This window comes from Dermacentor andersoni, chromosome 2 (genome assembly GCF_023375885.2).
Source record: "Dermacentor andersoni chromosome 2, qqDerAnde1_hic_scaffold, whole genome shotgun sequence".
Lineage (NCBI taxonomy): Eukaryota > Metazoa > Arthropoda > Arachnida > Ixodida > Ixodidae > Dermacentor > Dermacentor andersoni.
In genome coordinates this window covers 200,974,862-201,046,950 of record NC_092815.1, presented here as the reverse complement: position 1 = coordinate 201,046,950, position 72,089 = coordinate 200,974,862, and the positions used below count along the sequence as shown (strand labels likewise).

The following is a 72,089-nucleotide window of genomic DNA, read 5'->3' as shown; positions in this document are numbered from 1 at the left end:
CGGTTGCCGCCGTCTCCTTACGTTCGGTCGGACTGCTTTCACTCGCATCCGCACTACGTGTATCCCCCTTTGCTCTCATGGGTGTGAACTTCGGCCTCTCAAACTTGGAGCCAAATTCACCCTTTTGACCGTCCTTAGCTCCGCGAGCCCGACGCGTCACAAACTCCTCGGCTAACTCAGCGGCTCTAGCCACCGTACTAACGTCTGGCCTATCCAAGACCCAGTACCGCACGTTCTCAGGTAACCGACTATAAAACTGTTCTAGCCCGAAACACTGCAGAACTTTCTCGTGGTCACCAAACGCTTTCTCTTCTTTGAGCCACTCCTGCATGTTTGACATAAGCCTGTACGCAAACTCTGTATATGACTCACTTTTGCCTTTCTCATTTTCCCGAAACTTCCGACGGAACACCTCCGCTGACAGCCGGTACTTTTTTAGCAGACTCGATTTCACTTTGTCGAAATCCTCTGCCTCCTCTCTCTCCAAGCGAGCGACTACGTCGGCCGCCTCGCCGGGTAGCAAAGTGAGCAAGCGCTGTGGCCACGTTTCCCGAGAGAACCCCTGCTTCTCGCACGTTCGCTCAAAGTTAACCAGGAACAAACCAATGTCCTCTCCAAGCTTAAACGGCCGCATCAGGTCAGTCATTTTGAACAATACTCGTTCTCCTGCACCGTGTGCCTGACTTCCATTACGAGCGCGTTCCATCTCTAACTCGAGACGCTTCATTTCCAAAGCGTGTTGACGGTCGCGCTCTTCTTTTTCTTTCTCTTTTTGTTCTTTAAGTTCGCGCTCATCTTTCTCTTTCTGTTCTTTACGTTCGCGCTCATCTTTCTCTTTCTGTTCTTTAAGTTCGCGCTCCTGTTTCTCTTTTTGCTCCTCCCTCTCCTCAATGGTCTCAAGGCATTCCGACAGCTCGTCATCCTCAGCTTCTAACTCAAGAATAGCCCTTAGCAGTTCTGGTTTTCTGAGTTTGTCTGAGACATCCAGACCCAACTCTCTCGCAAGCTCTAGCAATTTCGGTTTGCGCAACGACTTCAAATCCATGGCTGCTCTGAATGCTGCTTTCTCTACTGCCTACTATTGTCTTGCCGCAAACTAACCCGGTAGCAACGACAACCACAATTACCAGCTCTGTTTCTAACACTAACAAAAGCCTGGCAAAACTCAGAAGAAGAAAGTCCCGCACTCACCAAACCTCGCAGCCAAGAATTCAGCGCAGTCGTTCCGCTGCAGGCAACCAGTCGTCACACAGGGCTCGTTGCACTGCTCCCGGATGGTCGTTGTGCTGCTCAGCATACAGTCAACCGCATCTCTTCGCTGCTGGCCTCCGTTGTCGCGATCTCACCGCTGGCAACCAGATGTAGTAATCGCACCGCTGGCACGAGTTGTTGGGGTCTCGGTGCTGACGCCCGTTATTGCCAATGGGTCGCAAGCCCCAAGGGTAGCGTTGGCCTGGCGGCCTGGGGCACTGGAAGCATCCGAAGGTCCCGGCAAAGCAAGAGAAGACTGGTAACAGAACAACTTGTTTATTCTAACATAGCAAAAGAGCGGCCGGTCAGGTCGACCGAAGTGGAGAGACGGGAGAGCACGTAACTCAACAGTACAAATCGGAGCCTCTCTCCTGGCGTCCGGGGGCAGCTGCTCTTATACTCTCGGCGTCGCGGTCCAAAAGGGAAGGTCACGGGATGAAGGTCACGGGACGGCGGAGCATGAGCCCACGACGGCGCGCACGGTCGAGCCGAGAGACCTGCTGAACCGAGTGCAGTGACGCATCGCCAACCCGCCCACACGACGGCGCGAACGGTTGAGCCGAGAGACCTCCAGGCTCCTCATTCGGGGAACTCCGCTCCCCGGCTGCCGCGCTTTGACAAGCGGGGGCACACACACACACACGCACACACGAAGACACGTGGCACTGAAACACGCCTGGACACGCATGGCGGGTAGGCGTTTCGGCGGCGTTGAACGGGCCAAAATGTCCGCCGCTTTGAACAAAGCCCCGGCGTCCGTTGCATCCGCGCCGGCATTACCGCGCGTTGTAGGCGAAACGTAACACCAGGCATATATTGAAAAGAAAGGCACTATTCCGTTAAAGAATTCTGTGGGCGTGTCAGTTGAAAATTTCATTAGGCTTCTGAAGTTTTATCTTAGTTCTACACTAGTTCAGTTTGATGACAGGGTTTATGTTCAGAAGAAGGGCATCTGTATAGGGTCCTGTGTCGCCCCTATCTTAAGCCATATTTTTCTTTCGGCCGTTGATAGCGTTTTGGACAGCATGCTTGACAAACAGCAGGTTTTGAAAGTATTTAGATATGTAGATGATTTCCTAATTTTCTTAAACAGGCAGGATCCATCAGACCACCAAGAATCTATCAAAGAGGTGCTAGAGGTTTTTATAAAATATAGTCATGGTTTAGAATATACCTTTAAACTACAAAAGAACAATAAGTTACAGTTTTTAGACCTCGAGCTCAGCCGGGGAACAGAGGTGAACTGGAAGTACCACCCCCGAGCGCAAAACGAGCTCTTGTCTTATGACTCAGCCCACTCTAAGATCGTAAAAAGAGCGATAGCCAGAGGGGCATTGGAATCGGCTGCCAGGAAATCATGTAATCATGATATACGAAGCAGCTTCCAACTGCAGATTGAAAGGCTAAAGGAGGCGGGGTTCCCACAGACAGTTCTAAGTTCTGTAGTAGAGTGCCTGCTCCAGAAGATAAAAGGTAATGCAAGAAAAAACACGCAAGAACAAACCAGGAGATTAAGACCCGTAGTCGTACCGTAGTCACCGCGCAGCTCACCTGAAAAAAGTCGCGAGCAAATTCAGCCCCGGGTCTTTTCTCAGCCCCTTCAAAACTTGCTACATTGTGCGCCCGCGTTAACAACCAAAAAACAGAACGCGCGACCTGCGGAACCCAGCATACCGATCCACATGTCAGTTGCAAGGAAGAGGTAGCTTATAAAATTCCGCTCTCATGCAAAAAAGGTTTACATTGGACACTCGGGGCGGTGTTTAAATGAAACGCTAAAAGAACACGAACGCTCACAGGAAAAAGGAACTGGTTCCAATATGGCCATCTGTTGCAAAGAGTGCGGGTGCAAGCTTCGCCTAAAGGATACCATTGTTCTGGACAGAAGTCAAGACAGCGTTGCCCGTGAGCTGTAGGGAGCCTTCCAACTTGGAGAAAGGATGGCGGCCGGTACCTATGTCACGTTTGACTTAATTTAACTTTATTGCCTTACAGGCCCCCAGAATTGGGGTATCCCATAAAGTGAGGGTAACAAATATATATAATATTGAATACACAAGGAAAAGAGGTTTATGTACGCGTTTCCTCGCTCTTAAATATGCTAGTTATGCAATTAAAAATTGTGGATGGGTAGGTGATTGCGGCCATGTCGTCTGGAAGGTCGTTCCAGGCCGATGCTGACCGTGGAATGACGAGGCCAAAGTGGCAGTGTGCCCGCGTGGCCAGGTGACTTGAAGGGAATAACCAATGCGGAGTGAAATGCGTGCTGGTTAGCGTTAGTGCCTTAAAGGCCCCCAGGATTGGGGTATAACATAAGGTGTGGGTAATAAATATAAAACATAATACATAGACAAGGAAAAGACTTTTAATTACGCATTTGCTCGCTCTTAAATCTGCCAGTTATACAAATAAAAATTGTGAATGGGTAGGCGATTGCGGCTATGTCGTGTGGAAGGTCGTTCCAGGCCGATGCTGACGGCGGAATAATGAGGCCAAAGTGCTAGTGTGGCCGCGTGGCCAGGTGTCTTGAAGGGGATGAACAATGCGGAGTGAAATGCGTGCTGGTTGACGTTATTGCCTTAAAGGGTCCCAGGATTGGGGTATCACATAAGGTGTGGGTAATAAATATAAAGCTCAACACATCGACAAGGAAAATACGTTGAATTACGTGTTTGCTCGCTCTTAAATATGCTAGTTATACAGTTAAAAATTGCGGACTGGAAGGTGATTGCGGCGACGTCGTGTGCAAAGTAGTTCCAGGCTGATGCTGACCGTGGAATTATGCGGCCAAAATGCTAGCGTGCCCGCGTGGCCAAGTGACTTGAAGGGGATGATCAATGCGGAGTGAAATGTGTGCCGGTAACTCAGGTACGGTTGATGATGAAGTGAGCTGCAAAAAAAACAAACTTATGGAACATGTAAATTCTAGCGATGCGGCACCAGCAAGCCGGGGTGGTTAAGATACTGGCGTAAAATGAATAACATGAATGAATTAATAAATATTGTGGCACGATTTTGCATTGATTCTAGGCAATTTGTTAGATATTTTGGTTAGGGCTCCAGATGGCAAAGGCATATTCTAGCCTAGAGCACAGTGACTTGTAGGCAACGAATTTTATGTTTGGCGGCGCGTGACGCAGACTGCGTTTTAAGAATCCAAGACTTCTGTTAGCAGACGATATGACTTTAGTGACGTGTGTTCCAGGTTAGCTCATTAGACAACGTTAAGCCATGGTGTGCAAATTACCTTTATACCAATCCACAAAAAGGGAGGTTGTAAAGGAATGAAAAAATTATAGGCCCATTAGCTTACTCCCAGTATTATACAAAATATTTACCAAAATAACCTTCAATAGGATAAGGGCAACACTGGACTTTAGTCAACCAAGCGAACAGGCTGGTTCAGGAAGGGATAATCTACAATGAATCCCATTCATGTCGTTAATCAGGTTGTCGAGAAATCTGCAGAGTACAATAAGCCTCTCTATATCGCTTTGATAGATTACGAAAAGGCATTTTATTCAGCAGAGATACCAGCAGTCGTACAGGCATTCCGTAATCAAGCAGTACAGAACGCTTGCGAAAATGCCTTACAAAATATCTACAGAGGTTCTACAGCTACCTTAATTCTACACAAGAAAAGCAGGAAGGTACCTATAAAGAAAGAGGTCGGACAGGGAGGCACAATCTCTCCCATGCTATTCACTGCGTGCTTGGAAGAAGTATTCAAGCTATTAAACAGGGAAGGCTTAGGAGTAAGGATCGACGACGAATATATCCGCAACCTTTGGATTGCCGATGACATTTTTATATTCAGCAACAATGCAGACGAGTTACAAAAATGATTGAGGACCTTAACAGAGACAGTGTAAGAGCGGGGTTGAAGATTATTATGCAGAATACAAAGACAATGTTGAATAGCCAGGCAAGGGAACAAGAGTTGATGATCGCCAGTCAGCCTCTAGAGACTGTGAAGGCGTACGTTTACCTGTACCTGGGTCAATTGATCACAGGGAACCCTGATCATGAGAAGGAAGTTCATGCAAGAATAAAAATGGGTTGGATCGCATACGGCAGACATTGGCAGCTCCTTACTGGAAGCTTACCGTTATCATTGGAAAGGAAGGTGTACAATCAGTGCATTTTACCAGTGCTGACATATGGGGCAGAGACTTGGAGACTGACAAAGAAGCTTGAAAACTAGGACCGAGCAAGGAGTGATGAAACGAAGATTGCTAGGCATAACGTTAAGAGAGAGGGAGAGAGCGGTCTGGATCAGAGAGCAAACGGGCATAGACGATATTCTAACTGACATCAAGAGAAAAAAATGGAGCTGGACCGGTCATGTAATGCGCCGGTTAGATAACTAACCGGCGCATAAGACTATTAGGGTTACAGAATGGGTACCACGAGAAAGAAAACGCGTCGAGGATGGCAGAGAACTAGGTGGAGCGATGAAATTAGGAAATTCGGGGGCGCTAGTTGGAATTGATTGGCGCAGGACAGGGGTAATTGGAGATCGCAGGGAGAGGCCGTCGTCCTGCAGTGGACATAAAACAGGATGATGATGATGATGATGTTGATGATGATGATGATGATAATGATGATGATGATAATGATGATGATGCTGACGACGTAGAAGTATTTATGAGACTGTTAATTATATCGTTACGTGTGAGATTGTATTAATGAATAGGAGAGGATTACCTTTGCGGTCAAATGAGACGACTTTTCATTTATCGGGGTTTAGTTCCGTGAGTCGTTGCTTACACTAGTTAGGGACGAAATTTAAGTCACATTGGTAAGCTAGCCGATCAGAAAGGATATTAACAGTGCAATAGTTAACAGAGTCATCGGCAGAGATACACACGTTACAGGAGACATAAGTTGATACGTCATCAATCTATAATGAAAATAGGAGGGAACCGAGGACTAACCCTTGCGTGACGCTTGATGTTACTGGAAGAGAACTAGAGATTTGATTATTAACGTGAATAAATTGGGTGCGGTTAGCTAGAAATTCCTTTACTACTGTAATATCTTAGGATGTAATTACGTTCAACAAAGAAAACTTGATTATGTCAGTTTGAAGGTGAGAATCATGGTTCACAAGCAAGTATAGACGACAATGGCTAATCGTGTTTCACAGGATAGATTCTTAGGGACGATGGGGGCGAAATGCGAAAACACCCGTGTACTTAGATTTAGGAGCACGTTAAAGATCCCCAGGTGGTCGAAATTTCCGGAGTCCTCCACTACGATGTGCCTCATAATCAGACAGTGGCTTTGGCACGTAAAACCCTATAATTTATTTTAATTTAGATTCCAAGAGAAACCGTGTTGAGAACGATGAAAGAAAATTATGGAGTCAAGAAAATGAATTGTGTGAGAATAGACGGCATGTTCCATGATTTTGCATGGTGCACTTGTTAGAGAGATAGGGGGGTAATTAAGTGGTGACACTTTGCTACAGAATTTCAAGAATGGAACGACATTCCCCACCTTCCGATCGCTGGATATACTACCTGCAGAAAGTGATTGTGTTAACAGTTTGATGGTGATTTCTTTAGTATATGCAGAAGATGGCGTCTTAATATTTATCGTGATAGGTGCTGCGTGCGCAAAAAATGGGGTTGACGGCATAACCAATCTCAATTGGCCAGTTGGAACAAATGGCATATCAGTTTCAGTCGTCAAGACGAATGAGAAGGCGGTGTGAAATATCTTTGCACATTCAACTTCGCTCGCTTCCTCGCCAAGTATGTTTGTAAGTGCGATGTTCGGCGCCCGACAATGCCTTAGAACTTGCGAGAAATTTCTCGGGTTACTGGTTAGGATCTTCGGTCGCACAGTGTGAAAAAATACGCATTTGGCATTACAAATGGACTGTAAGTACGTTGACTCGGCCTCGTAGTATTTGTCCCATGCGCTCGGGTTTCGTTTTACTGCATGGAGAAGTCGTTTCTTTTTTTTTCTCTAGTGTATTCAAGGACTTGGAAAACCATGGTTTGTTATCACAGGCACAACATATAATGGTGGCAATTAATTGGGTTCTTAGTTCCCTAATTAGGGGTTTGAAAGTGTTCTCATCTGTGCACTTGGGACAAACGAACGACAACACAGCAGTGCAAACAATAGGGCATTTATTGCACCTTTCATAGATCAATGCCTGCCAGCCGAGTTGCTATCCACAAAACATGCCGATGGGCACGCGACAAATCTAGGAAGTCCGACTCACCGCGACCGGATAACGAGCGAATATGTTCGCCCCATGCTGGATCCAAACGCCTGCTCGTTCGCGCGTACGGTCAAGCGAACGGTGGCGCGTTCGAACGAGCCTTTGCGAAACGGTTTCGCAGAAGCATGGATCGACGCGCTCGCGGAATGTCCGCGCAGCTTGCCGATCCCGAACCAAAGAGGAAGAGCCGTCTGCTTTCCGCACCCAAGTAACCCCGCCGTTAGGAAGAATTAGCAGCGCAACACTCGCGCCATCTCTCGTACTGCGCTTCAACCACACCGACTGCCACTGGCATCAAGCCACGCGGCGAAGCAGGATTACAGGAGACGAGAACTATGCGGGAAAACAACATATCAGGGGACGCGTGAGGGTCGCGCATTCCCATAAAAGTCAGCCAGTTATCCTAAATTCGTCGGTCGTGGAAACCTCTTTCGAAGTTTGGGAGAAAGGTCAACAATTGGTTATCAATTTCACTGTAATTGCCTTTTTGTTAAGGCCAATGGTTTTAACGATCGTTTGCCGCGATTCCGGGATGAAGGTGAAAATAGCATGTAGAATTTCGCGGTCGCTAATTTCGCTTGAGATACGTAAGGGTTGATAAACTTTCTGGGATATTAGTCAGTATGAGGCCCAGGATGTTTGGCGATTCACGTATGACGCGTGTGGGTTCTGCTTTAACTGGGTGAGATTGCAATTTAGTCAAACGTCAACGAAGTTGGTTATTTCTGTGCTGACTGTTGGTGTTTGGTTCTGCCAGTCAATAAACTGAAAATTCGCCAAAAAGAAGTATGTGTGCCTTGGAATGTGTAGCATTGAGCGGATGTAGGCTATCACTTAGGTTACAAGAAAGACTTCGACTGCTTTGGAGGGGAGGGGAGGTCTGTCGAAAGGAGCCCTATTGCCTAATGACGAGTTCCTAAGTTTTCTCGTACACAGACGCTCCGTGCAGTTCCGAGACCACGAGCAGGCTTTCCGGCGGCGGTGCTAGACAGCCGCCGAGTGTTCTTAAGAAAGCGCGACAGGGGAGCCCCGTTACAGTGCACGCCTCATACATAACTCGTTTCGACTGTGCCAATACGCTGTGTCGACATATTGACTCAATGCTAAATGCATTACCGTCGAGAGTCATCCTAAGATTGCTTCTGCCAATTCTGTTTCCCTGTCATATCCTACTTTTCTGTACACGTACCAATTAGCACCCCAAACGGCCGCGGCACGCAGCCAGCGCATTTCCAATGGAGCGAGCGGATTTTTCGCGAACAAATAAAGCTGCAGGTCGATTATCGATAAAGGCAGGTGACAGACATGTTGAAGAAGACAATCCGCACGGGACAATTTCAGTGATCACGCTGCAGAAAGCTAGAATTTCTTTCCCGGAGCGGTTAAAGATTGAGCCATGGAAGCCTATGCAAACGACAAAAATGTTTACTCAGCTTTTGAGACAAATACGGTAGCTGTGATAAAAATACTGCTGCTATGGTATAAGCTTCTACAGCGTGTGTGTGTAGTCCCAAGACTCAGCCTTCGATTGACGCCCATTTCGACTGCCTACACATGGCGTAACAATGTTCCCAAAATCTATTTTTGAAACCCAGTTGTGCAAGTTCACGCTCCATCCATAAAAACCCTAGCGTATCACTGCGGGAACGTTGGAAGCCGTGGCCGAGTGGTTTAATCACTCGCACCTATCGTTCCGCGTCGAGCTCGCAGCCGTTCGATGCTGCGCTGCGTGTGAATTTTATTCAACGCCACGTAGGAGTGAGTTCGACAGCTTCCCACCAGATCACCGAAACACAAAACTCGACATTTGGTTTCGATTTTTCAGCAGTGCTCTGCAAATATTGTTTGCTATTTTTCCTTCCTAAAACGTAGCGACGGGTTGTTCATTTGTTAAACTATCGCTTTCATTATCAGATTTTGTTCTTTGCACAACATAACGAGAAGCATGCGCATGTCTGCGCAATCCTAAAAAAAAAAGAAAAAAATATCGTACCTTGTAGCATGGACAAATTCGGGAATTCTGGACATTGCACTTCACCATTCTGCGGAACTTCACGGCAATGCACATGTGTAACTGAATGGGCAAGCTTTAAGGTAATTTCATTTCAATATACCGGCCGCGTAAGAACATGTTTCAAGTCACTGCGCCTAGATGGTTCTCTTTTAACAACATATGCATTTGTGGCACTTATAAAAATGGAGGTGCTTTAAAGCAGTATTTTGTTCAGGGGTGGCCGGTTATGTTACACGGCAGGAGCAAATGGCTTTGCACCCTCTCGCCAGAGAACCCATTGACTTGAAGAAGTGCCAAACTTAAAGGGACACTAAAGTGAAAAATGATTTCTTCTGCATCAGTAAATACAACTCCAAAAACACCACTCTTACAACGATACGACGTTTGGTAAGCCAGAAAAAGCGCAAGAACAAAATACGACGTCACCTGGGGGCTGTGACGTCGTGAATTTTTATGGCATCTTCTAGGGCCTACTAATTATATATAGCGGTACAGATTGACTACATTGTGTTCTAAAGGAACCAAATATTAAAAATGGCGAATTTCGGGAACCTTTATTCAGCCAACGCGGCCCAAATGCGAAAACACACTTTGGAATCCCTGACGTCACGTTGACGTACTGGCGCTGGCGTTTCGGCGCGAAATTCAAATACTGATACTTGGACCTTCATTTTCTCATCTAATAAACTATTTTTTGGAAATGACTGCCTGCAGGGTTCTCAAACAATGCTTCATTAGTCTAAACTAATTTATTGTTTCACTTTAGTGACCCTTTAAACAGTAAAGCGGTTTATTACAGTGGGACTTTGAACGGTAACTGCAGAGCGAGTGTCCTTCAGTCTGTTTGCACGCACATGTTTTTGTGAGGCAGCAGGGAAGGAGAGGGAGTGTATATGCATGTTCACCCCTTGAGCGTGCGTGCGTGTGTACTTGCATATGCGTGTGCGCGCGTTTGTGTCTGCGTATTTGCATCTGCGTGCGCACGAGTTCGTGTATGCGTGTGCGAGGATACGCACGTTTGTTTGCGCGTGCAGTTCCGTGAGCGTGCGTGCGTACATTTTTGTGCATGTCTGCATGCGCGGGCGCGTGTAAATGTGAATGCTGGTGAACATGTGTAGTAACCGTGTTTGTATGTGTGTGTGCGTGCGCGCGTGCGTGCGAGCGAGCGAGCGTACGTGCGTGTGTATGTTTGGTCGAGTGGGCATTTCTACGCTTCTACTCTTCGCAATGAATGGGAGGTGTTGTTTAAACCCATCTTTAAAATTACGAGACAAGAACGAATGACACTGCATTTACAGCATTATCTCCTTCCGAACACGAAGTCAACGGAAAAAAACAACAAGACAGAAAATGAACGCCTGAGCCGTCAATATCGCCATCCCAGATTTTGTCACGATGGCACCGTCACTATCGGCACGGCTCCGTGAGCAGCTACCGAACTGTTCACTTTTGTTATCTTCTTTCCCTCGGCGGCAGCGGATTGTCTTGATGCTAGCGAGGCGCAAACTCTGCACCATCATTGCGTCATGCATTGCTTCTGCGACCAAGCAAGCTTCCGGCGGCGCACGTTCGCTGCTCCCTCCACATAAAAACTTTAAACTGCTTGCCTTCACCAGCGAACGGGACTGGGACGAGGCCACATCTAGTACGGAACTCAAGCTCCAGTCCACGGCCGGCCAGAGGGCCCGTGGAAGAGCGCAGAGGCTTGGCCTCCCGATTCCGACATGGGAGCAGCCAGCGGCGAGCCGGGGGCCCCAACGGGTCTCCACCGGCTAATCCCTCAGGACTTCAATAAAAGTTCATTGTCTGTCTGTCTGTCTCCTTGCCTTCGAAAAAACAGCATGAATAAAAATCGAAAGCGGACTGGCCACAACGGACATGCGCTCGGAGCCATGCTATTCATGAGATCAGAAAAGGCTAGGTGCGTTCACGTTTTAACACGTTCGCAAGGAACGACTGGGGAGCTAGTTGGTTCATTATCAGAGAAAGAACAGCGCTTCAAGTTGTTAGTCAGCGGAGTGTGTGTGTGGTTCCTCCTTTGTGTTCTGTCTTGAAGCGCTGTTCTTTCTGTAACTTTACAGACGTTCTTTTTCTGCTTCAGTTACGCTTTTGAAGAGCGTTTAATTTGAAAATTTTTGTTCCCATAGATCATACAGAAGCATGTTTAATCAAATTTTTTTCTCTCGGCTAGATAACCTCGAGGGCGGGCTCCGAACTACTAATTTGCTTTAGCCACTTAAGATCAATTATTGAAAATTTAATTAACTTAGCTTCGTTAAATAAATCCTAATGATACACATTAAAAGAAAAGCAGAGAGGTAAGGAAAATAAAGATAACAAAAAGGTGGAAGAGGTAGCTAGAGGGAACACTACAGTGCACACAGCGCAGGGACTTTCTAGCAGCACAGTTGGTCTTTTGTGCCCTTGTGCATCGAATAATGCTTAGACCAAGTACTCAGGATATTTTTCTCCCTGAGTGACCTGCCGTCGAAGCGGCTAATAACAGCTCACAGAGCAGAGCGCTGAGTGTGGAAGTGGCAGACAAGGCCTCCTATACTATCTTGTCACCACCGAAAATGCACGCCGCGCTGCTGGCCATTCCTAGAAAATTGTATATGCGACGCCCAGTCATTTGCAACACAGTGTTACGTCCCAACACCACAAAGGCTTTATATGGACCTTTGCCCCAAGTTCAAGACCTGTCCATCTATCAGCGCCTATCCAGACGTCAACGCAGCATGGACACCGACTCTTGACGGGTCCCAAAAGAGGCCCCCACCCCACCATTACCTGACAGCGGAAGCTAAGAATCAAGGTGGGGGGGGGGGGGTCATCGAATGCCACCAAACAACGAAGGCGACCTTGAAGTCGCAATTAATTAGACGTTTGCCACGAAGCAAACCACCACCCTTCCATCAGCGCCTATCCAGAGGTCAACGCAGCGGGGACACCGACTCTTGACGGGTCCAAAAAAGGCCACCAACCCCATCATTACCCGACAGCCTGAACTAAGGATGAGGGGGGGGGGGGGGGGGGGGCATCCAATGCTACGAAATGACGATGGCGACCTTGCATTCGCTGGTTGCTTTCCTGCCGCGTATTCCAAAGCATCGGGCTTTGGAGGCCAGGGTACTGCGTAGTTTTACAAGCATGGGCGTAATATCGCAATGGATCCGACGATTGCAATTTACTGCTGGACAGTCTTCAGATTCCCTAGTCTACTCGCCTAGGGAAGACGGCAGCATTAAAAGCGGATTATTTTCGAGCAATGCGACAGTAGGTCTTCATATTACCCGCCGTGGTTGCTCAGTGGCTATGGTGTTCGGCTGCTGAGCACGAGGTCGCGGAATCGAATCCCGGCCACAGCGGCCGCATTTCGATGGGGGCGAAATGCGAAAAAATCCATGTACTTAAATTTAGGTGCACGTTAAGGAACCCCAGGTGGTCGAAATTTCCGGAGTCCTCCTCTACGGCGTGCCTCATAATCAGAAAGTGGTTTTGGCACGCTAAACCGCATAATTTAAATTTTAGGTATTGATACGAACGCGGACGCTTAACTTGCTCCCACATGGAGTGGGCTTCCGTAACTGAAGCCGTGTAACTAGAAAAATAAACCCTTCTTCCTGTATTCCTACAACCTGACGTATCAGTCAATGGGCTTGGTAGATTCCTTGCCCTAACGCCAACCCTAGTCGCGCCAACAGCAACATTGTTTTGCGATGGGAGATTCCAGGTGAGAGAGAGGGTGGTTATGGAGGTGAAGGCATGCTATTTTCTGCAGCAATTTAGAAATGAATGAATGAGTTTACTTATTGCGAAAAATGAGAAGCAAACATTGGTGTAAGAACGCCTCAAAATATTGGGAAAGGAGCGGGGGACAAAAAAAGGAAACGCTGGAGATGGGGTGACAGGCGAAGTCACAGATGAGGGTCGAGAGAATATAAGCCAGAGTTGGTGAAATCGGTTCGAATTCAGTGTAGATATGTGATGTGGCGAGCAAATGATTGGAGATCCCGCCTAGCATGCGTCCTTCGCAGTGTAGTAGGCGCCCGCCGTCCTTCTTAATAAACGTTTCCTGAACACCAATATTGGCAATTACTTATTACCCGGCTATACTTCGTCGCGTATTTTTTAGTGGCAGGGCCTGTGAATTACAGCTGCGCAGTTGCGACAACTTACAACGATACCGTGACTCTTGCGGTTACGGTAGCCATACTTCTGATTTTTTCAATTGCGGGAATAGTATAAACAAGGGTTTACTGCTCAAGTTCGAGAAAAGACTGTTTAGAATGGTTTTTCTCGCCTTACATAAGCTCAACGCAATCACAATTGCAGCTTGTTACGGTGCTCGTTCCTTCAAGACATAGTTTAAGGTACGCCGACGCAAACATAGGAATGCGTTAGAAGAAAGGGTAGCCACCATGCTGTCGTTTCTATGCAAGTAGGCTATACTGTGTACCTAAACTTTTTCAGTGACAGTCCCAGCCGCCGCCTAGTGGAGCGAGTGAAGCCGCTGGCGGCTATTGTGCTAGATAAAAAAAATGACCACCCAAGCACGTCATACTTCAGTTAACGAGCGAAGCTGAAACGTGCGGCCCCGGTGTTTATCACTGGGTAAATCCCGACGGTTCATTAAACGGCGGTTTGGTAGGCTGTCGGGCCCTCGGTACCTAGTTACTGCTTGCGCTCGGCTGCAGGAGCCTGTTCTTGTGCCCGGGCTGCAGCAGTGATGAAATCCGGCAAAGGACACGATGACACTATGACCACACGCGGCTGTACGCCAATCAATAAAGACAATTTTTTAAACTGTGAATTTATGTATATGGTTAAGAATTGCACTCGTTAATGAAATAGTTTCATTCCAAGGGCAAAATAGCGGCTGCCCTGTCCACGATAGAGTTGATTTAAATGGCTTCAACTCATGGCCGTGTGGCATCGCGGACTTCCGTGGTATCGTAGTCGTCAAAATTGGCTACATTTGATTGTGAATTCAGAAGGCTGTTGACCGGGAAGAAGGCAGAAGCTTTCAGAAGGCCTCATGCAAATAAAATGGCTTTTTGAGCAGCATGTTCCGGTGGCGTGCTTTGATTACGGTGTCTTTCGAAAATACCCCAAGATATGAACAGAGGCGTACAAAAAGTATGCAACAACTCCACTGAAGTTGTCTAAGTATCCGTAAACATACAGCCAAATTTCAAGCTGGCTCACCCTCAACTTGAGATTTCCACTTCGCCCACCCCTAAATTTCAAGTTGGCACATTCCCAAATTTATGTTGGCCCACGCACAAATTTCAAGTTGACCCAACCCCAAATTTAAGTTGGCCCATGCCCCAATTGCAGTTCGGCCACCCCATAACTTCAAGTTGGCCTACCCCCAAAGTTCAGTTCGCCCGCCTCCATGTTTCAAGTTGGTCCCACCCCAAATTTCAGTTGGACCACCCCTAAATTTTAAGTTCGCTCGTCCCCAAATTTTATGTTGGCCCACTCTTAAATTTCAATTTGGCCCATCTCCAAATTTCATGTTGACACACAGCAAAGTTTTGGCCCAACCACAAATTTCAATTTGGCCCACTCCGAAATTTAGGTTGGCCCACGACTACATTTAGGTTGGCCTACGCCCAACTGTGAAGTTGGATCCCAGAAAAATTTTAAGTTCGCTAACCCCCAAATTTCAGTTGGCCCACCTCAACATTTCAGTTTGCCCACTCCCAAATTCAAGTTGACCCAGCCACAAAATTTAGTTGACACAGCCCTACTATAGGCTTTCCCATGCATTCTCTAGGAAGCCTTGTGATCCCTAAAGATATGCTTAAATCCGATCATATGGGTAGTCTCTCCGATCAATTCTTTTTGCTCCAATTGTTTCTCATCGCTTATAATGTTATACATCATGTATATTCACACTATTGTAACATATAAATGTCATAACTTCGTTATAACTATTTTTGTGCAGATACAAGCTACTGCAAATTTTGCGTGACCTGTTTTGCTGGGGTACTTGCCAAAGAATGCTTACGAATTAAAATGCCGGCATCTTGGGAAAGGTTAAACTGCTGCAATCGTCAAGACAGTACGAACCTAAATATCAAAGCTAACTGACAGATTAAAAATAAGCATGACGTTGGCAGGGTGGCCAAATTTCTAGACAAATAATCTGGCTATAGGACTAATACAGCTGATATCTGATGGTGCAAAATAAGGCGAGAATTGTCGGCAAGGGCTGAAAAAAGGTTCAGTAGGTCATGCGGCCTATGCCAGAACCCGCGAATTGTCGGGTGACTGCACATATAAGCGAGATGCCTGGTTGTCAGTCGTTACAGGCTGAATTGGGTCTGAAATTGATAACAGGGACTCCATCACATTAAAAGCAATACACTCTATAGTGTCACGCTTCGACGGCTGGTACCGATTCTCGCGCAATCAGGATGCGAACAAATAATCTCATGTGTCAACTGTCACCTTCCTCGAACTGCCAACATTGCTTAATAATGTCCTTGAGAGTCGCACAGCTCTTGAAGACAAGTAAGTGTGAGGAGTTGTGCGCGAAGCCCTTGCGTATGTGGGCAGCCATTTTGACGTTCGATATTTGCTAGTCTACATTGCGGCTATATTATAAGCGTGGAACGGCAACATTGTAGACAACATGGAGAACAGACAAATACCGCTTATATTACTGCCCAATAATTTTAAACAGCGGTCTTCTTTCACGCACGTAGATAACCGTGACAGGACAGTACTTTGATAACTGCCAGTACTGTCTACGTCATGCCCCAAAGGCATACCTTGCCCGGTTTCCAGTAAATGGGGCGTAATATTGTGAGCCGCTTCGGCCATGGCATGCTAACCAACGATAACACAGAGACAGTTCGCACAATTCTTCTGTCGTGCCTTTTGCCTCAAGGCACAAAACCAAGATAGTAATGCAACTATTTCAATAGTTAAGCACATCTGGATTTGATGCTCCTGCGGCAGCCCACGAATGCGGACAGCCAAGTCGCCAGGGAAACAATTGGGGGCACCTTAACGAAACTGACAGGTGCAAATCAAAAGTCGTCCACAACGGCGTCTCTCGTAGACGCTGTGCGAGGTTGGGATGGTAAGAATGTTTGACGACTGAACAAAAGCTGCCGCGGAGTGCTTCCGACAATTACCCTGGCCGGGTTACTCCACAGCATAAGAAACATGCCTGCCTTTCGAGAAGCCTTTCAAAAGGCCAGAATGAATCATTGCTCGTCGTGACTGAAGGCTCTTAGGATGATGTCACTTCCAGCCTATGAACGGCTAGGCTCTATCAAGAACACTGATAACGCCGGCGGGACAAGCTTCGTGGTGAAGTTCAGTGGGCAGGGATAGCTTCTTTTTTATTCTTTTATTTTTGTTTTGCTGATGTCATCATCACGTCAAAGCGGGAAGTTTGACAAGTTTGAGGTCACTCACACGAACTAAACGCATGTCCACAAAAGCTGGATACGATCCCCAGGTATGACGTTGCCCGGCGGCTCTGTTTTTCGCCGACTAAAACGTTGTCATATTGTTGCGTTCGGTCTAGAAAGTAGCACTAGAAACTATAAAGGAGTTTAACAGAAATCGTAGCTCAACAAAAAAGGTTGCGTGCCTTATTCTGCATATAGGTGGGCACGCGCATGTGTGAGAGGAGAGAATAAAAACATTTCGATTCCTTCGCTCGTGCAAGTTAGCAATGTGAGAAACTTCAAACATCCGTGGCTTTCCATAGCAACAATTTACTTGTGAAAGTCAGAACGTGCCAGTTGGGCTTTCTTTCCCATGAGGCGGCTAGCAATTTCCTACATTGTGAGACATTTCGTCGCCCTACGCAGAAAAGTTCACACCGCCGGCAGATAGAACATTTGCACGGCAAAGTTAGGAGGACGTCTTTTTAACAGATCTCGCTTCAAGAATTCAACACGCGAAGTATGTAAAAATAGATGACGTGCGATCTCAAAGTTTACGTGATATTTCATTGTGGTGTTTGTCTTAAGTTTTCACATTTGCCTTTGGAAAAAACATGAACCGTGAATGTAACGAACTTGCGTAGAAGGCCATATGAAGGAATGAAACATAACAAAAAAATTGTTTTGGGAGCGTTGCTTTTGAACAATGTATCAACGCGAGCCCGCGCTCCGTATAAAAAAACAGCGCGCCCCGTGCATTAAAACACAATGGTTAATATTTTAAGCATTCTGCAATAAGTTGCAGTATGTTCAGGCCCACTGGTTTGCACCGTGCCTACATATGAACGTTGCGTCAAGCTAATGGTCATTGGGCAAGCGCCGGTAAAATAGCAACGAACGTTGGTCCCACTTACATTGATGGTGATACGTAGGGGTTTGTGTATACGTCAAATTAAGGTTAAACATTATGGGGCTTTGCGTGCCGAAACCCCAATCTGGTTATGAAGCAGGCCGTAATGGGGGACTCCGGAATAATTTGGACCGGCTGGGGTTCAAACGTGAACGTGCACGTTTTTCTTCAACGTGCACCTAAATCTTCGCACACGAGTGTTTTCGCATTCCGTCCTCATCGAAATGCGGCCGCCGTGGCTGCGATTAGATCTCACGACCTCGTGCTCAGTAGCCCAACGCCATTACCACTAAGCAAGCACGGCGGCTGGAATTAGGTGCTGTTTTGCTGCAAGGCTGACATGGTTGTGCAGGTTACAGTAGGTGCAGAACAAGTTCACTTGACATGTCGAAAAAACACTGTCCTGATATCATGAAGTGTAGTAGCGTAGACAAGACTGATAAATAGCAGTATCGGCTGCATGATATTTCAAAGAAACATATATGGCGGATTTATGACCCATTCTAACATTACATTAGTCCGCTGTGATGACACGGGTGGTTGAAGCGAGTTCGATAGACGGCGCTAGCCCGTTGTACCAATTACAGCTACTAGATAGGGCTGCACCATATACAGTAACACTACATTGTACCAAGGTCCGCCATCTTGGGCTTCAAAGTCATGCAGCAAAGCCACTTATTTATGTACAGAAACCGCACTCGCGCAGCACTGCCAGCAGTGGTTTTTTTCTGTTTATTTTACTCCTCATTATGTTGCGAGTACAAGACGATCGCTCATATCAGGATTACAAGCCTGGATTTTACGCTTGCGTGCCTCATTATCCACTGATCAGGTACCCCGGGGAATGGTGGCAACGTCTGTGAGGTTTTCCAATTTCTATACAAAACGTCAATAATGATACTAAGCCTTCATAGAATATATATAATGCTCATTAGGTATGTATGTAAGCATGGCTCGCCGAAGTTTAAATACGCGAATGCATGTATATAAAACGACAGCGCTGTCGTGTTCAGAATTTCGTGTTTGTAAAGTATGAAACATGAATCCGATCCACGTGAATCACGCGAGGCATACCGTGCACTTATACATTGCTTGCTTTGAGCAAACAGTTTGGAAAGGCCCCTTGGAAACTAATCAATTGATGCAAAAATAACAATGCGATGAGCAAAATTATCAAATAGAGGAGTATAGCTCTTATAAAACAAACAAAAAATTTCACATCACAACTATAATCACTCTTGATCCATTTCTGCAAACGCTATATGTGCTGCAAAAACACCCAAGAATAAAGGTATATATTTGTTTTAAACAATCCTTTACAATAGCATACTTTCAAAATTTCATGTTTCTCAAAGCGATACCACATACGTGCAGCCGGTCGTATAACTTTGCTCTGTATGTTTGTTTATGACGGTATTCTTTATTTAATATATTCCGTAATGTTGCGTACTTGGTAATCTAGAGCGCCAAAGTAAATGCACATTCATATTTTTACAAGTGATCGCATTTGTTTCCTTAATATTCAGAAAACTTCCGTAATTCCTTTTCATAAATGACAAGAATATCCAACTAATACGTACATGCTTAAAGGCGAGGTGATTTCTTCGGTAGATTCCCTCAAATATTTAGGACTTTATATCACCGATGACCTCACGTGGTCATCACACATCACAGACATCACAAACGAAACTAACCGCACTCTTGACTATCTATGACGTAATATCGCACTCTGCCCCCCCCCCCCCCCCCTCTGTTAAGTTATTAGCCTATCAATCTCTTGTAAGACCTAAATTAGAATATGTGTGCGCGATTCGGGATAGCGCATAAACACAACCTTAGCAAGACACGCGAGTCGGTACAAAATCGTGCAGCCAGATTCATCTTTTCTGACTACTCGTATCATACAAGTGTCACTCAGTTGAAATCAAAGGCTAATCTCCCCAAACTAGATAGGCGCGGCAAAACATTTAGACTTTGTCTTTATCAAAGCTCTATCATACTCTCCCTCCTGACAACATCCTTATCAAACCAGTACACCGCCTTTCAAGCCGTATCAGCCATCATAAACCAATCTACCCGCCACATGCTCGCACAACTGCTCGTCTACATTCCTTCTTTTCTCAAACAGCCATCAATGAAATAACCTTCCAGTCAGTGTCATTATTTATGATGATCCTACGCTTTTTAGGGCCGCCATTGAACTGCTTGCTTGATTGCCTCATCTGCTCGTATTGTTCGTAGAGTTATTTTAAGTGTGTTTTTGTCGACATCTTACTATGTTTATCAATATGTCTGCCTGTTTTTTTCTTTTACTTATGGTGTTCCATACCTAGAAAAATGTTACTGCCACCTTTTGTACACATTACGTTCAACACTTGTCCATTGTCATATTTTATATGTTCTCGTGTTTTTCTTTTGCAGTTTTCTATTTCTTAAGCTGCGGATTTGCAAACTGTTTTAGTTTTTACGTTTTTCTTTGTTGCTGCTTCTCTTCTCATGTACTTCAGTGCTTACTGCAGTGACACACCTTGCTGTTCCAGGAATAGTGAAGAAAGCTAGCTTGACCACCGTGGCTCTCAAACAGATCACATTGGAACTTTTGCATTATTCATACGCTAACCGAATCCATGTTTACACGGATGGTTCCGTCTCGGAAAATTCTACGGGCGCCATTGTTCTACCATCTTAATCGGTCGTCATCAAGTTAAAGACTTCACACGTAACGACATCTACAGCTTCCGAACTGGCCGCTCTTCGCACTGCTGTCGAATACATTGAAAAAGAACCGCCCAACAAATAGGCAATATATTGTGATTCGAAAGCAGCCCTCCAGAGCTTGCGAAGTTTACGACGTGGCAATTATGAACAGGTTATGTCACAAATCAACGAAACCTGCCATTGCGCTTCTGAACGAGGACATGATATCATATTTCATTGGCTGCCGGAACATTGTGGCGTCGTTGGTAATCACCTCGCCGATGACGCTGCCCGACGTGCCCAGACTGGCGCACTGACACTCCTTATACTTTTATCGAGAGTCGACGCTGCAAGAGAGCTTCGCAGTCTCGCTCGTGCCATCAGGTTAAGTTACTGGCATACACGACAGAGCTCTAAGTGTCGTTTATACAGCCTCCACCCATTACTGAAACTTAAATTACCAGCCAAACTTTTACGACGTGACGCAACACTGCTGTGTCGGCTGTGGGTAGGAGTAGCATTAACCAATTCCTACAGCTATCGTATTGCAATGGCGGATTCACCAATGTGCGTTAAGTGCAAGTGTGAAGAGACCATCAGTCATCTTCTGTGCCACTGTTCTCGCTTCGATAATCAACGTGAAACTCTCCAGTGTGCCTTGAATAGACTGGACGACAGGCCATTTACGCAAGCGAAGATCTTGGGAGCCTGGCCTCACAGTTCATTAGCCCAGAAAGCAGTTCGAGCGCTTTTTCACTACCTGAAGACAACACACTTGAGTGCCCGACTACCTGACTATAGATATCCTGCACCTAAGTTTTCTCTCTCTCTTTCATTCCCCATTCCCCTCCCCACGTGTAGGATAGCAAACTGGACTCAGTCTGGTTAACCTCCCTGCCTTTCCTTCTTCCCTTCTCTCTCTCTCTCTTGTATGGTCACCCACCCTTCATGTGAAACCCCTCCAGGTATATGAGGTATTGTAAGTAAATAAATGAATGGCTGATGCTTGAGAGACGGTTGAGAAGCGAATCCATTGGCAGAGTTAAGCACCTTTCCACATTGCGAAGGAATCCTGCCGGGAAGCCGTTCGTAATGACGAAAACGGCGGCCCCGAAGATAGGGGACATTACTAGAGTTTTGCTGGAACAGGGACCGCAGGTCACGAGACGGGAGATCACGTAGGTGACGTTGCTGAGATGCCTGACCGCGACAAACGGGGTTTGTATTGTAGGCCGAATATAACACAAGTTTGTTTCTTTGGTGACGTTACAGTTATATTTCTAAGGAATATTACAGGAGGAGCTCATAGAGTTTATAAAGAACTCAGAGTGTAACCTCCTATAGATACATGATTAGAGTACTAATGCAAAGAAACCAAGCCACAAATTAAAGTGCGGACATGCGAGAAATGTCTATAATAATAATTAGGTCCATTTCTTATTTTTAACAAAAGAATTACGTACATAGTCGTGATATCATAGTCAAGTACTCAAAGCACAAGAAAGTGAAGAAGCAGAAAAACAATAAACAGCATAACGTCAATAATCAACTTGACACGTGACACAGTACTAAATTATTTGCCTAAAATTTTAAGCTACCTAATAAAAAAAAACTCCAAACTCACATCTTGACAGTTCATTAGGAAACTCCAATGAGTCCCTGAATTCCAGAACAAAATATTTCTTGGTGCGGGTGGCAGTAGAAGGAACATCGAGCTATAATTTCATTTCAGGGAGTGAAGAACTGGAAAATCCGCTAAGGCTGCTCAGTGACTTTCGCGTTGCGCTGCTAAGCACGAGGTCACGGGATTCAATCCCAGCCACGGCGGCCGTATTTCGATGGGGGCGAAATGCAAAAGCGCCCGCCGTGTACTGTGAAGTGCCTGCACGTTAAAGATCCTTATGTGGTCGAAGTTAACCCGGGTTCCCTCACTGTGGCGTGTCTCATAACCAGATAATCGTTTTGTCACGTAAAACATCAGAATGAAAAAAAAAGAAAACATCGCATTGCTGTGCATGAAAAGAAACTTGTAAGCTTACCGTAATTAGTCTTTACAGCAAGGTAGGGAGGGTTTTCCAATCCCCTGACATAGGTCGCACTCCTGCAGAGCCATCTCCAAAAGCACCGCGTTTCCCTTCACGTACGGCTGATCTAGATGTCGGTCGTCATAGCGGGCCACATCTCGATGTTGCCAGATTAGCGCCCGGAAAGAGGCAATGCGCCAGGTATCGACAGCACAGCAGAGCTGCTCCGACCACAAAAAGGCTCTACACTAAACAAAAACGATGTCATACGCACTATGTGGTGAGCGGACACAAATTAGGTAGCGTAACCAGTGGTCTCATGCTCCGCAGTATTAAAGGACTACACGATAAGTGGCAGTATGTCAGAGTTTTGTGATTCGAATCCACATGCATGCAAATTCATCAGGGTTAAGTTGGCATGTTCAGCGAACCCTTTCGCATCGGTTAGAAGGACAAATATCGGCATTTAAAAGACGCAGAAGATGTTCAACGACTTCGGGAACAAACTGGCGGCCATGACCAACGGTGATACAGGAGGAACATTGCTCCAGATGGCGGAAGCTTGAACACGCTCTGACAAGTGATTGCTATACCATTTTGTATCAGTTATGATTTGGCATCAGCCACAATCAGCGGAAATGTTCAACGCCTTCAACGTTGAAGAGCGCTACATTAGGTGTGTAACGGGGGTCTAACGGCGTTCGCGGGGTGCACTTGTGGGTCGCAGTGGAATACACACTGTAGGTCGTGACATTATCTTTTATTGAAAGGCAGCATAGTGATTCTTGATTATTGGATTCTTACTCTTGAACCAAATTGTCTTCAATAATTATGGCGGCTGCTCGGTGTCCCATCATCATAACTGGCGCATTAAGGTTTCCAGCCAGAAGGTCAGGCATCGATGAGGCATCCACGACGCGTAGTTTTTTAATACCGCCGAGGACCCTGCGACACGTGTGCAACGGTACAAGATTAGAACGAGCACTTTCAGCATTTCATCTAGGAGGTTGCGTCACACTAAACACAAAGGAAAACCACCTACCTCAATGCCCCCTTTAAAAAGAAAAAGCCCTCTTAGGAGATATACGTGCGTTGTAGAGTCATTTTAGAGCACCCCCCCCCCACACACACACACACAAAGATGCAGCGCTACAGAAGAGAAAAAATAATGAAAAGGTTAGCAGTAGCACGCAAACAATAAGAAACAAATAATCTAACGTCCACAGTTGCAAAGTTCACATACAGATTGTCGACTAGTAAAAAAAATCGTCGTTTCCGTCCAGTTATTTCTTCTCCATTTGCGTTTATATTCGTTTTGACGGGTTTCGGTTTGTAGATCATGAGCATGTATTCGCAACTTCGAATGGTCGTCGGTACGCCTGTAGGGTGTTTGCCTAGCCAAGCTCACGGCCGTCTGCGCACCTGCGATTACAGAACTATGAGGACAGAACCGTTTAGAAATCGTTCTATAGTAAGTTACCCATCGCGATCAGGAAAACATATCTGTCGCAGATAAATGAAAAACGTTTTTATGCATGTAGGGCACTCTGGGCTGCACTTGGCGGCGATAAGGTAGCCTCGTCGTTTATGGGATTATCTGACTGAACTATGTCGGATGCTCGGTTGCCGTAGTCGAAAGTTCGAATGCCTCTATAAGGGTTGTTTTTTATTACGATGGTGAGCTTGAAATTCACCTCCTCCAGTGCGCAATATTTGCAGGCTTGGAGTGACGCCTATCACCGGCAAAAGATGCCGAGAGCGAGTGGGGTACTAACTCAGGTACAACCAAATTAGGAAGGCCCACTAAGCTTCAACAAGACACTGCCTCACCAAAACAGAAATTGGCCTCCCTGGTACAGTATCCTTCCACTCCCTTCCAAATTACTCGCTCAATTACACAAGGGCCCTTAGTATCCAGCCGCTGCGGAGCGCCTGACCAAGGCCGTGGTCAAACCTGTAATGTAGTAGAGGGTGCTAAGAATCTCTGGGTCCGGACAAGCCGCCAATGGAAACTGATCCTTGCAACTTTAACCAACCGAACCGTCTCGAGTAAGGCTAGCTTAGCAGGACTCTTTGAGCAACTATCAGAGATTGTTTCGGATATCATTGGCCTTAGTGAGATTAGAACTGGTGAGGCTTACACATTTCTAGGTAAAGGAGATGTCCTCTGCTATAGAGGTCTCCTAGATAAGAAGAAATGCTGGGTAGAATTCCTAATTCATAAGGATATAGCGGGCAACATTGCCGAATTCTACAGTATTAATGAGAGGGTAGCTGTCGTCATAATCAAACCTAATAAGAGGTATAGGTTAAACTTAGCAGAAGCCTACGCTCCAACATCCAGTCCCGATAATGAGGAAGTAGATAAGTTTTATGAAGATGTTGAATTAGCGATGAGAAAATGAATTAGCCATGACTGAAATGCGTGCCGGTAACCCAGGTACGGTTGATGATGAAGTGAGCTGCAAAAAAAAAAAAACTTATCGAACATGTAAATTCTAGCGATGCGGCACCAGCAAGCCCGGGTGGTTAAGATACTGGCGTAAAATGAATAACATGAATGAATTAATAAATATTGTGGCACGATTTTGCATTGATTCTAGGCAATTTGTTAGAAATTTTCATTAGGGCTCCAGATGGTAAATGCACATTCTAGCCTAGAGCACAGTGACTTGTAGGCAACGAATTTTATGTTTTGTGGCGCGTGACGCAGACTGCGTTTTAAGAATCCACGACTTTTGCTAGCAGACGAGAAGACTTTAGTGACATGTGTGTTCCAGGTTAGCTCATGAGACAACGTTACGCCGTGGTGTGCAAATTACCTTTATACTAATCCACAAAAAGGGAGACAGTAAAGTACTGAAAAAATTAGAGGCCCATTAGGTTACTCCCAGTATTATATAAAATATTTACCGAAATAATCTTCAATTGGATAAGGGCAACACTGGACTTTAGTCAACCAAGGGAACAAGCTGGTTCAGGAAGGGATAATCTACAATGAATCCTATCCATGTCATTAATCAGGTTGTCGAGAAATCTGCAGAGTACAATAAGCCTCTCTATATCGCTCTCATAGATTAGGAAAAGGCATTTTATTCACTAGAGATACCAGCAGTCATAAAGGCATTCCGTAATCAAGGAGTACAGAACGCTTGCGAAAATACCTTACAAAATATCTACAGAGGTTCTACAGCTACCTTAATTCTACACAAGAATAGCAGGAAGGTACCTATAAAGAAAGAGGTCGGACAGGGAGGCACAGTCTCTCCCATGCTATTCACTGCGAGCTCGGAAGAAGTATTCAAGCTAATAAACAGGGAAGGCTTAGGAGTAAGGATCGACGGCGAATATCTCTGCAGCCTTTGGTTTGCCGAGGACATTGTTCTATTCAGCAACAATGCAGACGAGTTACAAAAATGATTGAGGACCTTAACAGAGACAGTGTAAGAGCGGGTTGAAGATTATTATGCAGAATACAAAAACAATGTTGAATAGCCAGGCTAGGGAACAAGAGTTGATGATCGCCAGGCAGCCTCTAGAGTCTGTGAAGGCGTACGTTTACCTGGGTCAATTAATCACTAGGAACCCTGATCATGAGAAGGAAATTCATAGAAGAATAAAGATTTGTTGGATCGCATACAGCAGACATTGTCAGCTCCTGATTGGAAGCTTACCATTATCATTGACAAGGAAGATGTACAATCAGTACATCTTACCAGTGCTGACATATTCGGCAGAGACTTGGAGACTGACAAAGAAGCTTGTGAACAAGTTAAGGAACACGCAAAGAGCGATAGAAGGAAGGTTGCTACGCATAACGTTAAGAGACAGAAAGAGAGCTGTTTGGATCAGAGAGCAACGGGTATAGACGATATTCTGATTGACATCAAGAGAAAAAGAATATAGCTGGACAGGTCATGTAACGCGGCGGTTAGATAACCGTTGGACCATTAGGGTTACAGAATGGGTACCAAGAGAAGGGAAACGCAGTCAAGGATGGCAGAAAACAAGGTGGAGCAATGAAATGAGGAAATTCGAGGGCGCTAGTTGGAATCGGTTGGCGCAGCACAGGGTCAATTGGAAATCGTAGGGAGAGGCATTCGTCCTGCAGTAGACATAAAACAGCCTGATGATGATTATGATGAGAGTCATTTCTTTATTTATTCAGACACTGTCAGGGACGTGAATTAGGGAAGTAGGTACAATCCTAATTATTACGATAGTAGCAGCAATAAAAACAATATAAGGCATTTAATGATCACTACAGGAGTAGTGCAACATGGATGCAGTTTTTTACAAACCAGGTTCGCAGCGGCGTTCCTAAAAGCAATAATGTCGCCAATGGCGTCAACGCTGTGGGGAAGACGATTAGAATGTAAAAATGTACCGCGAGTAAATTATTCATGATAGCTTTTAGGGTATTAAAATGAATTACAGACGTTATGATTCATCGACTTGAAAAATGGAATAACCCTTCCGACTTTCATCTCCTCGGAATACAGCCAGCCTGAAGCAATTTCTCTAACAGCTTTGAAAGCATAATGGAGCTGCATACTTTGTAATCATAATAAATTTAGAATTGACGTGACCAACCCGCTGACAAGGACATCTTGAGGTTTCTAATTATTTTTGTAGTATCTGTCGGATATAAACAAACAGAATGCTTCGGGAGAGATGCAGAGATAGGATGCTCAAAAATTGTGAGAGAATGCCGAAGGATACTAAGGCATTTAGGACGCTTAGACATTATTTTCCATAGATTAAAGCGCAGACCGGTATTTCAAGTGTTATATCGCGACCATCGCGTTTGTTTGTGATCATCCAATATTGTCTAGAATTTTGAGTCAACATGAGAAAGCTGACTTTATTTGCAAATATATATTTTGGGAATTTTATCGTGTTTAGCGTGGTTGCGATGACGCTTATTTGCTACACCCCCTTGAAAGGAAAAATGGGCATGGTCGCACAGGCCGGAAAGGCATTCAATGGAAACATGGAAATCACGTGCCATAGTACTCGTAAGATCTGTGACAGTCGAAGTAGAGGGCACAATCTGCGTTGACTGGGTAATAACTTATGTAAAGTTGAAATCATAACACAAGCTCAATGGATTGCTGCACTCAGCAGAAAACAGAGAAGTGCGGAAAAGCAGTTGACGAAATATTATACGGGGAATCAACATGACGAGCGAATGATAGAGGAACGTTTGAGTAACATACTGCAATTGAATAATTAGCATCATGAAGGGGTTGTATAACGTAAGACTATTCCAATATGTTTTTATTCCGATCTCCTGGCGTCAAATTTGCTTAACCGGCGACGAAAACATCGGGCGGTCACCCGCAGGGTTGTCTGAACAAACCAAGGAAATGCTCCCCTCGTTCATAGGAGGTCAGTTTTGTTTGCTTGAAAAACGAATAACATTGCCTGCACTGAGCGGCCTGTCTTATCTAATTGGCTCACAAGCGGCGAGAAGCATGCACAAGTGTAGAGTGATTCTATAGGGCCGAGCCACTGCACTGAATATCGATAAACGTATGAAGAGGGTGGTACCGGCGTCTGCGATTGGTCCGCTTTCTCTTATTTAGCTTCCAGTGGCTCGGCGACAATCACAACGTCGTGCAACAGAAGCATAAAAATGACGCTAAAACGGATCCTCAGCAAAGTAGAGTTGGCAGAACGAGGTCGTAAATGTTCCGAAAGTTCTCGAAAACGTTACACGGCCATGGAAAAAGTTTTATTACACGCAAATAAACCCATGCTCCCCGGCAGGGGCGAGTAGCCATTGCCGGAGCGATCGGCGGTAGCCATCTTTTATTCCTTTCGGAACGGGGCAGCCTACGGCTATCCAGAAGAAAATTCGGTTTCGTTCGGCATATTAATGCATTTTTAACCCGTGCGCGTCACTTTGAAGCAGTAAGTTCTTCCGGTTTTGTGACGTCGCGTGAGAGGCAGGTGAAATGGGTGCATCGCGAAAACGTTTGACCAATAGCGGAGGGCTAATGGCAAAAAGGCGTCGAATCAGAAATAACTATTTTTGTTTTGTTCGGTCAAATTATGCATAATCAGTGCGTACACGTCATATCAGATGGGGAGCTATCGCAGTATTCGTGCCGTCGTGTGAGAGACAGGTGAAGTGGGGTTGGTCCCAAAAAGTTTTTGACCAATCGCGGAGGGCTGAATTGGAATAGAAAAGTTCGGAATAGTTTAACGTTATAGCGCCTAAGGTCATTGCCAAACATATTACTTCTAGACGGAGAACACTAACAAGCACCCGAAATGACGCTTCGAAACGATAAATTAGGTCTAACCCATACGAGTTCTAACTTACTAACGGTCTGTACGAAGGAAGAAACAAGGTTATCTGCAACAGTAATCAGAAGCCCGGCACCATTTCTTTAGAGCTCCGTGTTGCTGGTAGAGATTAAAACGTTTCTTGCAAATAAAAATCACTTCGCCATTTACTTTCGAAAAAAAGAAAGCCACGACTTAGTCAGCAATGATACGTCAGCGCCAGTAGCGCCGATCATGGCGTTCAGATCGTAGCTTTGTGACACCATACTTTTAAACATAGGTAAGCAAAGAAGCAGCAAAAGGCAGCAGCAGTGCCGTAGAGGTAGAGCATCCGCCTCGCGTGCAAGAGGACCGTTGTTCGAATCCCGGTGCCGTGTAATTATCCACCGGATCAAAAAAAAGACGCGCGTGTTCCTAAAATTGCTTGAACAAACCTGGAGTGCGGCCTGATCCCGGTGACCAGAACCGCTAACACACTCCCTCACCACCGGAGGGTTGGCCAAACTGGTGCAGTATTTGGCCACAACCTCCTATATGAATATAACAATCAAACCCGGCCCTCAGTTCCCAGCAGCTCCGAAGCAACCGACCACGGCGGTGGTCAGACCTGCGACGCAGCAGAGGGTGCTAAGAATCCCTGGTCCCGAACAGGCCGCGATTGGAATCTCAACCTGGCAACATTTAACGCTAGAACGTAATCTAGTTAGGCGAGTCTAGCAGTGCTATTGGAAGAATTAGAGGGCAGTAAATTGGATGTAATAGGGTTCAGTGATGTTAGGAGGACGAAAGAAGCATATACAGTGCTAAAAAGTGGGCACGTCCTGTGCTACGGCGGTTTAGCGGAGAGACGAGAACTAGGAGTCGGATTCCTGATTTAAAAAAATATTGCTGGTAACATACAGGAATCGTATAGCATTACGGAGAGGGTGGCAGGTCTTGTTGTGAAACTTAACAAGAGGTACAAAGTGAGGGTCTTACAGGTCCACATCTATTCATGATGACCAGGAAGTCGAAAGATTCTATGAAGACGTGGAATCGGCGATGGGTAAAGTTAAAACAAAATGCACTATACTGATGGGGAGGGAAAGAGATAAGTAGAAGGAAGGGAGGTGAACCAGAATACTGATGGGCGTCTTCAATGACAAGGTAGGCAAGAAGCAGGCTGCAGACAAGTCAGGGGGCAATATGGTATAGGCTCTAGGAATAGCAGGGGAGAGTTATTAGTAGAATTTTGCCAACAGAATAATACGCGGATAATGAATACCTTCTTCCGCAAGCGGGATAGCCGAAAATGGACTTGGAGGAGCCCGAATGGCGCGACTAGAAATGAAATAGACTTCATACTCTGCGCTACCCTGAGCATCATAAAATATGTAGACGTGCCCGGCAAGTTGCGCTGCAGTGACCATAGGTTGGTAAGAACACGAATTAGCCTAGACTTGAGGATGGAACGGAAGAAACTTGCACATATGAAGCCGATCAATGAGTTAGCGGTAAGAGGGAAAGTAGAAGAATTCCGGATCAAGCTACAGACCAGGTATTCGGCCCTAAATCAGGAAGAGGACCTTAGTGTTGAAGATGAGAACGACAATCTTAAGAGCATCATTAAGGAGTGTGCAATAGAAGTCGGTGGTAACTCCGTTAGACGGGATGCCACTAAGCTATCGCAGGTGTCGAAAGATCTGATCAAGAAACGCCCATGTATGAAAGCCTCTAACCTTACAGCTAGAATAGAACTGGCAGAACTTTCTAAGTTAATCAACAAGCGTAAAACAGCTGACAGAAGCAAGTATAATGTGGATAGAGTTGAACATGCTCTCAGGAACGCAGGAAGCCTAAAAGCAGTGAAGAAAAAACTAGGAATAGGCAAGAATCAGATTTATGCGTTAAAAGACAATGCCGGCAGTAATATTACTAATATGCGTGAGATAGTTCGAGTGGCTGAGGAGTTCTATAGAGATTTATACAGTACTAGTGGCACCCCCGACAACAATGGAAGAGAGAATAGTCTAGAGGAATTTGAAATCCCACAAGTAACGCCGGAAGGAGTAAAGAAAGCCTTGGGAGCTATGCAATGGTGGAAGACAGCTGGGGAGGATCAGGTAACAGAAGATTTGCTGAAGGATGGTCGGCAGATTGTTCGAGAAAAGCTGGCCACTATTTATACGCAATGCCTCATGATTTCGAGCGCACCGGAATGTTGAAAGAACGCTAACATAATCCTAATCCATAAGAAAGGGGACGAGAAAGACTTGAAAAAATATAGACCAATCAGCTTACTGTCCGTTGCCTACAAAGTATTTACTAAGATAATCGCAAATCGAATCAGGAACACCTTTGATTTCTGTCAACCAAGGAACAAGGCAGGATTCCCTAAAAGCTACTCAACAATAGACAATATTCACACTATCAGTCACGTCATAGAGAAATGTGCGGAATATAAACAACCCTCATATATAGCTTTCATTGATTACGAGAAAGCGTTTGATTCAGCCGAAACCTGAGCAGTCATGGAGGCATTACGGAATCAGGGTGTTGACGAGCCGTATGTAAAAATACTGAAAGATATCTATAGCGGCTCCACCGCCACCGTAGTCCTCCATAAAGAAAGCAACAAAACCCCAATAAAGAAAGGCGCCAGGCAGGGAGATACAATCTCTCCAATGCTATTCACAGCGTGTTTAAAGGAGCTATTCAGAGACCTGGATTGGGAAGTATTGGGGATACGAGTTACTGGAGAATACCTTAGTAACTTGCGATTCCCTGATGATATTGCCTTGCTTAGTAACTCAGGATACCAATTGCAATGCATGCTCACTGACCTGGAGAGGCAAAGCAGAAGGGTTAGTCTAAAAATTAATCTGCAGAAAACTAAAGTAATGTTTAACAGTCTCGTAAGAGAACAGCAGCTTACGATTAGTAGCGAGGCACTGGGAGTGGTAAGGGAATACATCTACTTAGTACAGGAAGTGACCCCGGATCCGGATCATGAGACTGAAATCAGAAGAATAAGAATGGGCTGGGAAGCGTTTGGCCGGCATTCTCAGATCATGACCAGCAGGTTGCCATTATCCTTCAAGAGAAAAGTGTATAACAGCTGTGTCTTACCAGTACTCACGTACGAGGTCGAAACGTGGAGGCTAACGAAAATTATTCTACTTAAATTGAGGACGACGCAACGAGCTATGGAAAGAAGAATGATGGGTGCAACGTTAAGGGATAAAAAGAGAGCAGATTGGGTAAGCGAACAAACGCGAGTTAATGACACCTTAGTTGAAATCAAGAAAAAGAAATGGGGATGGGCAGGACATATAATGAGGAGGAAAGATAACCGATGGTGATTAAGGGTTAAGGACTGGATTCCAAGGGAAGGGAAGCGTAGCAGGGGGCGGCAGAAAGTTAGGGGGGCGTTTGAGATTAAGAATTTTGCAGGCACAACATGGCCACAATCAGTACATCACCGGGGTAGTTGGAGAAGTATGGGAGAGGCCTTTGCCCTGCAGTGGGCGTAACCAGGCTGGTGATGATGATGATGAAGCAAAGAAGAAAGTGAACTTTTTCTTCTTGATTTTATTCCGTATCCTCTGTCGCACAGCTATCTTGTAACTCCCATGCGCAATCCGGGCGGACATCGACATGTGCACTGAGAAACTGTTCAGAAGTGCCAGCAAGTTCAATAGTGCAGCCATTTTTAGAGCTTTTTGTACGTTTGTTTGGACATGTTTTGAGACCTTGTGAACTCAGGCTGCCTATTTTATTTATTTATTTATTTATTTATTTATTTATTCATTTATTTATTCATTTATTTATTTATGTTTATTTAGTTCAGTAGTTCATACTGCTAGACTTATCACGCATGGCTGTAGCCGGGTCGGCAGACAAATACAACTGTGACACTAGTTTTAAATATGGTTAACAATTTCTATCAATTACAAAACAAATATTATGAACCAAGAATAAGGGCAATACAGACACTTTCCTTCAAGTCATGCCATAGTAAACTATTCGCATACACAATGGTATTAATAATTTTTAGCAAACACAGTAAATATATTATTACAAAAAAACTGAGCACAAATACTTGAATCGCATGAAAAACACCGATATATACCATTCATATTTCTCACTAAGGCAATAGGAAAATATAATTAGTTTTAAGATGAGCACATCAGTCCAACTACTACTAACGACGCGTTACTAACGACGACTACTACTAACGACTAACGACGCCATCGTAGGAAACGAGGATTTAAATGTGTCATTGCGGAAGCTATATTCTTTTAGGTGTCTTCTATGTTTGGTCCTGTTGGGATTGGTGCCCCAGAATGATAGGAATCGACAGCTATATTCATTTACTTCATTATGTAAAAGCTGGTATAGAAACTTGAGATGCAGAAGTTTTGAAGGTTTGCTTATTGAGAGAAGACCTGCTCTCGCAAGAACTTCAGAAGGCGAATCATGCCATCGATACCTGTCTACTGAGTCTAGAGGAAAATCTGGCTGAAATAAAGGGCAATCGCAAAGGTGCCGCCAAGTTACTACGACTTATTTCTTCAGCGCTAAGAATATTCAGAATATTACGCAAGAACACACCTTTTCACGGAGCACGTACGCATGGATAACGTTTGCAGTCCTTTCCGCAGGCTTTTTAGAAAGATCGGGTGCTATTACAAAAATGGTATGTAAAATTTAGGCTGCCTGAAAGGATGCGTTCGTCAGGCGCCTGTACTAGACGCCGCCACCATATTGAGGGACGCTGAGGATCGCGTTGATTGCGCGTCGTCTGAATTTAATCGCGTCGTCTGCGCCTGCGTCCCTGCACAGGGCACGACCTACTGAACTCCAGACCTGCACAGATCTCCCTCCTCCAGCACGCCTGGTCTAGTTCCCCCCTTTCGCCGCTAGGGAAAGAACGTACGAGCAGAGTGGCGCTAGTTATAACCTGTTTGCTGTCGTCTGCTTCTGTGATCTGTTCAGCGCTTGTCTTGCGATTTCGGCAGGCACAAAGCGCTTGTATTGGCGGTAAATGAATAAATTCACAAATAAACAAAAGAAAACATATGTGCGAATGCTTTGCGTTTGAATAGTGAAACTAGAAGAGGAGGAGCGGTGCAAGAAATGTAAACAACGAGGATAGGTGGCAGCTACAATGCTAGATCGACGGCATAAATTTCCCTTTTCTAGCCTCCGTAAGAGAATGGAAAAATTGTTTAAAAAGATTCATAGGATAATCTAGCTTTTTTTAGTTGATTACAGATTGCCTAATGTCGTAGATGACGTTAGGATTTACCGCTGTGTGCCGTAGTGAAAGGCAGATGATCTGATAAAAGTATAGTAAATGTATTCACGACTAAGTCCTCCGCCCGATATGTGCAATAGGCTGATCGATTCTGTTTCAAGGGAAGGTGAGCATATATTGTTTTTAATGTCGTTGGATGTCTAGCTCAGTAGAAAGCTTGCAAAAAATTAAGCGATCCCAGTGCTTTAAAACGTGCTGCACTGCAGGCCTTAAATCGTGTCACGGAACTTTTTTCAAACTGTAATGCTAGCTTTTCTGCGTGGTACGGCGGCAGCATAACGGTGGTGCTTAAGATACGTACGCAGTGAAGCTGTGTGTGTAATTCACTTTTTGAACACACGACCCATTCACGGACAACATTTAAGAGTTAAAATGAGTGGTAATCGCGCGCTCTGTCGTCGGACATTACGGTGGTTTCAAGTTTCTAAAGAGCGCAGAAGCGAATTTTACAACGTGTACAATGAAACTGTTGCGTACGTTGCGAACTCTATACACAATGTGATTTATAATAATCTGCTTGAAAAAGGCAATAGGAGCGGCTATTTAACGCTATTTTAGAAAGCAGCGGGCTACACGCTCCGACATGTTTTACGTTCGGGCAGTCAACTTTTGGAGTCAAGTGACCGATCAATGCCTTGTGACATCACTGTCACTGTGTTAGCAAAAATCATCAACTAGACAAGCAGTTCGTCACAACACAACAGCTGCCGTACTAGTTACAACGCCGCACAGCCGCCCACCGCGTAGCAGACGAACAGGTTATAAAAGCGCCACCTACGGCCGTCGGTTGAACGAAAGTGGGCGCAAGCTGCTCCCATAGAAACCGAATATCTGTGCAGGTCTGGAGTTCCAGTAGGTCGTGGCACAGGGCATAGAGTTTCCTGCAAAAATTACTAGAGGGAACTCTGGCGCTAGTGTCTACGGGAGCTGCAATGCAGCGGTTGTCCCAGCATGGGAATTATGGGAAGTACATGGATTTGCCTAAACTTCGTCCTTTTGGCTTCAAACGGCTTTGTGACTTGGTAAACTCGTCATTTTCAAGAGTGCATTGCGTAATAAATAATTAAATAAACGTCATTAAAATTGTCGGATGACAGGATTCGAACACAGGAACTCTAGCACAGAAGCCTGATATTGAAGCCATTAAGCCACGGACGCCCGTATTGACAAGCGAATGAAGCGCCTTTAGGAAATTATCGCGGGCATGCCAGTGCAGTGAAACGCTTGGTGCGTTTCGATTTGGCCACCTGGGCAAGCTCAGTCGTCGCAATTAATAGCAATTGTACGCGTTCCCGGCGTCTTCTGCACTTCGAATAATATAGATTGCGCTGAAATATACGACAATAAGGTTTATATAGCGTAATATACAAAGCCACAAGAACGCCTGAATCCACAAGCACGAAGATCAGACAAATCCATGTACTTCCCATCATTCCCATGGTAGGACAACGACTGCAGCGCCAGAGTTCCCTCTAGTAATTTTGTAGGAAACTCTATGGCACAGGGTACATGTGGACGCCCTTTCGGTTGCCGATTTCAATGCATGGACGCTATGGTGAGCTTTTCCTCAAGAGTTTGTTATTATAACTCTATGTGCACAAATCTAATTACTTTCTCTTGTATGGCTTCTAATTCATCAAATGCCCTTTTTCGTGTTTGGAAACCTACATATTAGCCGCGAGAACAAACTACAGGGGACGCTGCGAGCGCCGCTCACGTGACGTCAGGGCACGGACTCGCGTCTGCCGTATGCTGCAGTTCGGGCGGTGTGCGGGCGCCTTCTGCAGTGTTTCCGTTTGTTTGCTCTCGTTCCATGTGCTCGTTTACTTATGACGGTCGTCTCAAATATATTTTTACCACGTCTTCTTTCGCAAAAATGTATTCAATAAGCTTATTTCCAAGACGGCTATACATTTCCCAAAGCCAGCGCTAGAGTGCCAGCCGAAGGAGCTCAGATCAGCCCATTGCGGCTTTTTCATGCGCGGATTTGCAATTTGCAGCGGTAGGTCGCGTGAATAATACAAGCACAAACGCAAAAACATGGTATATAAGAATCCACTTAGGAAGACGTACATGCCGTGGCACAACAAGTATGTTACAAACGCAGGCAATATATGACTTCCACCACATGTACCTTGATTTTAAACCGCTAAAACATGTTAAAACAACTTTAAAAGTAAAACAAACGACGAGTAGTTCATGGTATAATATCGAATATTTACATTTCTTCCCGGAAACGCTTGGCAGTAACACCATGACTTAACCAACACTATAGTTTAGATTCTGCCAGTGGCGTTTCCTTCTTTAAGTACTTCTCAAAATTAGGCGGTTCTTCACCGGTTAACTTTAAGTGGCGGTAGTTTGAAGTAGAGATAATTGAGGTTCACAGCTGTTTGCTACATGGGAAAAGGAATTAATAATATTATCCTCCTTTCCGTACTACACGTTCAACTTAATTGAGCAATTTACTGGTACTTCTTGCTTGAGGAACAGACATATCAAATCTGTTTGGCGAACTGACACCGGCTGCTCGGCCCAAATTCTTTTAGTGTAATATGCCTTTTGTCGCGTATGGTTGCAGCCAGAAAGAAGCCAAAGCGGCATTCATTAGTAGTATGGGCCATATTAGACATATCATTATTCCCCAGTGGAGGTCAAGAATCAAGTAAATTCATGTAAGGTATTTGGTGTCTGCCATATAAATGTTTGCGACGTTCTGTTTTATGTACTGACGAAGGCGAATAGTTCTCCGTTTATATATTTAAACGTTCGATCGAGACATGGTGAAGGAGGAGCTGGTTGGTTTTTCCGTTTTCGGACAAGCCAAGCTGCACTGTAGTGCCTCGAGTGTACTTGAGGCATTGCAATTGGCGCTGTAAAAGAACTGCTTCATGGTTTCAATTCGAACTTGTAGTGAACCGATGGGTTTCACGAACAATGTGTTCCCCGCCATGACGCTCTATTATGAAGAGCACTTAAAGGCGTTATGCTTCGAACGGAAGAAAGAGTCGGAGCTCTGCTCGTCTGCTACCAGGTTTTCGTTCAGGACTGTGCCGCTTGAAGCAACCGGTTTTCGCCAGCAGAGCTCGTATAGCGCAGCTCGCTGCGATCGGCCCAGCGCATGCTCCGCGAATCACGAAAAGGGCGCGGGGAAGATCCAGTTGCGGTCGAGCAGGTGCGTAAGCTACTAGAACGGTTAAGGAAGGCGCAGAGGTTGTGAGAAGAGACCATATCTATACCTCAGCATAGGTCCAAGGTGTATTACGACCGGACAGCCCAGCCAGGGCTTGTCGATTTGAAGTCGGCGATAACGTAATGATTCTGCGGCCATCGCAGAAAAACAAGCTCTATGTGCACTAGGAGGATCTCGCAACCATGGTTCAAAACTATCTGACACGAACTACGTTATAAGCCTCCCTGAAAAGTGGAAGGTACAGCAGGTTTATCACTGTAATCTGCTCAACCCTTACAGGGAACGACAAGCAGTTGTATGCATGATAGTAAACGTTAACAAAGAGATTCCGGTAAAGCCTCCGGGGCTCGTGTCAATCGCAAACGGACTGACTAGGGAACAACAAATTAGGGAACTAGCCCCTCAAGTGCAGCTGGAGCCTGCAAAAATGACGGAGCTGCAGCAAATCCTGCAGGAATTTCAGGACTTATTCGTAGATATGACAGGAAGGACATTGGTTCTTACACACGACATTAAGCTCCCTTCTCCAGAGCCGGTACGTTCAAAAGCTCATCGAGCGTCGCCGCGCCAAGGCGAGATTATGGATGCCGAGGTGAAAAAGATGTTAAGAATAGCTGTGATCAAGCCTTGCGAGATTGACTACACCTTTCATTTGATATTGGATGAGGTACCGGGCAAAGATTCGCGTCCTTGCGTAGATTACCGCAGGCTAAACGCGGTCACTGAAGATCAGATCTCTCCTATACCCAACATCGACGAGCGCATCGAGAAAGTTAGTAGCGCCCGATTCATTTTCACACTGGATCTCGTTGGAGGCTTCTGCCCCGTTGCACTCATCGAGCGGGCCAGCAGATATGCCGCCTTAATATCGCCGTTGGGAACGTTCCGCGCTCAAGTACTGAGCTTCGGTTTGATAAATACACCGTATTGTTTTTCAAGCCCATGGACAAAGTTTTACGAGTAAAGGAAGAGTTCGCTTTGGCTTACTTAGATGATGTCGTGATATATTTGGCATCCTGGTCGGAGCATAGGAGACATCTAAGGGCAGTGTTGGCCGGATTGCGTGAAGCAGGCTTAACCGTCAAGGCCCCGAAATGTCAAATGGTGCAAGCGGAAGTGATATAGCTCAGTCATGTAATTGTACAGGGCTGTCTCCGTCTCGCCCAGCTAAAAGTGGCTGCGATACGAGATCTCCCGCAGCCCCGCACAAAGTCTAATATACGAACTTTCTCAGGGGTCGCAGGGTACTATCATCGGCACATCCCGAGGTATTCTGAACAAGCTAGTGTTCTAACTGATGCTCATCGAAAAACTGATCCACAGAGTGCCCTTTACGACGAAAACGAAGGAGTCGGCTTTCAACACTCAGAAGAGCGCGCTGACGAGTCAGCCCGTGTTAAGATCACCGGACTACAGAGGGGCTTTGCGGTTCAGGGCCATGCGAGCGAGCGAGGCATGGGCGTCGTATTATGCCAAAAGGGAGATAGCGAGGGGGAACATCCGGTCCTTTACGCAAGTCTGAAACTCACTAGTCGAGAATAGTGCCACTGAGAAAGAGCGCCTCGTCTTGTATGGCCTCGTCTTGATGTTTCTTATGGGCTGTTCAAAAATTGTCTTGCTATCGTGCGCACTCGAGCTTCGTCATCGAAACGAATCGTCCTCTCAAATGGTTGCAGACATCGTCTTCCAAAATTGGCCTCCTCCTGCGCTGCAGTCTCGCTTTGGAACAGTATTCTTTCGAGATACGATACAAAAAGGGGACTCTCAATGGCAATACCGAAGGCTTAAGTCAAAGCCTCTAGATGGAGAATCAGCCTCGAAAGTTTCGTTAAACTCTTGTTTTTCTTCCTGACGTACGATTTAAAGGGTCTTATTTTGGTTCACTCAGTTGGGTTAAGTAATGTCTTGTGAAGGGTACGACAAATTTGTTTGTAATTGGTGATGATGTAACATGTCCAGCAACATTTGCACTATTGAGTGGGAAATTAGCCTGGCGGAGCTCACCGAGAATTTGCCTCGCGCTTGCTGACTGAGAGGCTAAGTCTTGGTGTGGTTCTAGCAGACACATGCTGTGAACGGGAAACTGCTGCAGACCCTTCGGAGGCATCTAGGCCCTAACCGGGACGTTGAGCGACGTTGGAGAACGGCCACAGTGTTTCATGCTGAAGATAGCTGTGCACCAGCTGCGAGATCCCTCCGGCCAGGGGATGCCGTCCTCTGCACAGCGGGATCTCCTTTGGTGGCGGGGCAGTCTGCTACAGTTCACTTTGTACGGCAGTGAATGGAACGAATGCTAAACGCATGGGAGAGGCCTGGCGAACCGTCACGCTCGTCAATGTAAGCACACTCGTCCGCCACGTGTGTGCGAGGGTAGCATGCGCGGAGTGTGCAAAATCCAACTCTCCTCCTTTGGATGCTGAACCCGTCTCCACCAAGGGGCGGACTCTCCGCGCGCCACTCCGTCCGGGTTGCCCCAACGTGTCCTCACAAGGCCCTCTGCAGTGGGGGTAGCAAAGAAGGAGAATGCCCGGATTGTAGAGAGTAATGGCAGCGAGGACTTACGGAGTCGCCATCTGTAGGAAGCGCCTTGCTTGCATAGTATGAGGGATAACGCAGCGCGCTCCTCGTAGGTTTGGCTGTCGGCGCTTAATAAAAGCAGCACGCTGAAGCCCTCCTGGACATTTCTGTAACTACTCTCGAAACGACAGAAGTTTTGCTGTCAAAATAATAATCTTGGGCGAACAGAAAGCACAGAATCGTTTGCTGACACCATTTCATTATCGAAAAGGTGCAGTGAATGCCCACTGCGCGCGGTGGCCGGGATGGAGTCCCCCGAACAGGCTTCTTGCATGAATGGTACGCAGTCGCTGAGAGCAAACAATGTGATATATGTTCTTGTACTGGGCTGCCTGTGTAACGAAACGGAGCATAACAGAACGAAGCCTCAAGGCGGCGATCGCACGGGTTCGTAGCGACCGATTGCCTGTCTGCATGCGTGTCCGCGCATAATGTTTCGCTTTCGCTGCGAGCATGTTTTCAAGCCGTGCCGTGAACTTCAGGCCGCAGCATATGAGCATTTGACCGTACACAAGTAACCAATCTTCTGTGGGCGCTATCAGATCTGTTTAAAAATATGTTTGTTATAACTAGACATTTCGACGCCTGCGGCGACTTTTGATGTGCTGTCGGGACGATCCAATATTTTGTTTCTAAATTCGTGGACGTTTTATTATCATTTCTCATGTTGTATAGCACCGTTGCTTCCCGCTGCTTAATTTTTTTTTTAATCCAGTACATTCAATGTTCGGTGCTAACTCAAACCTGAGCACATGCCATGCCTTTTTGTGTTTAATGTGCTCTTTTCCGTTCTCTTTTAGTTCCAGTTAACTTGCCAGTATGTAGCATCAACGTGTTCATAGATCAAATTCGTGACGTTAACGGAGCAGAGCGCGCGGACGAGCTTCTCCATAGGCTACATACTGTCAAGTTTACAACTACTCTCGCGCCATCTACCGCAGCGATGCGACAGTACTGGGAAGGCGGCGCCACGGCTCGTCCGGCTCGACTCGTATTACTTCACGCACACTACACTTCGTTACGCCCACGGGTGCGGCCGTCTAGCTTTGTTAATTAACCCTCCCGTTTTTTTTTGGGGGGGGGGGGAAGGGGGGGTACGTTTAGTGACAAGGCAGTGGCATGCGCTTCATGGACAAGCGTCGAAATTAAGGACGTACGAAAAAGAACAAGTAGAACCGGCGATACTGCTGCGTTAGACTCATAGCCACGAAAGCCGGCCCGGGATAAATTGGTACATGTTTCCTGGCAGGCCTTACGATCTAGAACGGCGATAGAAGTGGATCGCAACTGTCAGGATAGTAAAGTAAGTCAGCTTCTGCCATCATATATTTGTGAAAATTGTTTGTTTTGTAAATCTTGCTACAAGTGCGCATTTCGCAGCTTGTGCGACGCCAGCTGTCATGGCCGGGTCAGCTGCTCAACATTTAAAAAACATTTGCCACGACTGTGCTGATTTGACGGCTTTATTGTAGCCTTAGCATTTGGCATGATCAGGATAGCATTGGCGTGTGTGATGAGTGGTATTTTATGGCGAGGAAGCCTATTTTATGCTGGCGACCGCTAATTCGTAGACGATTTTTGTTTCGGCTGCTCGCGCCAAAGGCGCAGTTTCACATGGTGCAATTTTTCTTGCTACTTTAAATTTGAAAAATTCCCTTGCAAAAGCAAAGCGCATATGTAAAGAAACAAGTTCGCAAGCGAAATCCGACCTTGTGAAAAGGGCATAATGAACCTCGATCATTGTACAACATGAAGAACGAACACTCGAGTCTAATAAATTACGATCTCCTGGTAAATAAATGTCATATTTCAGTTGCATATGGCTCCGAACGGGTCCCAAACGCCAGGATATGATCTAACCATTCGTCAATGGAGAAAAAAAGCACAATCGAGAGTCATCTTGATAACAACCCGACGCTTTTTTCTGGCGTTTACAATGTGAGGCAAGCTGAAGAGAATAGTTTGACGAATAAAAAGGCCTGGTAAATAAGGGCTTGTTTGTCTCACTAGCCGCCCGCAGAGACCTTTAGTTACGAGTACGTCGGTCAGTAGCGCGGTTCTGTGTTCAGCAGTGAGCCACGACAGACCGCTGACAACTGCTTCATAACTACAAAAGCTTTCGTTTAACACCATACCAGACGACAACGCACAGAGAACGATTGAGTACCGTGGTGTCACACAGTCACTTTCAATCAAGATCGCGTCCTACCACATCAAATTTCTCTATTTTTATCAAGCGTGGTAACTGATACAAGGTCCAACAATTTGAATCGAATTAGTTTTGCTCACTCGGCATCACGGTACTAACGACAGTCTACAATCGCGATCGTGAAGCTCGAACTTGATGCGCGAATCGTGATCGACCAAACGCATATCGAGCAAAATCGCAATCAAAAGTGACCGTCCAGCTGCCGGGATCGAGCTGTATGACCATCTGAAGTAAAAATGTCACATTTTGACGTAATAGTTCTGCGGAAACACGCAAGGTGGAGAGAAGTAATTAATAAAGGGAAAATCAGACATCCATCCGTTCGTAGCAAATGCTACAACGGAAACCCATACGGGTTCCTCGAAACAAAAGCGTCGCAGCTGAAGAACAACAGTGAACAGCGTCCCGGACCAGGATGAATTTTTCTTCAACCGCGAGGCTTTTCTTTCGAGGAATCCGCATGGGTTTCCTTTTTAGCATTTGCTACGAATGGGTGGATGTCTGATTTCCCCTTTACTAATGTCACATTTGCACGAAATGATAGGCTGTGGCTTACAACGCAAGGCATGCATCGCCAACATAGACGCCTCGAATAAAAATCGTTCAACCTATTAGAAGCACAAAGCTTTCAGGCTGCCAGTTTAGTGACTTCAATGTTAGTGTCACAGTAGGCTTTACTCACGTGCAGGATGGCTTCGTACAGTTATTTTCGCTGCTGTGAATGGCACTTCCCGTGAACGTCCAAACCCGCCATTTCTTTCACGGAGAGAACGCGTGAAGTAGCGTACAGCTTGTCTCCCCTGGTTATCTCAGCAGCATGAAAGTGCTCTCTTATTCCTTCAACATGCCTAAACCCGCAAAAAAGTATTTGCGACATCACCGAAGACCACGCTTGTACATTCATATACGCAAGAACGGCGAATCACGGATATACGTGCGGCTTTCGGCGACATGCGCACGAAGTTTAAATTTCGCGGTTTTCTCACTTTCCCAGCGTCGCGCCGCTCGCCACAGGCAGCGCTGAGCAGCGCGACAACGGAGCGAGGAGAAAGTTCATTTCAATAAGGGACTGAGGCATGAGTGCCTTTATCCCCACTGCTGTTCATGATGTACATGTTGACTAGGGAAAGGGCGCCAGGGGAAAGTAATATCGGGTTTAATATGTCATACAAACAGGGGGGTACAGTAGCAGAGCAGCAGCTTCCAGGTTTGTTTTATGCGGACGACATTGTATTGCTGGCTCACAAGCAAAGTGATATGCAACGTCAAGTTAATAACTGTGGACAGAAAGGCAAGAATATAGCCCTAAAACTTAGCGTCAAAAAATCAGGTGTTATATTATTCAATCAAAACAGTGAACAGACAGTGTCAATTCAGGGCCAGGAAATACCTCCGGTAAAACAATATAAATACCATGGTATATCGATAAACGAAGGCGATAGATATCTGCAAACACAGGAAAAAACAATAACAGCAAAGGGGAAGAGAAATGCGGCCATAATGGAAAACAAAGCGCGATGGGGTTACAGTAGGTTTGAAGTGCTTCGGGGTATGCGGAAAGGTGCAATGGTTCAACGATTGCCATTTGGAAATGCGGTTATTTGCTTGAAATCAGGGGCACTATCAGAACTCGATGGCAACCAAAGGTCAGTGGGACGCCGGTCAGGACGATGCCGTGCAGGGTGATATAGGCTGGACATGTTTTGAAGTGAGAGAAGCTCCCAGTAAAATTCTGAGGGATATGGAAGAAAGTAAATGGGCTTAAAGAGCTTTTAGGTATTTGTACACGAACAACATTGATTTACAATGGAGGAAAAGAGCTAGAAAGCTTAGCAGCAAGTATGTGACCTGTATGGTGAGGAGCCTGGCAACAACGAACATCAAGTGGAAAGTCAGGGAGGCTGAGATAATCTCATGGGTGGCGGCAATGGAAAAGAAACCTATAAGTAACCACTTAAGTGGAAAAAACGAAATCAGCACACAAACAATTTGTGATAACTCAAAGGGAAGCTCATTACTTTTCGAAGCGAGATCAGTATGCCCTAGAACACACACCTATAAAGCGAGATATAAGAATAAAGAAGAAGCATGTGTTTGCTACGGTAAAGCTAGGGAAACGGTGGAGCTTGTTTTCTTAGAATGTGAAGATATCTGCCCAGCGTTTGATTTAGGCATCTATGCCCTCCTTGACCCCGTTGGGTTCAGTGACAGCCGGGGGTAAGTAACCATGCCCGCAGTGGAGATTAGTAAGTGGAGATTGGAAGATTGGCGGAAGTAGGGAAACGACAAAGGACGAAGGCGTGCAAAAACAAAGTTCACAATAGGGCTTCAGAAAGCTTGGTTATGGGAATTCATCGGGGGTTTTTCTTTCCTTACCTTTATTTTTTTTTAAAGATAGATAGGGCACTAGCCAATATAATAACAAAAGCTTGGTGGCGCAAGCCAAGACCCCGTTCCACAGGGGACGCTCATAGCATTCATCCATCCATCCGCAGCTGTCAGTGGCGCCACCTGTTCATGGATGGAGCCTACACGCGCTTTATGCCACTCACTGAAATATCGCCGCCCCGGCGGCATAGCAGAAATATTCCTCGCGGAAGTGTTGGCTACCCACACGTCTTGTAGTCGATGGCTGCTTGTCGGTTGCGAGTTTCACGATGCAAGCTTCACGCAGCTTCTTGTTCTGCGGGCTTCGTCGCGTACGTCCGGCACTGCGACACCGATGAGTAGCCTAACAATGTTGGGTGCCTTCAAAGACAGCCAGTACCTATTATAATGCTTGCAAGCGTTCTCAAACAGACACCTGAAACGGGAAAACCTCCCCACTTAATCACAACCGCTGCGCAGGTGGGACTTCACACCTTCGTTTTCAGCTTGTTTCAGCGCTTCCGAAGCAGCCGACGCGTCCGCTGTGTTCACGTGATCCCTCATATCACGTCACGCCGACAGCAGCGCCAGCTTTTCCAGTGGTGCAGCTCGTCCCCAATAAGAAAGCCAGCGAGTCGTCGCATTTTCTCTTTCCTCGCGTGCAGGTGCGCGCACGCTGAACGTATCTTTTTATAGTTTTTCTTTGGAGCGCACCAGTCACCCGTAGCGATGTATGAAAGTTCCGTTATCTGTTTTTCAGTCACCTATATTTCACTGCCGACACCCTGTCGGATGTTCAGCCGGTTCGAGCTCGAAGCAGAGGCTGCTGAAGATTCACAAAACCACGTCTGCTTAACAAAGATCCGAAAAGGGACGACGGGCGATCGTTCGACTCTCGCTTTCTGTTTCTAGCCGCGTGTGTATTTAAGAGGCACGACATGTGATAATCGTAAAAGATGTTTTAGCAGCGTTCCCCGGTGAAAGAATACTCGCCGATTTTGAATGACAGAACCTTGGTGCAAATACGAAAGTGCAAGAAGCTGAGCTGTACGTGGGAAGGAAATGAAAATAAACTAAATAAATTTTTGAATTGAGATGATGCGTGTTTTCGCAGTTCGGCTATAGAAGAAAGCACATAAGTGTTTTTCGGGAAGTTGGTATGTAAACGCTGAAAATGCTCTGCGCTGTTCTTATTCTACGGCTGCTTTATTGTATGATCTATAGAAATAAAGAAAGCAGCGACTGGTACAGATACTTCGTAGCAACTGTGGTCTCAAGCTCCGCGGCCATTGGTCCGTTCGATGCGCCATCAGGCAGTGCGGTGTTTCTGCTCACGGAAGGTGCATTGCTTCGTCCACATTAGGAACAACTTTGGTGTGAACACGCATAGGCCAGCACTGTCGAAAAACTGGGACACGACCCAGACACCCAAAACTGACGATCCTACGTCAAGAACCTAATCTGCCTGGGTCAGGTCGTGCAAATATTGCGTGCTTTGACAAGTTTCCTGAAATATACTGCTTACACACGAAGTGTCGAAAATAGCGGTAAAATTAAAGACAATGATAACAGTTAAGGCGACACACATTATGATATCAGGCTACTTAATTTTGTGCTTGTTCTTACCTGAGTCTCGCATCTAGTACAGCGTGCGGATGCGTCCCCATGGGCGCAGTGCAGCAAGGGTGCCAACCACTGAGTGAAGCGTGCTGCACAAAGCATCGCAGGTACGAGTCGCTCCACAATGGTCCTGCCGACTCGCACGCTGGCAGGGCGGCGTCCCAAATGGTTGCGTTGGCCTTCTTCATAGCTTGAGTTCTCAGTGTCTGGAGGGCGACCTTGGCGCCTGAAATGATGCGTAGGTAAACAGCAAATAAGATGAAACATCCGTCCCGACGCAAGTCACAGACCTTAGAGCTGGTGATGTGCTACTGTGGACAAATAAAACGCCAACAAAGCCATTGAAGGTGAAACTCTGGCCGCAGGATCCCGCACGCAGTCGACCAATGACGTCGTATACATACGTGAGCGTCTAGTTTCTGTGCAGTTTGCGATGTTTCTAAATGTAGTGTAAGGTTATTGCTTTTATATTCTTCTTATAATATTATTACATTATTGCTTGTATATCTCCGCCCCAACTCGTTAACCTTGTGCGTCGGCAAGGTTATGGATCATGCACTTCTTACCCGCTTAATATCTTACCTCGAAGACACGTCCGCATACCCCCCTCAATCATCGGCTTTAGAGCCCATCTCTCAATGAAGCATGCCATGCTCCAACTCAAGCATCAAATCCTCAATGTCAAATCCCGACACACAAAGGCGATCTTGGGCCTCGATCTCCAGCGCGCCTTCGAAAATATCTCGCACTCTACCATCCTCGAACACATCTCCCTGCTCAAACTTGGCATGCGCACCTACAACTACGTACGAGACTTCCTATCCAAACGATGGGCATTCCTCTCGGTTAGAGATATTCAATCGGAGAAATTCACTCTCGGATGCGCGGGATCCCCACAAGGCACTGTCATTTCCCCACTGCTGTTCAATTTGGTCATGCTCGGATTAGCACAGGAACTACAGAAGCTCAACTGCATAGAACATACGATCTATGCCGACGACATTACCATATGGACCACAACGGGCAGCAACAGGCAAATTCAAACCGTTATACCAGAATGAATGAATGAATTTATTTCTCCTGTTTACAACAGAAAGGAAGCAGAAGCTAAAGGCCATGTGGCCTGACGAAGGCTTCTGCTCCCACAGCGATTCGGCACGCAGGCCGTACGCAGCAACATGTATCATACATACATACTGAAATCAACTGGATAGTCGCGAGACAATAGTGTTTTCGTGAAACAAAACATGTATACAAGAAACCAACAGGATAATCAAAGTAAGATGCATTTTGTTTGAGACCAACCACAACCAGAAAACAAGACAGTGACAATTTATATTGGGGTTCTAATCAGACGAACTCAATATTGTTCAGGATGAGAAAATTTTTGGATGATTTATTCGAATATTCTATAATTGCATCTTCAAAATCACGTAGGCGATTTAGTAGTGAAGGTGCCTAGTAACTGACTAGTTGTTTTCCGTAATTGGTTCTTATTCTTGGTGTTCTCATGTTATGTTGTCGAAGGCTGTAATGCGGATTGGTGGGTACATTCAAGATGTACTGCGATTTGTTTTGTTTAATGTATTGCAGCTTGGCCGCATCGCAGCAAGACGCCATCGATGCTGTCGAACATTGTCTCCAAGGCACGGGACTTCAAGGTTCCCTCGACAAGTCAGAGCTCCTCCTATACGGCCTACACTCGGTGGACGCCCACTCCTAGGATCGGCGCACAAAACGCCACTGCGAGGAAATCCAACTCCACAAGAGGGATGGGGGAGCCATACCCGTGGTCTCCACCATCCGGGTCCTCGTCATTACCATAGAAGCTAACTGCGCGAACTCAACGGCTGTATCTAACGTCCTCCGGCAGACGGCCAATACGACGCGTCTGCTGAAACAGGTGACGAACCGGCGTCAGGGCATGAAGGAAGAAAGCCTCATCTGCCTTGTTCACTCGTTCGTCATCTGTCACATCACATACGTCGCCGGCTTCCATAATTGGTACAAAGCAGAAAAGACTAAATTGGACATTATACGCGGCGCGTACAAGATAGCCTTAGGACTGCCAAACAACTTGAGCACGGAACTTCTACTCCAATTATGATTCCATAACCCCCTCGACAAATTATTCGAAGCACAGCGTCCGTCTCATCTGGCGCATCTCACCCTCACAGAAACGGGTCAGCACTTTCTAAATAAACTCGGCATCACCTAGCACCGTCAACATGGAAACAAATCCCAAATTCCACGCCACGTACAGCCTTGGCTACATGGCCACCCTATCCCTAAAACATGGGCCCGGACTGCAATAAAGAACGTCGCAAGGCAAGGGCTACCTCCCTCATTAAAGTTTGTGGCGACACCACGGGTGTTACCTTTGTCGACGCAGTTGAATATCAAGACGGGCACCGACTCGGGGCAGCAGTTAGGCCCAGCCAACTAAACTGCTGGTTTCAATAAAATTTTGTACCTCCTCCTCCTTCTATATCGTTCTATGCTGGGTTTACTTCCTCGCAGGCTGAGCGCTACGTACTTTGCTTCTAGCTTGCGGACCCCCATTGGAGAAGTTCAAGTGCGCGTACTGGATGTTTATAAGGGATGACAATCATCATGACAGTGTTAGAATCACGTTGAACCATGCGTATTTTCGTCAGCCACTACAAATTAAAAGGCCTATTTTACTAAACCTAATCTTTACTTGAACTAAGCGAAACGTTTACTCGCTGCGTTCAGAAATTACGTTGCAAATGCTACAAAAGAAAAAAAGAACTACCAACCATCACTGATATGTGCATCTAATCATGATTTCTAAACTGCAGTTGATGGTTTTAGTGGAGAAATGTTGGAGATTCATAATGTAGCCCAACTATATTGCTCCTAGCACTGCAGGTCATAGGTGATGTGAACTACAGCGATTTTTTTTTTCGGATTGACTTCGGGCGGCCCTTCCACCCTCAATATAGGCACAGCACAGCAGCAGCCGCACCGATGGCTGAACACGCCTCAATCGTCCGTATATTTGCTGTCACAGTAGCGGACTCTAATTTACTAACGGACACAAAGTAAATTCCAAAAAACGACGTGAATCTATTACAACTGCCGGCTTGAAGGCGACTCTTGTCTTTCAGACGATATAAGATGATGCATCCACATGTTCACATGATATATTCCCTATGCATTGATGCTGTACAGAACTGCTACCCCTTATCGGATCGAGAAAAACGTCATCATTTTCGCTTCTTGTGGTTAATGCTAAGGATAAGCATTGGATCGGCTCTGCAACGGTAAATAATTTTCCTTGATGGATCTGAAGACTGGCTACTGGCAAATAAAAGTCAACGAGAGGGATCGAGAAAAGACGCCTTCATCACTCAAGACGGCCTCTATGAGTTCAACGCCATTCCATTCGGACTGTGCTCGGTGCCTGCAAGGTTTCACCGGGTGATGGCCACGGTGTTAGCAGTGTTGAAATGGCAGACCTGTCTTGTTTACTTGGATGACGTCTTCGTTTTCACCGGAAACTTCGACGATCACCTTAGGCGGCTTGCGACAGTATTAGAGGCCATGAAGTCATCTGGGCTTTTGTAATCCTATTGCATGTGCGACGCGAATTGTGTAGAAGTTTCTGGAAGACACGCGGGCACCAGCGATTACTCGAACCTTCAATGAATCATGTGTGAAAGCCGACGCGCTTGACCGGCAGATCACATTTTCAACGATCGCCGACTACGTTCGCCGCTATATCCCCGTTCTTTGAGTGTAGCCTCTTTTTGAGGGCACAGGTTCGCCCAATAAAAAGCTAGTTTCGTCAAGCCTAGCTTTGCTGCTTTCTTTACCGTCACTACTACGTGACACTAGATACTATTCCAGATAACATATGAGACGCGAAGATAACTGTCACTCCTATCAGAAACACAACCTCTGCAGCATCTGAATTTGAAACACAGCATGTTCATATCATGCAATATGGGGGTAAACAATTAAGCCGGAAGACTACACGCAACTGCTAAACATGAGGTTGCCAATCATGAAGACACTAACAAACAGCAGGCATATATATTGCACTAATGTGGCAAAAACAGTGTAGGTGTTGCATGACACTACATAAAATTAAATACCATACAACCAGAAGCGCTGAACTGAAAGCAATCAAAGCCGATATTCCAGTGAAAATTTGCAGACTGCAAGATGCTGCATGCCTGCATGGATTCACTAGAAACTATCAGGGCCTACATATCAGAAAAGATTGTCAAGAAAATCCAGATAGTGAGACGCGTCTCGCAGGTACACGGCCAAGAAATTGAAGTACAGGGTACATATTACCATGCAGATATTAGAGGACACAAGTGGGCTCGTGAGCCCCACATAACTGAAAACAGGACAAGTTGGCGTGTATTTATCATTAACTACAGCGCAGAAAACAGACAACGGACAAGATCCAATCACTCTGTGTTCACTTCGTTCTTGCCTATTGCCTATTATCAATTCATGAGGCTGCACAGGAGAACATTGCCCGCGTTCAAGGTCCCGAATTCACATCCAAATCTATGGTCACGCACAGGCGCACACACACATAAATGTGGCAAGGGTACATAGCGTGAAGCAGTATGAACAGGATGACACTGAGACGGATGAGGGCTAATTTCGAACTAAACTTTATTCTGAAAATGAGGCAATTTGTACAGTTCACCAGAAAAAAGAAGTCAGCAAGAAGGCCAAGTAAAAATTAGTGTCTGCTACAACCAAACATAAATAAGAACGTTACAGAAAGAAAATACACATCAAAATTGCAGGTGCAGGAAAAACATCATTACAATCGCCATTCGTCCATTCCAGCACCTTTCAAGAAACACTGTTCTTTTTCCAGTAGACAGACTGACAGTTTGCTTGTGCAAGCACACTCTTGCAGTTCCATGCCATTGGAAAAAAACTTGTTTCTTGGAAGGTAGTCACATGGCACAGTTAGTGATCACACTGTTCCTTTCTCCCGGGACTTGTATATTTATTTCAATTTTCGCTCCTTCCTGTTTCTGATTATGTCTGGTTTCATCAAGCACTAGTTTTTATCAGGCTTTCTTGCTGTACTACTTTCTGGTAACCTTTAAAAATCACTGCATTTTCACAATAAACCTTTCACTTAGACGTTAGCGTACCCTGTTATTACTGCTTCAGACTGTACGCTTTTGCAACATTGCCCAAATAAAGAATTAGGTAAAGTACACAGAAGTATCATAAAGGCCAATAAAGCGAGTCTTTGCAGCGTAAAAAATAACTAATAGCCTGGCTGCAGATGGCAAAAGCGAACACATAGGATTGAACAAGAAAACCGAGATTATCGAACAACCGAAATTTAATCTGCATGACGAGTAAAACCCGGCTCATAGTCATCATCATCAGCCTGGCTACGCCCACTGCAGGGCAAAGGCCTCTCCCATACTTCTCCAACTACCCCGGTCATGTGCTAAATGTGGTCATGTTGTCCCTGCAAACTTCTTAATCTCATCCGCCCACCTAACTTTCTGCCGCCCCCCGCTATGCTTCTCTTCTCTTGGTATCCAGTCGGTAACCTTTAATGACCATCGGTTATCTTGCCTCCTCATTACATGTCCTGCCCATGCCCATTTCTTTTTCTGGATTTCAACTAAGATGTCATTAACTCACCTTTGTTCCCTCATACAATCTGCTCTCTTCTTCTCCCTTAACGTTACACCCATCATTCTGCTTTCCATAGCTCGTTGCGTCGTCCTCAATTTAAGTAGAACTCTTTCGTTAGCCTCCAGTTTTCTGTCCCATAGGTGAGTACTGGTACCTGCCGTGGTTGCTCAGTGGCTATGGTGTTATGGTGCTGAGCACGAGGTTGCGGGATTGTATCCCGGCCATGAAATGCGAAATGCGAAAACACCCGTGTACTTAGATTTAGGTGCACGTTAAAGAACCCCAGGTGGTCGAAATTTCCGGAGTCCTCCACTACGGCGTGCCTCATAATCAGAAATTACTGGTAAGACACAGCTGTTATACACTTTCCTCTTGAGGTATAATGGCAACCTGCTGTCCATGATCCGAAAGCCGGCTGACTAGCAATAAACCGTAGACAAAAAGTACAAGAGAAAACTAATGTTTGTTGCGTGACAGAAAATACATTAATCTCTAACGGAGGACACAGTGACACGAGATTCTCCTAGCATTTTTAGACCTACAGCTTCCATTTTTCTTTAGGCAGCTGATCAGATCTGCATATAATGCTAGTGTCTTCCTCCTCAATGCACGCTCTGATCCATAATTTCTCTAGGCAGCTGCTCAGATCACCACAGAATACTAGCGTTTTCTTCTACAATACCCGCTCCGAGGTCGAGACACCTGAGTATGCACTGTAGAGGAAGAAGCTTTCAGAATGCTGTGATGCTACGTACAGGTTTCTGCACAAGTGACAGTAGTTGCTCAAAAAAATTTGATGGGTGGGTTTTCCCGCCTTTAGAAATATTCACAGAGGACTCCCATATATATATTCACAGCACACACACCACGAGGGACGAATCAGGCTACCGTTAAGGTTCAATTTCACAACACAATCTCTGTTCTACTTTCGGCAATCACACAGAAATCATTTGCGGCTTCGTTCAGGGGTAGATGGGGGCTTTCGGGTTGGTGCTTGTAGTTGCGTTTGATGCAAGAATATGGCTAGGAGCAGGAACTGCTTATGCGTGAGCGGCGTGCGAGGAATATACACACGTCATTTCTCCAGAGGCTGACGCTCAGCACGGGTAGCGCGAGGACCTCGTTGCGCTGACACGAACACTTCGCTGCAGCTGAACTCCGAATACTGCATATGCGGTGACGGTAGCTATATGAACTTGATTGGTCATCTTGTGGGTTGTTGTAGCGCAGTCAGAACGACACAGACATGGAAGCCGCGCCAGACAACACACCGCGCTGAACAACCAGCTGCGAACAGCTGTTGTTTACGTGCCCCACGTCATATCGCACCGAACTTCAACAACTGCGTTGGGCACTCGAAAACAAATGTAAACTTCAGAGGAATTCTAAATCACGAAATACGCCTATTATTTGCCCTTAACGAAGACAGGTCGATAGTATTGTAATAGTCAGGTTTTCTTCATCACAATAAAATAATTATGCGGCCTGTGCCACAAAACCTGGCAGCAAGTAACCCTGGGCGTCGCATCAGTCGTATTTGTGACATCAGAATCATGGAAAATGGGCCCTCTAAATTGTAATTGCGACTCGTGCGACTGCACCGATTTTCATCGTTCCACTTTTCCACATAGTCCACATCGCCACTTTTGTAGAAACCTGTACGTTGTATCACTGCATTCAAAAATACGCACTTCTGGTCCACTTTGTTGTCCTGTATCTCGCGCTGGTAGTATACTCTGAACTCCTAACAAGAAGACCATATCAACATGCGCTATCCACAATGTAGGAACGTAGGCCCACGGCAGGCGCACTTGCCGTAGGGTTTCCCACCTTTATGCTTAGCCTCGAACGCCGCTCACGGTTAGCCTGTCTTGTGGAACTACATATTATTAAATTATAATGTTATTCAATATTATAGTTCCTTCCTTGTAATTTGTTGCATTAGTAATCCAGATTTCTTAGTCTAGTAATGCATTCAACCTGTTTTAGATCAACATTGTTACGACATGCTTATGGGAGTCATTTCAAACTAGATTGCTCATCCAGAGACTAGTACAAATGAAAGCCTCAATGCTTATTCCTATCCGGTATCCCCAAACAGATTATATTTGCAGAACTTTATGCCCTCTTGCATTTCCTGCAATTCAATGCTCAAAGATAGAAAAACTGATTCATTTCTTGCTGTCGAAAGGCTGCTTCGATGACGATAGCCGGCTATAACTATTCATTTCAAAAGTGTTAAGCAATGACTATACTCTAAGCTTACCAATGCGATTGTGTTCCATGAACACAATTAAGTTCCCTTTCTTCCTCTCATTAACAGCCTTGGAATGAAACTATTCACTTTCATAAGTATCAGGCTGCAAACATTCCGGAGTGTGTCCTCAGAATTTTTCCGTATCCTACAGTGTGCGTATTTGTACCAAGTTCTGGTGTTCAAGCGCAGTTATGTACGCATGTTTTAAATATGTTGCAACAAACTAATTTACTGAATCTTGTTTACAAATTTACAAGACGTGGCCATGCAGTAATGACCCCATTGGTAAGCAAAAAAAGCTGCAGATTCAGTGCAGATGTTGAAACCCATGCGAAGTGAAGTTTCTGTCAAGTGGTCAATTAAATGCTACTAAAGTAACTGTGATGTATCAATTGGTCTTATTTTCAATAGTCCAACATGTCATCGTTTGCAAGGTGTGTTTATGCACCGCATAGGTCACAACCTTGATTTCATGTAGTGTTTATGCACTATAGTGTTCACAAACTATACCAAAATGCAAACGGCAGTTAATGTCGATGCACACAGCGAGACATCAACACAGTGACGTTTGTTGAAGGAGGGATGGTGCGAGGTGCATGAAGATAAATAAATTACATGTGCTTATGTACTTATTTATTCTAATACCTCGCCGGCTGCAAGGTTGGAGTATTAGGTGAGAGGAAATAAACAAGTAGTTACAAAAGAAAGAAGAGCACAACATTAAGAAAAAAAAGAAAAAAATATAAGCAGCAGCAACACAATGCACCAACCATCCCAACAACGTGTTTTACTGGCAAAAGATTATACAATACTTAACAAACAATAACAGAAAAAATTACCGCCTATGCACTCTGTACAGATGGTCAACCAGCGAAGCTGAAATGTGCAGCCCCTGTCTTGATCACTGGGTTAATTTCGACTGTTTATTAAAGTCTTTCTGAATTATTGGTTACGTCCACACATCGCGCTTCGAACAATCACCATCAAGGAGGGTGCAATGAGTGGTTCATTGTGTCAATCCAGCGCGTCCTTGAAAGTCTTTCTGAATTATGTTATGCATTTGTGTTTTGTAATGCGTTAATTATAATATTTATGACTCATTTATGCACTGTAGTTGCCAAGTGACACACCAGGGCCGCACATTTCATTAGATTATATACAAGGACACATTTTTCAACCTATATCGAAATCAGAGAGAGACTGCTGCACGTGCGCTCTGTTGAGAGAGAGAGAAACGACGTCACTATCGGTGTAGGCACTGGCCCGCCACAACTTCGCTGTGAGATAATTATGACATGATGAACTTGTCTTAACCCCGTCCCCCTCTGTGTCCCTTCCCTGCAATAATACTGAGATAAATGTATGTTTTAAATGTATAAGCATTTCTATGCCTACCCAACGAGAAGTTTGTCCATCCGTCACGTAAGACGAATGCGATGGCTCATACCCCTCTAAACAATTGATCACACCCCCGCAGTAGGTTTTCTGTGGTCGGACCACGAGTGTTTCGCCTAGGCATATACAGCTTCCCTGTAAAAGAATGAACACCTTTCTTCTAGAGACCAATAGGATCATAGCCGCGTCGATGGGGGCGAAATGCGGAAACACCCGTGTGCTTAGATTTAGGTGCACGTTTAAGAACCCCAGGTGGTCGAAATTTCCGGAGTCCTCCACTACGGCGTGCCTCATAATCAGAAAGTGGTTTTGGCACGTAAAACCCCATAATTAATTATCATAGCCGCATTGACAAATGAAAGTTTACTGAACATGCCGAGTAAATTCTGCTTGAGAAGCAATAAATCGAAGCTACACAGAAAGGAGATGCAAAACTGGTGTGTCCATACTCATCCCAACAGGAAACGCATGCATCTATGAAGGTGTAACAGAGATCATGCTGACACAAGATTCTCCCAGTGCCTTTGCGTCTACAGCCTCCATAATTTCTCTAGGCAGTTGATCTCCACAGAATGCTAGCTTCTTCCTCTACGATGCACTCTCGACATATGTGCGTGCATTGTAGAGGAAGAAGCTAGCATTCTGTGCAGATCGGCTGCCTAGAGAAATTATGCAAGCTGTAGATATAAAAACGCTGGTAGCGTCTTGTCAGCATGGCCTCCGTTATAAAGGGATGAATTTCCTGTCAGGAAGGACACATTAATTATTTTTTCTTCTTACTGTGTATGTTCGGTTTATTGCTTGTCAGCCAGCATTTACTCGGGGTGTACATTAATATTTCGGTTGTTACATCATCTCCGTTTTCTTGTTAGTCCTATGTATTCTCTGGTGCCGTTTGCAGCCAGGCTATTCTTTATTTTTTTAGACTGCAACAAGTCACTTTATTGGCCCTTATGATGCTTCTGTGTACCTTATGAAATCTTTTATTTGACCTATGTAACCAGAATGTATAGTGTAAAGCAGTGAGAACCGGGTACGCTAACTTCTAATTAAAAGGTTTATTGTGTAAATGCCGCGATTTATAAAGGTTACCAGAAAGTAGTGCAGCAATAAAACCTGATAAAAACTAGTCCTTGATGAAGCAAAACATAAAAACGGGAAGCGGTGAAAATACGTATATATAAATATGCAAGTCCAGGGAAAAAAAACATTCTGATCACCAAGTGCGCATGTGGCTACCTTCCAAGAAACTCAGGCTTGTTTTTTTTTCAATGGCATGGAACTGCAAGAGTGTGCTTGCATAAGCAAGCTGTCAGCCTGTCTATTGGAATATGAACAATGTTTCTTGAAAGGTGCTGGCATGTACGATTGGCTATTGTAATGATTTTTTCCTGCACTTTGAATTTTTTCCGTATTTTGTTTCTGTAACGCTTTTATTCATGTTTGGTTGCATCAAGCACCAACTTTTATCTAGCCTTCACAGCTGTCTTTCTTATTTTTCTGTTAAACTGAATAAATGGTTACAATCTTGCAATGAACGTTAGTTGGAAAGTAGCCCTCATCCGTCTCTAGTGTCATCCTGTTGATACTTCTTCATGCTATGCACCCTTGCAACATTTGTGTGTGCGTGTGTCCGTGTGTGTGCGTGCACGCGCGCACATTTGGATGTGAAATCGAGACCTTGAGCGTTCTCCTATGCGGCCTCACGAATTCACTAACTATAGTGCAACAGAAATACAATAGACAAGAACGAAGTGAACACACAGAACGCTTCGTTCTGGTCCGTTGTCTATCTGTTGCGCTTTAGTTAATAAGGAATGCACACCAACTCGTCCAGTTTTCAGTTCTTATGTCGGACTCAGAAGCGCGCTTGTGTCTTGGCATATCTGCATGGCTATGTATCCTGTAATTTAATTTTTGGTCATATGCATGCAAGTCGCGTGTCATTCTCCTGATTTTCCTAGCAATCTTGTGCGATGTGCAGGCCCAGACAGTATCTGGTGAATCCAGGAAGGCGTGGAGGGTGTTGTAGTCTGCAAATTTGAACTGCAAGTGCTGCTTTGATTGCTTTCAGTTCAGATTTTCTAGGCGTAGGGTGACCTGGAATGGTACTCACTGGTTTAAGGTTTAATTTTATGTAGCGTCATACTACTGTTACACTGCTATTGCCACATCAGTGTACTATATGTGCCTGCTGTTTGCTTGCATCTTCATGATTAGCAACCTCCTCTCTGTGTCTCGCAGTTGCATATAGTCTCCTGGCCTAATTGTTTGCCCCATATTGAACGGCATGGGTCTGTTGTGTTTCAAGTTCAGGCCTGTGTGTTTCAAGCACCTGTTATTACCCGATGCCTGTATTCGATGAGTTGTCTTTTTTGTGCGCTGCTGGCAATTCATACCCTACAATACTTTGGACACAAGCACAATATCTGCGATTCTCCATAGTATCCGCTCGTCCCCCCCCCCTCCCCCCCCCCATCGTTTCGAGGTTATTCTTTTCACCAAGTGTACAATTGGCATACAGGCATGTCATAATTGTTTCACCCACGTGCTGACTCTGCCGTCATGGTCTCACACTAGCTGAGCATTTGTGGATGTTGACTTGCGGGTGTGTTTGTTCAGTTATGTGGAGCACAAGGTGCAATAAGGGTAGTTCTTGATTCTATTTGTTTCCCAACGTCGACATAAGCTGACTTATCTAAAAGCGAAAGCCAGGCTGGCCAAGAAAGTCTGTCGCGTTTTCGAGAGCTTGTTGCATCATTCTTGATTTCTGCATCAGATAGCTTTCCTATGGACTGTAGCAGGGGCGTAGCCAAGGGGAGGGGGCTTATGGAGCTTCAGCCCCCCCCCCCCCTCCTCGGAATTGTTTAGTGCTGTCCATGCACCGCTGACCAAAGCAACCGCCTGCGCCGGAAATCATTCTGGATTTTGTCTAGAATGTATTTTTCACGCTCGAAAAGACATTTCACCGCGAACATTGCGGAGTCGGGCTGGATTTCGCGGCAACGCCAATGTACCGGGAGTCACATAACGCAATCAACCCTATTTGAGCTTAAATTTTCAATGGCATCTTGATGGCGAACGGGCTCGCCGCGGCACCTCGCGGAGGCTGCGCAATCTACAGAGCGCATGTATGTCAATTCCAAAATTTTATTGGTATAAATCTCATAAACTTTTGATGTGAAAGTTGCATTGACAATTCCAAAGTTGTGCTTTATATTTTCAATGTCATAACTTTGTGGGTTTCATGCTGTTATAAACATTTGACGATAAAGGGGCATTGACTTTTCTAAAGTCTTACATCGGAACATACAACGAGACATGCCAAATCAACACATTATCAGACAAGTTGACAGAGCACGCAGTGAGGTCTGATGAGACGAAGCGTTGGGGTGGATCATTTGTGCCGTCACGTCACATAAAGAAATACCTACATTTTTTTTTACCTACGCCAAAGCAACCATGTCAAGACACTAAAGCCAGCCAAGGTAACTACGTTCTTATTTATTTTTTCTGCTTTGACTTTTATTCGCGCGGACACATTGAGTCTCTTCGATTTTTTTTTGTTCTCGTTACCCTACCCGCGAGCTGCCAGAGCGCATACGTTCTTCTCGTGTTGCCCCGACCACCGCGCGGCGCACTTCGGTGCACGTTCGGTTTGCTATGGCCGAGGGTATTTTCACCTGGCAGAGTTTTGGGCGCTTTCCGGCTAGCAGACGAGAAAAAGAAACAATGGTCGCTCGCCGCCATCACTGTGGTGACTCGACGGATTGCGCCGCGTTCGCTTGAGCGCAGCCTCTCCGTTAAGTCTTGCCTCGCTGTTGTAGGATACCTGACACACTGACTTTTTCTTAGATACGTAGATTTATTGGAGACTTACACGTATATTTAAATCTCTTGTTGCGAGGTTTAGCGTACGGACGACCGCACGCCAAGTTTCATCCTAGACGCCAACACTCGTTTCTCCGCTGGCGGAACGATTTCCCCTCCAACGGGTGTAGGTTTCCGCCGCCGCTTCCCTTCACGATCGCGCCCGCGTTCAGTTCGCGCTGCGTGCGAAACGTCTCCTGTTTGCGACGGCGCCTTTTCGTATGACCGGAAATTATTATTGTGTTGTTAACTGTAACGACAGCAATGTAAACACGAAAGGGTTGATGCCAGCAGTGAAATTCTGCCGATTCACAAGAAATTGGTACGAAAGAAGCAGACGACAGACATAGATTACTGCGGTGCGCCGTACGAAGTAAACAACTGGCAAACAAAGCGAGCTCGTTCATTGATCACTCCTGAGTGTATGACGGTTTTTATATGTAACTCACATGAATTTAATAATTACTCGGTATATAATCCTTTTAATACTATAAAAACTTTCATTTGTTCGACCAGCGCTCGTCCTGTCTTCCTTCTCGTGTTTCGTTTGTGTGTGCGCTGCCCAAGAATGAAAACCACTTCTGTTGTATGCGCTAGCAGTGGCCGAACTTCACGCGTGCCGAGAAATTGAATATGTGCACGATGCATTGAACATGGCCGAAGTTCATTCCTGCATCCCCACTGAACCGATTGATCTGGTGACTGGACGATACACGCCCGCGTCTTGGTCGCGCCGGCATTGCTGAAGCAGAAATGAAGACTAATACTTTCAACTTCCGTCTCTTGAGCACTTAAAAAATGGCCAAGCTGTCTACATTGCTGCCTGTATTCCATATTGTAGGGGACGTACTAGTTAAAGTTGTGTGCGCATGTCGTACTTGTGCTATGCAGCGATATATTTTGTTTATTTCCGTACAGTGTCGATGGAAGTCCGTTGTGGCCATCAGAAACAGCACGGATTTCTAGCAAACATATTGTGAGAAACTGCAAAAATGACTTTAACTCGTATGTGCCGTATGTATGTGCCGCATCGTATGTGCTGACGATTTTTCCGGCGGCACATACGATGTCGTTTCCAATTACCTGCTCAGCGTCACTTACATAATTAAGCAGACGCTGCTTTTTCGCCGCATTGCAGCCATAAAAATAACCGTCAAGCGTACCGATCTTCTTAAAGGCAAATAGAAGCGTGTACAGTCTCTTTCACACTTAGGGGAAAACTCGGAACGTATTGCATCGCGATGAGGCAAGCAATGGAGTCGTGCGGCGGCAGCAGCTCGAGCAGGCGCAAACGGTCGAGGGGCGGAGTCGTCAGGGGCAGTGCACCGATTTCATCGGTACTGCGGGAACTGAGCTGATATTCTTTACTAAACGTTGTGCACCGCCAAACTCTGAGCCTTCATTGGCGATAATGGAGTTCCACAAACTTCTTTTCACAGCATGCTTCGTATGTTCTTTCGAAAGGCCGGGGTACTGAGCGCTTGAACGTATATTTCTTCACTGTGTGTGCTACCGTAATAAGCAGCGACAAGACGCACCAAGATGTGCGCGCAACGTGCTCAGTCATTGTTTGGCTCGAAAGGAAAACAAAGCACTCAACAATGATAACTATGGGGGTCGAACACGATGAAACAAACGGATACGATAAAAGGAATGTTTTAGGTTAAGACAATGAACTAGAAGTGATTTTTCTCGACAATCATTCACTACACCAGACAGACCATGCCCGCCGGCGGGAAATTCGACACGTCACGCTCGGAACTTCAGTTGGTATCGCGTCATATCCCCAGCGGCAGCGATGACAGCGCTCATCCTGGAAGGCAGTGAAGTGTAGAATGACTTGATCAGGGATGTGTTCATTCGCAGCACGTCTCAGTCGCTGACGATGGTGGATCGAAGCATATCCTCGGGCGACTGATAGGGGAGATGGTGCGGCAGCGATGCTTTCAACGAGCCCCAGACATTTTAAATGATGTTGGCGCCCGGGGACTGAGGTGGCCACTCCAAGAGAGTGACTGCGCGCTCTTCCAGCAGTTCTTGCACAGCACGAGCAGTGTGGATCGGCGGCCTATCGCGTTAGAATATATAGTCGCCTTACAGAAACGGGCCGTCAAGAATGTATGGAATCAGTACGTCGTCTATGACTGCCCTGCAGCGATGAACTTCGAGGCGTATCAGTGGGCGTCGCACAACGCTTAGTAAAGAATACCGGCTCATTTCACGCAGTAACGATGAGATCGGCGCCCTGCAACTGACAGTAGAACGTTTCCTGACAATGCGGCCAGCGCGCGCTGCCTAGCAGACGATGCCCTTCAAGATCCCGCCCCTCCAGCACCTGCGCGAGCTGCTGCCGCCGCCTTCCTCAATCGCTCACCGCATCGCGATGCAATGCGCTCCGAGTTTTCCCCTAAATGTGAAACAGACAGTACATCGCCCTTCGAATGAAATGTCCACGCGCACACACGTAGGTACACACCGCGCGCGGCACGAAACCTGCCCAAACACGCGCAGTGCAGGAGGTAATCAAGGCGGTGCGAACGAGAAGTGGGAGTGGAGTACCACCCGCTAATACAATTTTGCTTCGCATGCGGCGCTCTCAACGCCGGCGCAGCAGCGCCGCTCTCGGTGCAGTTCTTGTCCATACGTGCATTGAACTTTGTTTCGCACTGACACTTTTTTGCCCTTTATCCAGCTGTATCTTCGCATTTCTAATGTACGAGGGCGAATCAAATGAAAGTGAGCCTACCGACCCCGCGCAATAATGGTTCGGTTCATTATGTGCGAGGCATGCGCGAAGCAGAGAGGCATCTCTCATTTACAAAAGTGACACGCAGGTGTAAGAATAAAGGTTCTTTAATTCTCTCATACACTGGGTTGAGCATGGTTGCGTGACATAAATGACACTCCAAAGTTGAACAGCGTGTTGCCATGCAGTTTTTGACAGCTGAAGGTATTTCCCAAAAAGAAATTAGTCGCCGTATGGCTGCCGTGTACTTTGAACATTGCATTTAATTGTCCACTGTGCAGTGTTGGAGAAAACGGTTCAAAGAAGGACGTGAAAGTTGCAAAAGCGATCCAAGACCGGGCCAAAGCCATCGTGCAATCGCCCCCAACAAAATTGCCAAGGTTGATGAGCTGATCAGCTAATAACGGCGGATAAGCATCGATAAACTTTCAGACCGTGTGAACATCAATCACGGTTCAGTTCACGCCATAATTCATGAAAATATCGCTCATCGGCTCTTGTGTGCGCAATGAATGTCCAAGATTTTGAACCACCGTCAGAAGACGGAGAAGTTCGGCGCTGCCTTGACTTATCTGGTCCCGTATCACAATGAGGGTGACTACTTCTTTTCTGCAATAGCGATCGGGGACGAACCATGGTGCCACTAGTACGAGCCTGACACAAGAGGGCAAAGCTTACAATGGAAACATTCGAATTCACCACGCCCAAAGAAAGCAAAGGCCATCATTTCCGCCGGAAAGGTGTTGACTTCAGTAGGGCATTACTGATAGAATTTGTTGAATCTTGAGAGACTATGAATTTTTTCCGATATGGTGAAACGCCGGAACGGCTGCGTGTAGCAATCAAGAACAAACGACGTGTAAAACTGAGTAATGGTGTCATCTTGCTCCACGACAATGCCCGTCCCCGCCTCGCTGATGTGGTTAATACAAAACTGGTAAAGTTCAGGTGGGAAACTCTGTAACATACGCCATGCAGTTCAGACCTGTCGCCTTGCGACTTCCACATTCTGGGGCAACCGAAAAAATAGCTCAAGGGAACCAGATTCATCTAGGACGATGACGTGAAAGAGTCAGCTACAGACTTTTTGAAGCAGCAACCCAAGGAGTTTTCAGATACGCGAGTCACGCGACTCGTCAATGGGACAAACGTCTGAATGCTCATGGAGACTACCTTTAAATAAAGTACCCCGTTGGACATATATTCGCATTGGCTCACTTTCATCTGACTCGCCCTTGTAAATTTTGCAGTACTCCTGCTTTTTATACGTGCTCTCTGTTGCGACTATAATTTCGGTGCAATTAGTCACCATACACGACCGGTTACAGCTGCTACTGCGTAATACATTTAAACAAATGACTACTTCATTCAGATTTTTCACTGACCCTTGCTTATGTACAAGAATGTAATCACGGTTCTTGAATGACAAAGATATATGAAAAATAATGACATTAACATATTTCTCCTCAACTTGTTCATTTAATGGCCTTTACATTTTTCATATCAACGGTATGCGTTGCTTGGTTAGTTTCGAACTGATATAGTTCTAAAGTTCGCGTGATGTATTTTTTACTTCTTAAATAGACAAACAACGCGGAAGCATTGACATCAGTTATTTCGGGCAAAGTTTTCGCCACACACGAGTTTATTCTTTTATGAAAAAATACAGATCTTGCTTGCTCTGACAGTGCGTAGCGTTCAAGAATTCGTTTGCAGCATCTTTGGCGATTGCAATGCAATTAATATTCATGTATTTGATCCTTCGACAAATTGTTTAAGAGGAAGCTTTAGCTCAGGCCCAACTCCAACGCGGCCTATTCAAATACATGTAAAACGCAGAAACGCTTTTCTGAGATAACCCCTGGATGGCGTTGAATGAAATTTGCTGCATTTAAGAGAGAAAGTTAAATACTAGTGTCTGTTGGAAGCGGAATTTCGATTTAGGGCCTGTATTTTGTTTAAAATGCTCCGAAAAATTCGAAAGCTCAAAGAACAATAGAAGCACAACGTTTACAATCTAATATCTTTGCATCAAGAACAGATATTACGGTCTGTAAACAGCGAAGCGGACAAATTTGGTATGTCAATTTGTACCTTACGTGAATTGGTTACGTTGTGTACAAGGGTATTGCAAAAGCCGTATTTCCATAACACTAAATTCTTTTGAGATTCATGTGCAACATATCAATTTTGTCCACCGTAGATGTACTATTAGATGAAACTCACAGAATTATGATATCATTTTTCATTATTGAGTTACAGAGTTCTAAACTGGATAGTTTCGTTTTCTGAAAATGTGCCATTTTGCCCAATTTATAATAAAGAATTGACAACGTAAATGAGAAATTCGAAACCAGCAATCAATAGAATTTAAGTTCTTTTTTTTTAAATGCAACAAGGATCTTCAAATTTGGTGCAGCGGTTGCCAAGAAAAACGCATTCCTCTTCTACCTGTACTTAGATCGCAGCACCCGAGCTAAAGCTTTCTCTTAAGGAAGAGGCCGAGTTGCAACTTGAGCTCCCCCCCGAACAATATTTCTGGCTATGCCACTGGACTGTATTATACCATACACTGTAGTACTTCTTGTAGTAAGCCTGCGTTGTTGGTGTGGGAGGGCCAAATGTAAGTCCAACTCTCGCCTAGAATTTCCTTTCTTTCAAAAGATACGGTTGAATTTAGGTTCTCTGCCAGAAATTTTCTTGCTCATCTTTGTCCCTATTAGAGGAGCACGAGATACTGTAATAAAAGCCTCTTCACTCCCTTCATTTTTTTCATAAGCGGCATTAGAGAATGCCCTCTAATAAAGTTTGTGCTGCGTATGGCCCACTCATATCTGCCAGAACAACTCGTGAAAAAGGTTTTCTTTGTGCTGTGTGCCGGATGATAATGAGCATTCATGTCTTTTGACATCCATAAGTCTGTGGAACTGACATGGTACTTCATTACTTATAAAGGTAGAAATAACAGCGGCTATCGTTATATGGCTTTACACACTAATAAATGTGATCCCAAACTTATTAGAAACTGTTATTAGAAACATGTAAGGCAGGGATGTTTATGCACACTTGATCAGCTGTGAACATGCAAGAACGGTTTTGTATAAAATATTCAAATATTCACAGGAAGGGATGCAACTGGCTCACTTCATTGCACAGTTTTGATTTATTTTAACGTGTCGTCTTCTACTGTTTCGTCTCCACAAGAACAGGCTGTTTGCCTGCTTCTCGCATCATTGCACGAGTTTTACATGACAGTGCAGGAGGGTGCGTTGTCACTGTGCCACTATAGCAATCGAATAATTTACTTAATTTACTAACTGAATAGTTAATTACCCTTCAAAGCAAATGTTATTACAGGTGCAGTAAGGATACAAAGTCGACAACGACATTCAATGTTTATTGTTTGCTGTGCAAGAAAAAGAATTTTCCAAAGAAGAGATGCAACTTAAAGTGCATGAAATATTCGAAAAGAAATTAACGACGCTGTTTATTCAAGCTACGGAGTTTAGAAAATTTATTACGATAGCCTACACGTTTGCTCTGTCAAATTTAATAAGTTAGTGAGGCAACATAACATTTCAAAATGCATCAGAAAATTCACGCTTGCAAACCGACAAGAAAATGCAACTGAATGGCACCGCGTTGAAACTTCGGATATTTTGCGGTCTGTTCGTTTGCCCTTGCCGAGGTTGAAATTATTTAGACTGCTCCGTATTAGCAATTTGGGTATGCTATTCAACAAAAAAAAATTGTGCAGATCCCAAAAGGCCATGTCGTCTCGTGGCAACTCGATGAGGTGTACGAAGCGAACGTGCAAATGCTTTTGATTTGCGGCGCAGCATATCAACGAACGCACAGAAATGGGAGAATGGAATCTGCGGTACAAGTTTTTTTATTCTCCCTTCGCGTGCGTACCGAATTCGGCAATCGACGTCTCCACGCATAGCACTTGTTGAGCGAGACGCCATTTCCTAAAACAAACGGGCGAAATAGTTCTCCGCGCGCAATTTCGACGGAAAATCGCAGCGATCGCTGCGGCGGTGCGACTGTCCGACGAACCGGTTGGTCGCAGGCGAAAAACGGGGCGCCGGCATTGCCACTGCGATTTTCGTCGCAGACGACAAAAATCGCACTTCCGGTGCGAAGAAACTGGCCCCATGTGAAACGGGCTTTACGCGTAGCCGCTTGTCATCGCCCCTTGCAGGAGCAGTGATGCAGGTCACAGACGCTGGTACGGCGAGTTTACCTCGGCAGTTGACGAAACGTACGAGCGTAACCCTCTCCACATCACGCCACCTAGCCTCCCCCCCCCCCCCCCCCCCCTCGGAAGCGCAGATGAGATCGCCCAGGCAGCGGCGGATGCCGTGGCCGACCTCTGTCGACCTCAAGCGCATGTGCAGGCCGTTTCCCCTTTGCCCCACCTTCACTTACCGCCTCAAGCTTTCCCTGTATCCTCCTCCTCAATTTTCCCACTGACGCGCTCTTGTTTCCTCTAGCGGTGCGCTTCGCGTTCACTTCCATCTTTCGCCTGCGCTCATTCGCTCGCTTACGAGGTGTAACGCCGCCGAGGCACTGAACGAAGGAACGGGCGCTTAGAAGGCCCCTCACCAGGCCACATAGCAAATTTAGGTTATACGCCAGAAGTTCTTACGTGCCCTCTAGGGAGCGTTCTGCCGCAAAAGTTTTTGAGATTGGCTCATTAATAGCCGAGATAAAAATATTTCAGTGCCGCGAACCCATGAGTTCAGGAGGCGGGCTCCACTGCCAAGAAAGACGCTCTCTGCACTCGCAGCGTCTAGCCTTCGCAAGCGAAATTCTTTCCCTGCGTTCTCCCTTACCACACCTCGAGGATCGCGTGACGCATAAGTCACAGGCCCCGCCTTCATTTTTTTTTCTCCTCACTTTTTTTTTTCCGGCGCTACGCATTTCCGCTGACGGCGTCGCGCACGAGCTGTTGTCTCGTTTTCGCAGCGCACGATTTTGCGCGCTGTGCACAAGGATACATAACTAGTGGTATAATTCAGTGCTACATGAATAATGAGCGGATCGCAGGCGGAGAACAAGGGGATCGCAGAGCATGATCACTCGCTGGAACACGGTAGAAAACGGTATAGTTTCGGTACTTGGGCATTCGACCGCACGACCGTGGGAACAAGTAGACGAAGCGAAAGTACATCTATTTTGTGTCGGTGCGAAGTAAAAGAAAAATCGCGCAGACAGTCCGTTTGTGTGTTTTATTATTTCTCTAAACTTCAATTCGTCGATTCAAGCAACAGATCACACAGATAACCGATGTTGTCTTGGATAATTCTCGAAGTCATGTGTCACCACGAGCGACGTCACACAGCGGACTCGAGTACATAGGCGCAGGGACGCGAGTACATCATCCGCCGGCTTGAAGCGCGACGGCCGCGAGCAGCAGGAAAAAACGGCGTTTGGTTTGATATTTCCGATCTTTCCGCGGCGCGTAGCGATGTTATACTTTGCAGACACGATCGTCATCGCTCAATGTATCCTCTGCGCTTTGCAGCTCAATATGGCCAGACCTGGTGAGGGGGCGTTTAAGAGCTGTGCTCTGAAACGGATGTTCGGTGTTGTGTGTAGTGTGCTGAGACAAGTAGTGTGATCAGACATGTAGTGGAATCAGGCAAGGTCACGGCCTGCGCAAGTGTGTAGGTAGTTTGACGAGCCTGGCGGAAGTGGCGCCCGTGTTCCGAAACCCTGCTGCACGGAATACGCGTTTCGGCTTTTGATCTGAGGTAGCGTTGACGGAAGCGGCCTCCTTAGCACTTCGTGTACACTTCGTGGATGAATTCTCGCAGCTTGTTGGCGCTCAGGCTGTTGGCGTCGAAGTAAGTTGACGTGGCATCTCGCTGATGCATTCGTACTGCCTTGCAGCGTGTTCTGCATGATCACTGCTTCAAAATCAGTGCTTATTTCGGGGATTGCGAAATGAGATCAAGAAGAAGTTGTTCCTTGACGTCGCGTATACGATGTTGTAATATTTTTCTTCGTCATGTTCTTGTCGACGCGGTGAAACAGGCTTTGCATTTCCTCGACGAACACAGTGACCACTTCATAAGTGAGTTTGTCAACTGAAATGTGCCGTAGGCTTCTTGGAGCGTGTGCAGTAAGGCTTTCGCGCGTTCTTTTCGGAGAACGCAGGGTAAACGTCGCGGATAACTGGTTCCTGAATATGCTTTTCTTATGGTCAAGGTTCTTGCATCCAATTCAGCTTGATGCGGCGTACGGTATAAGCAGGCGTGCAAATTGGGTCGGTAGGTTTTGTAGTCACCCGCTCTTCCGGGCGTTTTATGCACTGGCCCTTGCAACAGCTTGTTCGTCTGCGTATACGGCAGGAACGCTACTTGGGCAGAGAACCCGCCTCATGGCGGACGTCCCTAAGACCTTGCTTTTGTACTTGACCACTTTCATAACAGTAGGTACACCGTAGTTTCCCTGTGCTTATATAAGCAGTTTGTTCTAAGTTACAGCTTCGAGTGTATGTCGATGTTACACCCTACTTCCGGAAGCAGAGGCTTAATTTCACCTATCGTGTGATTGTTTTCATGGAAGCCATGGAAAGCTAAATTTCGTAGATCAAATGGAAATAATTTAGCTAAGCAATTATTTGTCATGAGAAGTGACTTTTCCCAGGGTCAAATAAGCATTGTATAAAGGTCGTTCTCAGGAAGGCATGTCTCGGGAGATCAGTATATTGCAGGCCATCACCACCATGCCTAAAGAGCGACAGTCACGTCACACTTAGACACTGGCGCCCGGATTATGTTTTCTCAGTTGAAACTTGAGAGTGCTTACGGGGGAGCCAAGTACATTTTCGCTGCGACATAGGGCACCCCAATATTATGTTGATTTCCTGTTACATATGGAAGCGTGTATATTGGCAGCTCGATACGTAGCGCTATACAGCTATACAGCTATGCAGCTATATTATACAGCTATACAGCTATATTATATTGACTTTACTACAATCTCTTGTAGTCAAAGTTACGTAACAGCTGTCGCAATAGCGTTGTTGGAACAGCCCAATCAAATGCTCTGTTCATTTACAGGAGGTCACATTTGCTTGCTCTGGATGCAAAAAACACCACCCCATTGACAGGTCTTTCTTATCTGATTGTTTGACAAGAGGAGAGGAGCGCGCAGAAGTCGAATAAGTTTCGGTGGGTCCGAGCTAGCGCCATAAAATAATATAAGCAGGTGACGAGTGCGGTGCCGGAGTTTGCGATTACCCCTTCCCCTTGCTTAGCTTGTGGTGCCTGGTCTAAAATTGCTGTGGCGTGCCACAGAGGGTTCGAAATGCTTCTAAAACTCAACCTCAGCGAGGAACAGTTAGCAGAGAGATGTCGTATACGGGGCGAAAGGGTTCGAGAACGTTATACTTTAACGCAGAATTACTTACTATACGCAGACAAACTCATTCTCCCCGGTAGCTCTGAGTAGTCATTGCCATAACGATTGGTGGGTAGCCATGTTTTGTTACCTTCAAAACGGGGCATGCTCAGACTAATAAAGAAACTTAAGTTTTCTTTGTCATAATAATGCATTTTAGTAAGTACGCGTTATTCTGACACGGTGCCTTTTCGAGTTTTTGCGATGCGGCGTGACCGACAGGTGAATTGGTTGAAGCTCGAGAAAGTACGACGCATAGGGAAACGCTAATGGTGCAAAAGGCCTACAATCGGAAACAATTATGTTTTCTTTTGTGCTGCCCAGTCATGCATAATCAGCGTGTACACGTCATATGAGATAAATGTTTCAGCGGTTTTTTGACGTGAAATGACAGACAGGCGAAGTAGTAGTGGCCCGAAAATGTTTCGAATAAGTGAGGGCTGCTTAGTAATATGCAAATGGGGACAAAGGGCCTGGAGAATGCAATAGCATGACAAGGCAGAAGGATAGATACCTCTTGCTAGTGGACCACTTGAGAATCTGCGCAATAAGAAATTTTGCCTTCTTGTGTTCATTCTTCACTGTTCAGAAAAGCTTACCCTTTTTTGTTCGTTGCCGTGAGACGAGTAGCAGGGGCGTGCGTTCATTTGCTTCAACACAGAATGTCATACGCATCTACGGTATACGCATCAACTGCATCCCTCCGAACCCCGCCCATCGTGGAATCACAGTTTCTCTTAGTTCATGCTGCGCCTTGCTTTGCAGTACATATGAATATTTAGGCTCGTCCCTGTGTTAAAGTGAAGTTGAAGAAATATTTTCGATTACTTACCTTCGACTAGCGTGTCAAGGTCTGTGATATTTGTAAGAAATCGAGGGTCAATAATGGGATATTCTTCAGGATCTCTGCTTTTCAGCCGGATGAAACCAGATGATCGTGGATGCAAAAGTACTGGCACAATCATGAACACATTTTGCCCCAGCTTCAGCTTGTAGTAACTTTCATAAATCTGAAAATTTCGATATATGACGTCATTAAGCGAGTAGCAAAATTTGTTAATATATTACCGTTTATTCATAGTACGATCTGCGCAACGAGATTTCCGGCGTACTGTAAACACGGCAATACACCAAGCGGAACTTCAAACAAGATCTATTTGGAAAGATCGCCGTTATTTACTGCATAAGACGCCACAAGCACAAATATATTACGCTTATTTGTTTCGTTAAGTGGACTTGTCTTCTTCAAGGCGACATGTGCCCGCACAGTATATGTAGGCAGGGTTCTTCTGAAAGCGGGTGGGCGAGGCAACCACATAGGGTGTGTTAGTGGCGGGAGTGTAGAATTGGAAAGAAAGCTGGGTGCTATCCAACGTCGATGGAGGAATGTGAGGTAGAGCCGTGTGTGAGCGGGCCCTATGTTTTTTTCCTGGTAGAAACCTGGACGACGGGGAAGGGGGGATCATCTGCTCCGCTAGAGGTCAATGAGCTATCGTATCCATGAAAGAGAGAATAAAGGAAGCGCCAGAAAATGGTGCTCGTGGGAAAAAATTACTTAGAATTAGTATATACATCAAAGAAAAAAAATTAAACGAAGGAAAGAACTGAAAGAAACAAAAGACTAAGCAACCCAATAAAAAATACGTAAGTACTATTGCCTATAGCTTGAAATTAAGCATAACAAATAGATAATAATGCTCCCTTTTGAAACGCTTATGCCTGTTGGTTGCAATTTCTTGAACATATGGATAAGATATGATTCTCTGCATTTTCTGTCTCGCGCAGAACAAAAATTTGACAGTAGGATGTTGAGTTCAAAGTTTTGACCTGGTTGGTTTAAATGCTCGGCGACTGCTTTAGGAAGCTTCTTAGCTTTATCCACGCCATGTCCGTTTAAACTGATGTTCATTGATTGTCCCGTTTCACCAGTATATTTTTTTGTTTTCTCTCCACCCTTTCCTTTTCTTTTATTTATACATTTATTTCCTTTCAGTAATGTTTTCTTTTTTCACGAGCATATTTTTTGCCGCTTCTTTTATTCTTTTTCGAGGAGACTACAGCACAGTGAGCTCCAGCGGAGCAGATACCCCCTTTCCCCCCCTTCTCCGACTCATCCACGGCCCTTTCACAAAAAACACCGCCGGCTGACACATGGCCGTGCCTCACATCGCTCCACCGACGTCGAATGCCACACCTTTCTTTTAAATTTTACACCCTGGGTAGTTGTATCGCGCACCCACCTTACCTCATCTGCCCTTTAGAAGAACCCTACCTATATAACATACTGTGCCGAGGAAAGCATATGTCGCCTTCGAGAAGATAAGTCCACTAGTCGAAACGTTGGCTGCGGTTCTTACCTTTTTCTAGTGTTGCTCATCGTCGAAATCGGTTCGAAATCATGCAACCACGTTTCAGTAGCAAGACGGTATGTTACACTTCTTGGCATGATCACTTCGCGGTCGCACACTATCACCATAATTGCATGCGAAGCTTTGCCGAAGCCTTCACCTCGTCAGCGTGTCATCGAGGGGAGTGCACCTTCCAGGCATGCACACATTACAGACATCGATAACAGCAACAGTTCTCAGTGGGCTGCATGCCACGGCAAAGACAGTGCCGGACAATGCGCTACCAGACTAAGTGAG

At 45.5% G+C, this 72,089-nt stretch overlaps 1 protein-coding gene across 1 annotated transcript; it reads right to left on the bottom strand.

Moving 5' to 3' along the window:
* Positions 1-23,304: 23,304 nt before the first annotated feature.
* Positions 23,305-70,451, bottom strand: LOC140212828 (choline dehydrogenase, mitochondrial-like). The gene is made up of 3 exons (XM_072286300.1): positions 70,277-70,451; positions 46,112-46,331; positions 23,305-23,491 (listed from the first exon to the last, which is right to left on the bottom strand). The coding sequence occupies exons 1-3, from the start codon at positions 70,407-70,409 to the stop codon at positions 23,347-23,349; spliced, it is 498 nt and encodes a 165-aa protein (XP_072142401.1). The 5' UTR covers positions 70,410-70,451; the 3' UTR covers positions 23,305-23,346.
* Between the last annotated feature and the right edge of the window lie 1,638 nt (positions 70,452-72,089).

What these genes read in the sequence shown, in the direction of transcription:
- LOC140212828 (XM_072286300.1), bottom strand. Translation starts at nt 70,409, where the DNA reads ATGATTGTGCCAGTACTTTTGCATCCACGATCATCTGGTTTCATCCGG. An exon ending in CCTTGACACGCTAGTCGAAG is followed by an intron (nt 46,332 to 70,276) that starts GTAAGTAATCGA and finishes GCATCATTTCAG; the next exon opens with GCGCCAAGGTCGCCCTCCAG. An exon ending in GTACTAGATGCGAGACTCAG is followed by an intron (nt 23,492 to 46,111) that starts GTAAGAACAAGC and finishes CACGTGTCGCAG; the next exon opens with GGTCCTCGGCGGTATTAAAA.